The following is a 72,089-nucleotide window of genomic DNA, read 5'->3' as shown; positions in this document are numbered from 1 at the left end:
ACACCTACTTCGTTTTAAAGCTGGAAATAGTTTAGGGAACACTAAGCCTCAATAAAATGGAAACATGCAATAAAGGCACTTGGAGAGTTGTGCTGATCACATCATATCAAAAACATGCAAGAACAAGAATCTATGGAACCCTACTCATATATTTAGGAAACTTTACCTACCCTAACAGTAAAAAAAATACTGAGGAAACTCTGAAATAAACAAACTTTCCTACGAAGCAAACTAAAAATTGCGTAGTGGAAGTCAATAAACCCTAACAACAACATTCAACAACTACATAAAAAAAACAATAATAATAATAATAATAATAGTAATAATAAAGTTTGTGGCTAAAGTTTTAGTTAAAAGTACTTGTTCCTTAGTGATTAGAGAATTTTTTTAAATAAAAAACAAAACTCAAAGTTAAAAATTAATAATTATAAGATACAAAAGGCAATAAATAGAAAAGTTAATAAAAGAAGTTGAAAAAATTATCTTTGCAAGTCTAAACTGCAATAAAAAAATGTAGTCTGAATAGATGAAATTGTGATATTAGAGTAAAAAATAAGCCGAAACTTGTAAATAATAAGTTAAAACTTGAAAAAAAATCTCTTTGTAAGTGCAAAATGAAATAAACACTCCTGCCAGAATAGCTTAAATTGTGTTACTTGAGTAAAAAATGGAAATAAACTTTTAAAATAATAGGTTAAAAGTTGAAAAAATGTCTTTGTGAGTCCAAAATTTAATAAAAAATGTTTCCTGAATAGTATAAATAGTGTTATTAGAGTAAGAAATAAACCTAAACTTCAGCTAAAGTTGAAGAAACACAGTTTGTGTGTCTAAATTGCCATGCAAACTCTTGCTTGAATCGTTCAAATAGCGTTTTCTGAGTAGTGGGTGGGAAGTGGGACTTTGAGGATCGTTTACCTTCGCACGTGGTTGGAAATACTCGGCGTCAGGCACTAGAGGGTGGAACGACGAGGGTAGGTGAAGTAAACAAACGTCCAGACACGGTGAAAGTTTTCTTCGGCGTGTTGATTTCGAGAGAAAGAAGTGTTGTTATTATGTTAATATAGATAATTATAATAGCTTCAATGGGCGATAAGTAGGAGGGAACAGCCTGTTCCCTCTTTTCCATGGAGGGACCACCACTGATATGAACTGAAAGGGTTCAGATTAAGGTCCTTTAGGATACTCTGGCATGTTGTTCGCGACACTCCCGCCTGCTGTGACAGCCCCCTCGTGGACTTAGTGGGGCTCTGCAACATCCGAATATCTTCCTCCTTCACCTTGGTCCTTTTCAAACACGGGTATTCATGCTTCTTATCAACCACGGATCCTGTTGCCTCAAACTTCTTTATGAGTTTGTGTATGGATGACTTGGCGGGTGGTGTCCTGTTAAATTCGGCACAGAATTTTTCTTGCACCCCTTCCACTGATCTGCCCTGTGAGGATATTTATCCTTTACGATGAATATCCTGGCCTCCTTCGTCAGCTGCATTTTTTGTGTCTACACTGGTGATTAGTTTTACCTCGATTGTTGCCTTAGGTTTACCCCTCCCCGCACCTTTCCCTCTCTCCATTCACGATCAAGGTCAGGTCAATGTCAATGTACATCTTGCACAGCTCCCTACGTTGAAAACGAAATATTATTATCAGTGGCGTAGCATGAGCATTTCGGATAGGAACGCCAAGTCTGAAGGAAGGGTAGGTCTTTTTTTTGCTTAAGAGTTTACTTATGGAATTAGCCGACATATGTATTGTCTATTTAAAATCACAATCTCATTGTGTTTATTACATGAAGTCAGCCGGGTTCTGATAAAACATGATCCATGCTTGTTTTATCTAGAAAATATGATGCCTCAGTGTGAAACAAATGCTTGAAGCACTAGTGTTTTATACCATTTTTAATTTGATTGCTCAAGTCAGAAACACTGTACACCATTCGGAGTGTATATGAATATGAGTGATGATATTGATGAAGTCACACTCACAAAGAACAAACATGCGTAGGCCGGGATTCAAACCGGAAACCTCTGGCGTCTTAGCGCGCTGTGCAAAACACTCTGCACAATCATATACTCTACTGACGTAACAGTGCCTATTAGTAATTCAGAGTTTCAGACCACTGTTTATTGCATCTTGAGAATGCTGATAGACATTTTAAAATAATTTTGTCAAGAGATCATATGATGTTAAGAGTTTTGAAACGAATGCTAAACATTTCCACTGGCACAATATTAGGCAGTAAGATACTAATGGAAAAATATTTTTGAAAAATAAATAGTTTTGCGGGTTAGGTGGTAGAGCAGCCAAAGGCTGAACTTCTACCACGAGGACTTTATCAACTTGTTTGACAAAAACTGTTGTGTTCTTTTTTTTTTAATGCACTTCACTGTTCTTGCGATAAATTACACAATGCAGTGGTCATTAAAGATACGTCAGTGAATATTGCGTATTGTAGCATCACACAGCACGAGCAGAGGCACGAGGTTTGTCTATGGGCACGAGCGCAAAAAAACAGATAAGAATTCTACTTCTGTCATCTGCATCGGAAGTACAGCACCTTGAATCAGAAGGCAGGAAAGGTCACATGGCCCCTAGAACCAATCAGGTGCTCCGTATGCCGGCGTATGGCGAGAGCATTTTGCCCATGCTGTAGAGATCCAAGCGACAAGCTTTCCCTCCTCTCTGCCTCCAGGAAGGCATGGTCCTGTACGCCAAACCTAGCCGGCGTCCGGCAAGCAGAGACATTAGAAAAATGCTACAACGAGAGCTGTTAGTGGAGCGTTGTAGACGGATCGAGAAATTAGCTTTTATAATGCCATAATGCTCAAACATGTATATAATTAGTCACGTTTTACTTTATACTTACGCATTTTTAAAATTTTAAATCAGGGAACGCCGGGCGTATGGGTGTACTAGGATGCTACGCTACTGATTATTATTATTATTGCATGTTGCTACATCGAATATCTTCTCCCATGTCGAGTTTGGTTTATCTTGGCCCACCCAGTACTAAGCCTACCAAAATATTATTTTTTGTGTATCTATAGAATAGGGTATATGCATTTTGGAAACTAAGATTGGGGGGGGGGGAGATTAATGAGAGGTGTTTCTTTTAATCATAAAAAAAGCTTTGTCTGAATTCCACCATTAACAAACAACAATCATTAAATGTAATATTTAATGTATATTTTATTTCAGAAATGAGGGAAGCTGTTTGTTTCAATTCAGTGCAGGACCCCAATTTAAATTATAGGTCCAGTCCCGTTTTGCCCATCTGTGCACAAAGTGGACTTGAAATTCATTACATTAATTTCATAAGTGCTGACTTTCATTGGCATGTTCCATTTCGAACATCAGAAAATTCCAATTGATCAGAATATTTCAACTTCAATAAATGTATTAATTAAAATAGCTGTGCAAACAAAATTGACTGTGGTGCTCATCAGTTAACCACTAAATTTGGAGGTGGCAAGCAACATGCTCCCTATTAGATCACTCACGCCCTTGTCATGAAAAGTTTTCCTACAGTGGAGACACATAGTGGTTCAGATCCTAATCTAATTTGTAGGTTCTTTCCCATTTTACCCATTTGTGCATTTTAAATTTGGTTCAGGACATCTTCCTCCTAGGATATTTGATTTTATATGCATTTAGACCAATAATAACACCAATTCTAACTTCATATTTATAATAACAATTTTAACATATTTTTCTTGTTGAAAAAGAACTATATTTTCCTATAAACTTTAACAAACAGAACTATTTTGTTCAGCAATGATGGAAGTGATTAAAGCTTACATAAAGTTTTTGTCACTGCATGGATTTAGACCTACATTGGAATGAGAATCCATCATGATAATTACTGCCCATGCTCTCATTACGTACTAAGCCATGATTGTAAAAAAAGATAAAATCATTCAATGTGAATCATAAATCCAACAATCCTCCTCATATTTTGTAAAGAGCACACAGATACTTTTTGTAGCAAATTAAAGTGAGGTAGTATGAATCGTCACATATTTATTTCCTATGATGAAGTATATTTATGCAGGAAATGTCTGTTTCTGGAACTACACCAGCCTAAAATGTGTTGCCCACATTGTGCAAGGTCTATCCCCATTCATAGTTTGATTGTCCTTTCACGTTTTACTATAAAATATCTTGTTGATTGATTCAAGCTGAGAGAGATATTCTTGCAAATTTCCTGAAATATCCTGTTCATAAATTGCCTTTAATGATGTATATCTGTTCATCCAAGATATCACTGGAATACACATTGATTAGAAGTACCTTTCAACAAGAATACATGGGTAGTGATATACATTCATATCTTAAACAGACTTATTCTGTTGCTTACAAGAAATTTGGATCCAGATCCAATTGGGATCTCCTTTGTACTGCTTAACTCCACCAACAGGAATCTCTTCTGGGACAGAGAGTGATGAAGCTAATTTAGAGTGTACAAGATGAAGAGAACTGTGCTATTTGCAATGATGTCACTAATTTGTTTGATCACAAATATGTGTAAGAAACCTTCTGCATGTTCAACCAAGGGGTCCCGGGCTTGATACCCGGTGCAGGCACATAGTGGTTTGGATCCCACTTTATTCTGTAGGTCCAGTCCCAAATAGCCTGTATGTGCATAAAAGTGGACATAAGAAACCCAAATCAAATCACAAATCATTTGCACAGAAGAGAGGAGTTCTTGGAAGACATTCAAGAATTCATAATGCAGAGAAACATTTTGTGTGTTCAACAGGTCATTTAGAGAGTCTGCATATCTATCTTAAAGAACATTCAAACATTCAAAGTGTTGAAATACTTTTGGATGTTTATCGTGTAACAAATCATTTTCATGCAAGGAAGTTCTAAGAAGACATTCTATAATCCATCTGTGCTCAACATGACACAGATTATTTAGAGTTTGGAATATCTTAATGGACATTTAAAATATAATAGCATCGAGAAGCCTTTTTTGTGTGTGCAATGTGCAACAACTATTGCCAGAAAGTAAATCTTAGTTAATATTTTAGAATGAATTCCAAAATTTATCTAGAGATAAATGCTTCTCTGTGCCGAGCATGCAACAGTTCATTTGGAGAGTTGGTGTATCTTATAGAGCATTTATAAATTCATATTGGAAAAGCCTTTTGTGTGTTCAGCATCATTTGCACAGATGGAAGTCCTTGGATGACATTCAATTAAAAACATAATTAAAATAATAATTGCGAATGACTTATCTATATTGAATTTTCGTATATGTGCATTTCAATAATTCAAACAATAAATGTAAAACAATGTGGGAAATTATAAGAAATGCATCAACAAAATACCAATCTATATATAATAATATGGTGATATGCATTAAGAGCCATTTTTTTAAAATTTGTATAAAGTGAGATAGTTGTATTTTTTGATTGGCTTGTTTTTTTTATATGTTCAGTGCAATTTTGAGACTTTAAAAATTTTTTACCTCCCCTGTAGAAAATGTCAAAGTTCAAGATCAGACCACCATTTTTCATGAAAAGTGAAACATGGGTAAGTTCGGAGTGCTGTATCTTTGGAAATCAACAACATTCCAAACTTTTGTTTTGATATAGTGATAATATAAGACTGGTTGCTTATATACATTCAATTGTTTTGATGGGACATTGTTACTTTCCATTGTTATGCGGCAACAAAGAGAGTCCAAAATGCAGTTTTTTCCTGTTTTTGGCCCTTAATATCTTGTTAAGCAACAGTACCTCAAAGATTTGTTTACTGGGCTTTGAAGCTCACTATTACTTGGATATTGATGCTGTTAGCAGATATAATCCTTTGAATACTCAAGAAGTGCGAAATCCGCAACTTGAGAATTAGGCTTATCTCAAAACAGCATCAAGCAAAAAAATAAACTAAGTATGCCATCTTGTAGCTGAATATATGTACTAACACATGGAAATAAAAAAACTTTAGGACCTCGTCCCATTTTCGAGAAAAAAAAGTTTTAAAATGTTAAGAATGTCAATGTAAATTATCACACTTCCTCCCCTATCAGAAAGTTGAACAGCCCTTTCTCCTACTTTTCTATTTTCTAAATGAAACAGCCCATGTCTTGACAAGTTGTGGGACAGTTTTTGTTTTTCTTTCTTTGATGGATAGCATAGTGGTAATGTCGCATTGTTGTAATTAAGGGGTGCCAGGTTTGATGCAAGGTTGAGATACAAGTTGTGCAGATCCTACTTTAAACTACAATTCCCCAATTCCGATTAGCCTTCCTGTGAATAATGTGGGCTTAAAAACAAAGCTCTACTATATGGGCATATACATTTTTTAGTAGGTAGCCATCTTTTTGCCATATTTTCCTGCCTTCGGCATTCTTTTTACTGGACCAAAGGGGGTTATTATCCTCACCACTCTTCCCTTTAGGCACGCCATTGTCTATATTGCAATAAGAGTATCTTTGTAAAATATTTTGTATTATTGTACCAAATAAAACATAACTTTCTTGTAAAAGTCTTTGCTTGTAGCACTATCCTGTGTGTGCGAGATTCCTGAAATAAACAAACCAATTTCAATTCAGGTAGGCCTAAGAGCGCACCTTCGTGGTGGAGTGGTCACCACAGCACACCACGATGCCAGGGGTTTCACTCCATCAATTCCATAATATCATCACTCATTCTCTTTGCCATGATTAGTCAAAAGTGACAGAAAAGCGAAAACATCAGACACTAATTTATATTTTTGGGTGCTTCACCTTGCAAGCATAATGCGGTATTTCAGATTTGCTTGGTTGCCCTGATTGTTCATGTTCAGGATGGCTCCATGATTTACTTACGAGCAAACATTTTGCAGGTGGGTAGAAAATATTACATTACAACAATTTCATTTAACCTAAGTATGGATCTAATGGCTTCTCCTTTTGTGGAATACTTTTGTGTATGTTTCGTCATCTAGTTCTGTCAGATATGGAAGAACTGATCACTTTTTTGAAGGCTTGTCCACACCACAATTCAAAGAAAACCAAGCAAATCTGGAATAACCACCGACAATCTAGAAGTCCAGTTCAACCCCCATAACTGAAGTGATAAGTTTGCTTGAGTATATTACTCACTATTAGTATTAGAAGTCAAATGTGGGTGGCTCTTTCGTCAAATCTTGGCCTGGCTCAGTCAGGAGATGGCTTAGGGGCTGAAGGGGCATTTATCTCAAAGTTCAATAGAGAAGTCTTTACTATTCTTTACTCCAAAAAAAAAAGATTTCTAGCTTTGTCACCGTGTTTAAGTGAGGAAATCTTCCCAGATTCTTCTTCCAGATATTTATCAGATATTCAGACCATCCTCATTTAGTTTCAACAAGGTACTATACTGATATATAAGTTGATAACAAGATGGGAAGGCAGAGCATTTGGGGTAAAAGTTAATTTCTTGTACAACTGGGGGAGAGAGGGGGGACTAGCGAACTATTATACGTCCTACATATATATATATATATATATATATATATATATATATATATATATATATATATATATATATATATATGTAGGATAAAAGCAAGGAGGGCCAAAAGGGCTAAGTAAAAATCAAAGAAGGTAAAAGGAAACACTCACCGGACAAAATTTTCGCTAACTTCGTAGCATCATCGGTGTGAGGAGAAAGAGACGGAACCGGATGTTGGCCATCTTGGAGATGATGTGATCAGCACCACACTCCAGCTGCCTTTACTCCCCCCCCCCCCCCGTTCCGAAAATTTTGAATTTTTCTACTGTCCGGTGAGTGTTTCCTTTTACCTTCTTTGATTTATATATATATATATATATATATATATATATATATAGCCACTAGCAGGGCCCCAGAGAACTGCACTACACCACTGATTATCATGTACTGTTATTTGTACACACCAGTAGTCCTTGAATGCAAATAAACTAAACTAAACTAGTTTACATTTGAGTTTAAATGTGCACAACGTTCCCCCACCCCACACACACAAACTGCACTTGCAAAGCAAAAATGAAAATGAGAAGTTGAATTTGCACACTGCTGCATATTATTGACAGATTACAAATGGTCTGTGATTTTCTCTTTTGCAGGCACTCTTTCTAGTAAAGTTAAACTTTGGGAATACTATTACATAACAGTTCTATAGATACTGGAGACAGTGTGATTGTGTTTGTAGCCGACCTCAGTAGTGGACTGGCTAGCACAGTGCATTCCAATGCCAGAAGTCTGGGTTTGAATCCTGGCATGAGAATGTGTGTTCATTGTGAAAATTCCTGCATCAATTTCATCATATCATAATTTCCCTCATCATCGCTGTAACGACCCTGCTTGGTCGCCACTTAATTATTATTAGACCTTGCGTGGTCACTATATTCTTTTTAATCTGATGAAAGAGTTAAGCGGAATGTCCCTGCGAGGCGTACGCTTTTAGTTTAAATGTATTCAGTAAACGTTAACGGTTCCACCTCTACGTTTACTAGCTTCACTCATTATTAGACCCTGCGTGGTCGCTATATTCTTTTTAATGTTATCAATTATTGTCATTTGCATTGTTCAACGTGTTGTTTAGAATAGCAGAGTCCTGCGAGGCTCATTATTAATTGTATTGTCTAAATGCACACTGTTTTAGTTTATTTTGTCACGAGCATCAAGTGATTTTCCCACTAGTGATTTCTCAATGTCAAAACCTTGATATTCCTCAGTACGAAGTTTGCAATATGTAAGAAAATGAGTTAGCAACGCGTACTTGTAGTTAAAATTTTCACCACCCATGCGCCACCGCGAGTATAAAACCCAGCGCAGCGAGACCGGAGCTCAGTTGGCTCCCTGATGTCAACAGGCAAACATCCAGGGTTAACTGGCCTCCCAGCCTGAGAACTAGAAGCCATCCCAGAAGGAAGGACGGAGAAAGAAGAAAGAAGAAGAAGAGCCTAGCAGCAACCTACCTACCTGGTCCGCTCGCTTAGGCTGATAGGTGCCCAGGTTCTACCTGCCTGGCTTGTCTGGGAGCACCCGGACCTTCCTTTCTAACCTGCCGTCCCTTCATAGGAGACACCGGTTGGCTTGCCAATTCCCAGCTAACGCCGGGGGTGTCGCGGCATCCTTTAATCCTTTTACCCTGCGCCTGTTATTCGGGAGTACCGATTGGTTTCTGCCAATTCCCGGCTGTGGTTGGGGTACTACGCACAACCTACTCTCTTTTACAGGGGAACCCGTGACGTCAGCGGCGACCAAGGCCCTAAATAAAATTAGGTCCCCATACTCCCCCTGGCGCCTCACAGCGAGGAATAAATTGGATGTTCCCTGCCCCCTTATCTCTTCGAGACCAAAGGTGGTACAGGTAAAAGAACGTGCGTGGTACAGGTAAAAGCACGTGTGTGGTACAGGTAAAAGCACGTGTGTGGTACAAGTAAAAGCATGTGCATGGTAAGGGTTTCAGGTAAAGACACGTGTGTAAGTGTGCAAACGGACACCCTTGTGTTGAGACAATAATAACCATATATAAATATATATATTAAGCTGGTATAGTGTTTCCTTACACCCAGCAAGCCCTGAGATATTTCTGAGTCCATGTTCTACGGCTGACAAAAAGTTAGCGCATATGGGTAGACTTTTGCCGTCCTCCTAATTGAAGTGTTTAGAGTGTGGTAATTGTGTGTAGGTGGGACGTTGCAAAAGTTTTTGGCGCCATAACGTGGGGCCACGACAGAACTGTGCAATTAAGTGAAGCCAACCGAACCGTGCATTAAAAGGACTGTGCAGTGAAAGTGAAAGTGTGGACTGTATTAAACTCTGAAATAAACAAACTTTCCTACGAAGCAAACTAAAAATTGCGTAGTGGAAGTCAATAAACCCTAACAACAACATTCAACAACTACATAAAAAAAAACAATAATAATAATAATAATAATAGTAATAATAAAGTTTGTGGCTAAAGTTTTAGTTAAAAGTACTTGTTCCTTAGTGATTAGAGAATTTTTTTAAATAAAAAACAAAACTCAAAGTTAAAAATTAATAATTATAAGATACAAAAGGCAATAAATAGAAAAGTTAATAAAAGAAGTTGAAAAAATTATCTTTGCAAGTCTAAACTGCAATAAAAAAATGTAGTCTGAATAGATGAAATTGTGATATTAGAGTAAAAAATAAGCCGAAACTTGTAAATAATAAGTTAAAACTTGAAAAAAAATCTCTTTGTAAGTGCAAAATGAAATAAACACTCCTGCCAGAATAGCTTAAATTGTGTTACTTGAGTAAAAAATGGAAATAAACTTTTAAAATAATAGGTTAAAAGTTGAAAAAATGTCTTTGTGAGTCCAAAATTTAATAAAAAATGTTTCCTGAATAGTATAAATAGTGTTATTAGAGTAAAAAATAAACCTAAACTTCAGCTAAAGTTGAAGAAACACAGTTTGTGTGTCTAAATTGCCATGCAAACTCTTGCTTGAATCGTTCAAATAGCGTTTTCTGAGTAGTGGGTGGGAAGTGGGACTTTGAGGATCGTTTACCTTCGCACGTGGTTGGAAATACTCGGCGTCAGGCACTAGAGGGTGGAACGACGAGGGTAGGTGAAGTAAACAAACGTCCAGACACGGTGAAAGTTTTCTTCGGCGTGTTGATTTCGAGAGAAAGAAGTGTTGTTATTATGTTAATATAGATAATTATAATAGCTTCAATGGGCGATAAGTAGGAGGGAACAGCCTGTTCCCTCTTTTCCATGGAGGGACCACCACTGATATGAACTGAAAGGGTTCAGATTAAGGTCCTTTAGGATACTCTGGCATGTTGTTCGCGACACTCCCGCCTGCTGTGACAGCTCCCTCGTGGACTTAGTGGGGCTCTGCAACATCCGAATATCTTCCTCCTTCACCTTGGTCCTTTTCAAACACGGGTATTCATGCTTCTTATCAACCACGGATCCTGTTGCCTCAAACTTCTTTATGAGTTTGTGTATGGATGACTTGGCGGGTGGTGTCCTGTTAAATTCGGCACAGAATTTTTCTTGCACCCCTTCCACTGATCTGCCCTGTGAGGATATTTATCCTTTACGATGAATATCCTGGCCTCCTTCGTCAGCTGCATTTTTTGTGTCTACACTGGTGATTAGCTTTACCTCGATTGTTGCCTTAGGTTTACCCCTCCCCGCACCTTTCCCTCTCTCCATTCACGATCAAGGTCAGGTCAATGTCAATGTACATCTTGCACAGCTCCCTACGTTGAAAACGAAATATTATTATCAGTGGCGTAGCATGAGCATTTCGGATAGGAACGCCAAGTCTGAAGGAAGGGTAGGTCTTTTTTTTGCTTAAGAGTTTACTTATGGAATTAGCCGACATATGTATTGTCTATTTAAAATCACAATCTCATTGTGTTTATTACATGAAGTCAGCCGGGTTCTGATAAAACATGATCCATGCTTGTTTTATCTAGAAAATATGATGCCTCAGTGTGAAACAAATGCTTGAAGCACTAGTGTTTTATACCATTTTTAATTTGATTGCTCAAGTCAGAAACACTGTACACCATTCGGAGTGTATATGAATATGAGTGATGATATTGATGAAGTCACACTCACAAAGAACAAACATGCGTAGGCCGGGATTCAAACCGGAAACCTCTGGCGTCTTAGCGCGCTGTGCAAAACACTCTGCACAATCATATACTCTACTGACGTAACAGTGCCTATTAGTAATTCAGAGTTTCAGACCACTGTTTATTGCATCTTGAGAATGCTGATAGACATTTTAAAATAATTTTGTCAAGAGATCATATGATGTTAAGAGTTTTGAAACGAATGCTAAACATTTCCACTGGCACAATATTAGGCAGTAAGATACTAATGGAAAAATATTTTTTAAAAAATAAATAGTTTTGCGGGTTAGGTGGTAGAGCAGCCAAAGGCTGAACTTCTACCACGAGGACTTTATCAACTTGTTTGACAAAAACTGTTGTGTTCTTTTTTTTTTAATGCACTTCACTGTTCTTGCGATAAATTACACAATGCAGTGGTCATTAAAGATACGTCAGTGAATATTGCGTATTGTAGCATCACACAGCACGAGCAGAGGCACGAGGTTTGTCTATGGGCACGAGCGCAAAAAAACAGATAAGAATTCTACTTCTGTCATCTGCATCGGAAGTACAGCACCTTGAATCAGAAGGCAGGAAAGGTCACATGGCCCCTAGAACCAATCAGGTGCTCCGTATGCCGGCGTATGGCGAGAGCATTTTGCCCATGCTGTAGAGATCCAAGCGACAAGCTTTCCCTCCTCTCTGCCTCCAGGAAGGCATGGTCCTGTACGCCAAACCTAGCCGGCGTCCGGCAAGCAGAGACATTAGAAAAATGCTACAACGAGAGCTGTTAGTGGAGCGTTGTAGACGGATCGAGAAATTAGCTTTTATAATGCCATAATGCTCAAACATGTATATAATTAGTCACGTTTTACTTTATACTTACGCATTTTTAAAATTTTAAATCAGGGAACGCCGGGCGTATGGGTGTACTAGGATGCTACGCTACTGATTATTATTATTATTGCATGTTGCTACATCGAATATCTTCTCCCATGTCGAGTTTGGTTTATCTTGGCCCACCCAGTACTAAGCCTACCAAAATATTATTTTTTGTGTATCTATAGAATAGGGTATATGCATTTTGGAAACTAAGATTGGGGGGGGGGGGAGATTAATGAGAGGTGTTTCTTTTAATCATAAAAAAAGCTTTGTCTGAATTCCACCATTAACAAACAACAATCATTAAATGTAATATTTAATGTATATTTTATTTCAGAAATGAGGGAAGCTGTTTGTTTCAATTCAGTGCAGGACCCCAATTTAAATTATAGGTCCAGTCCCGTTTTGCCCATCTGTGCACAAAGTGGACTTGAAATTCATTACATTAATTTCATAAGTGCTGACTTTCATTGGCATGTTCCATTTCGAACATCAGAAAATTCCAATTGATCAGAATATTTCAACTTCAATAAATGTATTAATTAAAATAGCTGTGCAAACAAAATTGACTGTGGTGCTCATCAGTTAACCACTAAATTTGGAGGTGGCAAGCAACATGCTCCCTATTAGATCACTCACGCCCTTGTCATGAAAAGTTTTCCTACAGTGGAGACACATAGTGGTTCAGATCCTAATCTAATTTGTAGGTTCTTTCCCATTTTACCCATTTGTGCATTTTAAATTTGGTTCAGGACATCTTCCTCCTAGGATATTTGATTTTATATGCATTTAGACCAATAATAACACCAATTCTAACTTCATATTTATAATAACAATTTTAACATATTTTTCTTGTTGAAAAAGAACTATATTTTCCTATAAACTTTAACAAACAGAACTATTTTGTTCAGCAATGATGGAAGTGATTAAAGCTTACATAAAGTTTTTGTCACTGCATGGATTTAGACCTACATTGGAATGAGAATCCATCATGATAATTACTGCCCATGCTCTCATTACGTACTAAGCCATGATTGTAAAAAAAGATAAAATCATTCAATGTGAATCATAAATCCAACAATCCTCCTCATATTTTGTAAAGAGCACACAGATACTTTTTGTAGCAAATTAAAGTGAGGTAGTATGAATCGTCACATATTTATTTCCTATGATGAAGTATATTTATGCAGGAAATGTCTGTTTCTGGAACTACACCAGCCTAAAATGTGTTGCCCACATTGTGCAAGGTCTATCCCCATTCATAGTTTGATTGTCCTTTCACGTTTTACTATAAAATATCTTGTTGATTGATTCAAGCTGAGAGAGATATTCTTGCAAATTTCCTGAAATATCCTGTTCATAAATTGCCTTTAATGATGTATATCTGTTCATCCAAGATATCACTGGAATACACATTGATTAGAAGTACCTTTCAACAAGAATACATGGGTAGTGATATACATTCATATCTTAAACAGACTTATTCTGTTGCTTACAAGAAATTTGGATCCAGATCCAATTGGGATCTCCTTTGTACTGCTTAACTCCACCAACAGGAATCTCTTCTGGGACAGAGAGTGATGAAGCTAATTTAGAGTGTACAAGATGAAGAGAACTGTGCTATTTGCAATGATGTCACTAATTTGTTTGATCACAAATATGTGTAAGAAACCTTCTGCATGTTCAACCAAGGGGTCCCGGGCTTGATACCCGGTGCAGGCACATAGTGGTTTGGATCCCACTTTATTCTGTAGGTCCAGTCCCAAATAGCCTGTATGTGCATAAAAGTGGACATAAGAAACCCAAATCAAATCACAAATCATTTGCACAGAAGAGAGGAGTTCTTGGAAGACATTCAAGAATTCATAATGCAGAGAAACATTTTGTGTGTTCAACAGGTCATTTAGAGAGTCTGCATATCTATCTTAAAGAACATTCAAACATTCAAAGTGTTGAAATACTTTTGGATGTTTATCGTGTAACAAATCATTTTCATGCAAGGAAGTTCTAAGAAGACATTCTATAATCCATCTGTGCTCAACATGACACAGATTATTTAGAGTTTGGAATATCTTAATGGACATTTAAAATATAATAGCATCGAGAAGCCTTTTTTGTGTGTGCAATGTGCAACAACTATTGCCAGAAAGTAAATCTTAGTTAATATTTTAGAATGAATTCCAAAATTTATCTAGAGATAAATGCTTCTCTGTGCCGAGCATGCAACAGTTCATTTGGAGAGTTGGTGTATCTTATAGAGCATTTATAAATTCATATTGGAAAAGCCTTTTGTGTGTTCAGCATCATTTGCACAGATGGAAGTCCTTGGATGACATTCAATTAAAAACATAATTAAAATAATAATTGCGAATGACTTATCTATATTGAATTTTCGTATATGTGCATTTCAATAATTCAAACAATAAATGTAAAACAATGTGGGAAATTATAAGAAATGCATCAACAAAATACCAATCTATATATAATAATATGGTGATATGCATTAAGAGCCATTTTTTTAAAATTTGTATAAAGTGAGATAGTTGTATTTTTTGATTGGCTTGATTTTTTTATATGTTCAGTGCAATTTTGAGACTTTAAAAATTTTTTACCTCCCCTGTAGAAAATGTCAAAGTTCAAGATCAGACCACCATTTTTCATGAAAAGTGAAACATGGGTAAGTTCGGAGTGCTGTATCTTTGGAAATCAACAACATTCCAAACTTTTGTTTTGATATAGTGATAATATAAGACTGGTTGCTTATATACATTCAATTATTTTGATGGGACATTGTTACTTTCCATTGTTATGCGGCAACAAAGAGAGTCCAAAATGCAGTTTTTTCCTGTTTTTGGCCCTTAATATCTTGTTAAGCAACAGTACCTCAAAGATTTGTTTACTGGGCTTTGAAGCTCACTATTACTTGGATATTGATGCTGTTAGCAGATATAATCCTTTGAATACTCAAGAAGTGCGAAATCCGCAACTTGAGAATTAGGCTTATCTCAAAACAGCATCAAGCAAAAAAATAAACTAAGTATGCCATCTTGTAGCTGAATATATGTACTAACACATGGAAATAAAAAAACTTTAGGACCTCGTCCCATTTTCGAGAAAAAAAAGTTTTAAAATGTTAAGAATGTCAATGTAAATTATCACACTTCCTCCCCTATCAGAAAGTTGAACAGCCCTTTCTCCTACTTTTCTATTTTCTAAATGAAACAGCCCATGTCTTGACAAGTTGTGGGACAGTTTTTGTTTTTCTTTCTTTGATGCATAGCATAGTGGTAATGTCGCATTGTTGTAATTAAGGGGTGCCAGGTTTGATGCAAGGTTGAGATACAAGTTGTGCAGATCCTACTTTAAACTACAATTCCCCAATTCCGATTAGCCTTCCTGTGAATAATGTGGGCTTAAAAACAAAGCTCTACTATATGGGCATATACATTTTTTAGTAGGTAGCCATCTTTTTGCCATATTTTCCTGCCTTCGGCATTCTTTTTACTGGACCAAAGGGGGTTATTATCCTCACCACTCTTCCCTTTAGGCACGCCATTGTCTATATTGCAATAAGAGTATCTTTGTAAAATATTTTGTATTATTGTACCAAATAAAACATAACTTTCTTGTAAAAGTCTTTGCTTGTAGCACTATCCTGTGTGTGCGAGATTCCTGAAATAAACAAACCAATTTCAATTCAGGTAGGCCTAAGAGCGCACCTTCGTGGTGGAGTGGTCACCACAGCACACCACGATGCCAGGGGTTTCACTCCATCAATTCCATAATATCATCACTCATTCTCTTTGCCATGATTAGTCAAAAGTGACAGAAAAGCGAAAACATCAGACACTAATTTATATTTTTGGGTGCTTCACCTTGCAAGCATAATGCGGTATTTCAGATTTGCTTGGTTGCCCTGATTGTTCATGTTCAGGATGGCTCCATGATTTACTTACGAGCAAACATTTTGCAGGTGGGTAGAAAATATTACATTACAACAATTTCATTTAACCTAAGTATGGATCTAATGGCTTCTCCTTTTGTGGAATACTTTTGTGTATGTTTCGTCATCTAGTTCTGTCAGATATGGAAGAACTGATCACTTTTTTGAAGGCTTGTCCACACCACAATTCAAAGAAAACCAAGCAAATCTGGAATAACCACCGACAATCTAGAAGTCCAGTTCAACCCCCATAACTGAAGTGATAAGTTTGCTTGAGTATATTACTCACTATTAGTATTAGAAGTCAAATGTGGGTGGCTCTTTCGTCAAATCTTGGCCTGGCTCAGTCAGGAGATGGCTTAGGGGCTGAAGGGGCATTTATCTCAAAGTTCAATAGAGAAGTCTTTACTATTCTTTACTCCAAAAAAAAAAGATTTCTAGCTTTGTCACCGTGTTTAAGTGAGGAAATCTTCCCAGATTCTTCTTCCAGATATTTATCAGATATTCAGACCATCCTCATTTAGTTTCAACAAGGTACTATACTGATATATAAGTTGATAACAAGATGGGAAGGCAGAGCATTTGGGGTAAAAGTTAATTTCTTGTACAACTGGGGGAGAGAGGGGGGACTAGCGAACTATTATACGTCCTACATATATATATATATATATATATATATATATATATATATATATATATATATATATATATATATATATATATATATATATATATATATATATATATGTAGGATAAAAGCAAGGAGGGCCAAAAGGGCTAAGTAAAAATCAAAGAAGGTAAAAGGAAACACTCACCGGACAAAATTTTCGCTAACTTCGTAGCATCATCGGTGTGAGGAGAAAGAGACGGAACCGGATGTTGGCCATCTTGGAGATGATGTGATCAGCACCACACTCCAGCTGCCTTTACTCCCCCCCCCCCGTTCCGAAAATTTTGAATTTTTCTACTGTCCGGTGAGTGTTTCCTTTTACCTTCTTTGATTTATATATATATATATATATATATATATATATATATATATATATATATAGCCACTAGCAGGGCCCCAGAGAACTGCACTACACCACTGATTATCATGTACTGTTATTTGTACACACCAGTAGTCCTTGAATGCAAATAAACTAAACTAAACTAGTTTACATTTGAGTTTAAATGTGCACAACGTTCCCCCACCCCACACACACAAACTGCACTTGCAAAGCAAAAATGAAAATGAGAAGTTGAATTTGCACACTGCTGCATATTATTGACAGATTACAAATGGTCTGTGATTTTCTCTTTTGCAGGCACTCTTTCTAGTAAAGTTAAACTTTGGGAATACTATTACATAACAGTTCTATAGATACTGGAGACAGTGTGATTGTGTTTGTAGCCGACCTCAGTAGTGGACTGGCTAGCACAGTGCATTCCAATGCCAGAAGTCTGGGTTTGAATCCTGGCATGAGAATGTGTGTTCATTGTGAAAATTCCTGCATCAATTTCATCATATCATAATTTCCCTCATCATCGCTGTAACGACCCTGCTTGGTCGCCACTTAATTATTATTAGACCTTGCGTGGTCACTATATTCTTTTTAATCTGATGAAAGAGTTAAGCGGAATGTCCCTGCGAGGCGTACGCTTTTAGTTTAAATGTATTCAGTAAACGTTAACGGTTCCACCTCTACGTTTACTAGCTTCACTCATTATTAGACCCTGCGTGGTCGCTATATTCTTTTTAATGTTATCAATTATTGTCATTTACATTGTTCAACGTGTTGTTTAGAATAGCAGAGTCCTGCGAGGCTCATTATTAATTGTATTGTCTAAATGCACACTGTTTTAGTTTATATTGTCACGAGCATCAAGTGATTTTCCCACTAGTGATTTCTCAATGTCAAAACCTTGATATTCCTCAGTACGAAGTTTGCAATATGTAAGAAAATGAGTTAGCAACGCGTACTTGTAGTTAAAATTTTCACCACCCATGTGCCACCGCGAGTATAAAACCCAGCGCAGCGAGACCGGAGCTCAGTTGGCTCCCTGATGTCAACAGGCAAACATCCAGGGTTAACTGGCCTCCCAGCCTGAGAACTAGAAGCCATCCCAGAAGGAAGGACGGAGAAAGAAGAAAGAAGAAGAAGAGCCTAGCAGCAACCTACCTACCTGGTCCGCTCGCTTAGGCTGATAGGTGCCCAGGTTCTACCTGCCTGGCTTGTCTGGGAGCACCCGGACCTTCCTTTCTAACCTGCCGTCCCTTCATAGGAGACACCGGTTGGCTTGCCAATTCCCAGCTAACGCCGGGGGTGTCGCGGCATCCTTTAATCCTTTTACCCTGCGCCTGTTATTCGGGAGTACCGATTGGTTTCTGCCAATTCCCAGCTGTGGTTGGGGTACTACGCACAACCTACTCTCTTTTACAGGGGAACCCGTGACGTCAGCGGCGACCAAGGCCCTAAATAAAATTAGGTCCCCATACTCCCCCTGGCGCCTCACAGCGAGGAATAAATTGGATGTTCCCTGCCCCCTTATCTCTTCGAGACCAAAGGTGGTACAGGTAAAAGAACGTGCGTGGTACAGGTAAAAGCACGTGTGTGGTACAGGTAAAAGCACGTGTGTGGTACAAGTAAAAGCATGTGCATGGTAAGGGTTTCAGGTAAAGACACGTGTGTAAGTGTGCAAACGGACACCCTTGTGTTGAGACAATAATAACCATATATAAATATATATATTAAGCTGGTATAGTGTTTCCTTACACCCAGCAAGCCCTGAGATATTTCTGAGTCCATGTTCTACGGCTGACAAAAAGTTAGCGCATATGGGTAGACTTTTGCCGTCCTCCTAATTGAAGTGTTTAGAGTGTGGTAATTGTGTGTAGGTGGGACGTTGCAAAAGTTTTTGGCGCCATAACGTGGGGCCACGACAGAACTGTGCAATTAAGTGAAGCCAACCGAACCGTGCATTAAAAGGACTGTGCAGTGAAAGTGAAAGTGTGGACTGTATTAAACATGGATCAAGAATTTACTGGTAGGAACCTGAGAAGTAGAGGGAGGAAGACCATGGATTCAGAGTCTGGATTTGGTTGCTGTGAAGAACTGGGAGAAGAGGCAGCACATTTCCAGTGTTGCCAGTGCCAGCGCCAAATTCACTGGAGCTGTGATGGAAAGGATGTGGCTACCTTCCCTGCTGTAGGAGTTAAATGCCTGACGTGTGAATCTGCTCCGCTGACCCAGGTAGCGGAGACCGCAATACAAGAACCAAGTCCGCTGACCAATCCTCCATCAGACCAGGGGTTATTGGAATGGTTGATGAAAGATAGGGAAGATAGAAAGAAAGAGAGGCTTGAAGATGAAGAGCGCAGGAAGAAAGAGAAACAGGAAGAAGAGAAAGTGCGCAAAAGAGAGGCAGTTCAAGCTGAAAAGCTGAGAAAAAAGGAACTGATGGAACTTAGATCCCTAATAGAGTTTCATGAAAAGAAAAGGGAGCTAGAAAAACGAGAGATTGAAGAGAAAAGAGAGCTAGAAAAACGAGAGATTGAAGAGAAAAGAGAGCTAGAGAAACGAGATATTGAAGAGAAAAGAGAGCTAGAGAAATGAGAGATTGAAGAGAAAAGAGAGCTAGAGAAACGAGAGATTGAAGAGAAGAGAGAGCTAGAAAGAAGAGAAATTGAAGAGAAAAGGGAAAAGGACTTTGAAACTCTCCGAGCTTTAATTGAGAGCCTAGAGGAAATAAGAAGAAAGAAAAAAAGGAAGATGAAGCCAAAACACAAAAAGAAAAAGAGGAAGAAGAAGCCAAAAGATGGAGAGAGAAAGAAGAAGAAGAAGAGAAGCGTAGGAATGAACTGCAAGCCCTCTTTGCCCAGCAGAGGACTGACATAGAAGGTCTTAAGGCCGGAGTAGAAAGTATCCAACTTACTTCTCAGCAAGAGATAGCAAAGGTTGAGGAGAGAGTAAAAGAAGTACTTCAGGAAAGACTGGAACCATTATCTCAGTGGCGTGGACAAGTAGAGATTACAGTGGAGTCCATTGAGAAAGCTGTTCCAAAACTTGGGTGACAAGACTGAATCCATCGAGAAAGTCGTGCAGGAACAGAAGGAAGTGATGGAGTCAATGACCTCAACTCTGCGGAAGGGCGTAGAGCAGGCAGCTGAAGAGAAGGTGAATTCTCTTAGGGTAGAGACAAGGAAGCTTGAAGTATCTCTGCGAAGAGAAATGAAAGATCAGACAGGAACATTTGTCCAGAGGGTAAGTGAACTTCAGATTCAGTTCCAAACAATATTTTGGAGCCCTTGGAAAAGAAATTAAAGAAAGTTATTGAAGTGTTAGTAACACAGCAAGAAAGCAGAGCAGTTAAGAACAGTGAGCAAGTAGTAGACCTCATAAAAGGACTTAAGTTAAATGAGATGAAGACGACAATGTTTAGCTTAGATGTAAAATGTATGTTCCCAAGCATCAAGAGGGGACACGTTTTGGACATCATTAAAAAGAGAATGGGAAAGGAAATTATAGGAGAATGGGATAGTGAAAGGGTAGTGAAGGCGCTGGAAACCATTTGGAATAACGGTTACAGTATAATGGGAGATAAAATAATGTTAATGAGTGAAGGACTGAATATAGGTTCTAGCCTAAGCCCAGCATTGGCTGAATTGGTTATGAATGAATGGGAAAAGAAAGTGATAGAAAAAGGAGGTGACAAAATAATGCTGTTTTGCAGATATGTGGACGAATGTTTTGGCATATGGAAGGGAACAAAGAGGCAGCTCGACATTTTTGCCAAAGAAATACAAGCTGAAGAAAGAGGGATTTTATTGGAACTTCAAATAGAAGAAGAAGGCAAGTTAAGCTACCTTGATATATTGATGAAAAGGAAGAGGGGAGAAGAAATTGAAACCGCTTGGCATCAGAAGAAGTGTGCAGCAGGGGTTTTCTGCCACAAAAGAAGTGATGTAAGTGAGGTGACAAAAAGAAATTTCATAAAGAATATGGAGGACAGAATAACGAAAATATGCACGAAGGAATGTGAAAAAGAAGGCAAAATAAATAGCCTATGGAAACAGCTGGAAAAGAATGGCTATGAGAAGCAGGATAGACTAGACATAAACAGAAGAAGGAAGAAAAGAGGAAGGGGAGAATTGGAAGAGAAAGAAAAAGCTGAAGAAAAAGAGAGAAGGTTTGGAATAAGGAGTATGGGGAAGACCACGGAAAAGATATGCAAAGTGCTTAGGAAAGCGGGCATTAAAACTTACAGGAAGGGAGGAAGAAGCATCTTAGGAATAGCGAAGAATGCAAACAAGAAAAAGGAAAACAGAGAAGAGGAAGGGATCATCTACGAAGTAAAATGTAAAGAATGTCAAAGTGTGTACATAGGAGAAACAAAAAAGAGACTGAAAGATAGGTTGAAACAACATAGGGATGATGTACGACGTAAGAGAGAGAAATGCGATATTTAAACACACGAGAGAAACAGGACATGACATAGAGTGGGATGAGGCTAAGCAGATAGGAAGGGAGAAGAGTATGCTAGTGAGAAAATGGAAGGAAGCCAAGGAAATAGAGAAGAAAGGTGAAGAAGACACAATGAACTGGAATGGGGGACTGAAGTTAAACAAAGAATGGAAGAAAGTGTTAGAAAGAGTGGAAAGGACAAGAGAGAAAGAGGAGAGGAGAAGGGAGAAAAATGAAGGAAAAAGAGCGTGAGATATTCTATATGAATATCTCTTCACATTCTATATGAAAGTATTTATGTTTAGCCTTTTAGGTGAAAGTACAGTTGGAAAGTGAAAGCCACCTGCTAGAAAGTTCCTAACAACTTTCTAATAGTCTGGAGGGAGTAAAGTTTGTGTATATATAATGCCCTTTTTGTGTATCTTGTTACTTTTTGTACTTGATACAGAGTCTGATGAAGACCTTGCTAGAAGGTTGAAACGTTACGTTTAGTTTATGTTTTTAATAAAATAAATTACTGCCTTGGTCAGCATATTTATATTTTTTGAGAAACAAAGATGAACCGAAGGGAAAAGAACAGAATCCCTCAAGAAACTATAAAGTCCGGAACATAGAAACGAGGTCAGAAGGTAATTATCAGCGCCCTCAACGTTTCACTAATGAAAGAGGAGGCAGGCGTGATTTTAGAAGAAACTCTTTCCGACCTTACCAAAACCAAAGACATAGATCTCCTGACCCAAGAAGGATCCGTGAGGGTAGAAGTAGCCCTAGTCCTCCGAGATGACGATTTACGGGTGAGCAGAATGAGATTCGCGGACCTCCATCTCCTAGACAAAACATTACATCGGAGCAGGAGGAAGCCGTAGAAACAGCGTGGGAGTTTCATCAAAATCAAAGGTCCCAGTCTAGCCAGACAAACTAGGACCTTGTCTCAATGCTTCGTTCCTGTTTAGGCAAGGGACTTCAAAGGAGGGGCCCAAATTAATAGAAAAAGATGTCCAAGAGTTACTAGTAAATTTCCAGCTAACAGAAACTGAAGAGACCATTTTACAAAAGGAATTGAAGTCTGCAAGGGAATCCAAAATTAAATACAGATCTCCAGTGGTGCAAGCTAAATTAATGGACTTTACAGTAACCTGTGTGATTGATACTGGAAGTGAATGCTCGATCCTTAATTATTCAATCTGGACTAACTTAGTTGATAAGATACCTGGCATACAGATCCAGAAAGTTCCAGAGGTGCGATTGGTAGATTTCTCTGGAAGTCATAAGAAGCGTATCATCGGAAGTAGACGTGTGGGATTGGAGATCGGAATTGTGAAATGTATTGTTACAGATCTTCTTTTAGTCATGAAAATCAATGAGCAGCACGATGTAGAGATGCGATTCAGAAGAAGCTCAGTGAAGTTATTTTTCGGGAGAACTCCTGATCATGAGGAAGGGAATCCTCTGAATATTGAAGCAGTGCAGTACATCCACATGGCCCAGGAAGAGGATGTTGAGATGTATAAATCCACGGACCTACGACGGAAAGTAGAGTCAGTAGATATTTTGACTGGTTCCCAAACACAGGAGTCGAGAAGTGTGCTGGACTGTACTCTGAAGAGAATCCCTGAGAAGCTCATGCCAGTGAAGGAAGATAAGTGTGAGATGTTGCAGTGTACCGAAACTGTTCTTTACCCGCCGTATTCTGTGCCACTTTTCCTGGTGGAAGTTCTGGAGAATGAACTATATCTGTGGAAGACTTGGAACATTATCCGACCATCACGGTATCTATTTGTGAGTGTATTGGTTATCAGCTGGCTAGTTACTTTGTTCTACATTCTGTGTCAGATATTACAATGTATTATTCTTGGGTCATTAATCTGTGTATTCATACCTAACGAAGTCCTTGATCATTTCAACTGGCCTATCAACGAAGTAGACCCGCAAATCTCCAACTGGAATCAAAAGTTGTTTCTAGCCAAGTCCAAAGAGCGCTCTAGTAATATCAAACGAAGATTTAAGACTAAAGGCCATGCGCTCGAGCTGCACGAAGACGACTTGGTTCTTGATCGAAATCATAAGCTTAGTTCGAGGAAGAATAAAACAATAGCTAAGCTCTTCGAAGTGTATATTGGACCTTATTTAGCCACTGATCTTCGGAACAACACAGCAATGTTAGTTCAGCCCAGGACCAGGCAACCCGTCGACCGAGTGAACTTCGACAACCTTCGCCTCTACAGGTGTTCATCGGAGCGAAGAAGAGAAGTGGTAGGGGAAGAAGATGACTTAGTGACTAATGTGTAGGAGAAACAGACTCTTATTACTGTCATTTTTTCTATTGAATTTGAAATCAATGTTTCATGAAAAATTTTCATAAATTGTAAGATTTAAATTTCTTCAAAATTTTCGCCCGAGGAAGGGGCATATGTAACGACCCTGCTTGGTCGCCATTTAATTATTATTAGACCTTGCGTGGTCACTATATTCTTTTTAATCTGATGAAAGAGTTAAGCGGAATGTCCCTGCGAGGCATACGCTTTTAGTTTAAATGTATTCAGTAAACGTTAACGGTTCCACCTCTACGTTTACTAGCTTCACTCATTATTAGACCCTGCGTGGTCGCTATATTCTTTTTAATGTTATCAATTATTGTCATTTACATTGTTCAATGTGTTGTTTAGAATAGCAGAGTCCTGCGAGGCTCATTATTAATTGTATTGTCTAAATGCACACTGTTTTAGTTTATATTGTCACGAGCATCTAGTGATTTTCCCACTAGTGATTTCTCAATGTCAAAACCTTGATATTCCTCAGTACGAAGTTTGCAATATGTAAGAAAATGAGTTAGCAACACGTACTTGTAGTTAAAATTTTCACCACCCATGCGCCACCGCGAGTATAAAACCCAGCGCAGCGAGACCGGAGCTCAGTTGGCTCCCTGATGTCAACAGGAAAACATCCAGGGTTAACTGGCCTCCCAGCCTGAGAACTAGAAGCCATCCCAGAAGGAAGGACGGAGAAAGAAGAAAGAAGAAGAAGAGCCTAGCAGCAACCTACCTACCTGGTCCGCTCGCTTAGGCTGATAGGTGCCCAGGTTCTACCTGCCTGGCTTGTCTGGGAGCACCCGGACCTTCCTTTCTAACCTGCCGTCCCTTCATAGGAGACACCGGTTGGCTTGCCAATTCCCAGCTAACGCCGGGGGTGTCGCGGCATCCTTTAATCCTTTTACCCTGCGCCTGTTATTCGGGAGTACCGATTGGTTTCTGCCAATTCCCAGCTGTGGTTGGGGTACTACGCACAACCTACTCTCTTTTACAGGGGAACCCGTGACGTCAGCGGCGACCAAGGCCCTAAATAAAATTAGGTCCCCATACTCCCCCTGGCACCTCACAGCGAGGAATAAATTGGATGTTCCCTGCCCCCTTATCTCTTCGAGACCAAAGGTGGTACAGGTAAAAGAACGTGCGTGGTACAGGTAAAAGCACGTGTGTGGTACAAGTAAAAGCACGCGCATGGTAAGGGTTTCAGGTAAAGACACGTGTGTAAGTGTGCAAACGGACACCCTTGTGTTGAGACAATAATAAACATATATAAATATATATATTAAGCTGGTATAGTCTTTCCTTACACCCAGCAAGCCCTGAGATATTTCTGAGTCCATGTTCTACGGCTGACAAAAAGTTAGCGCATATGGGTAGACTTTTGCCGTCCTCCTAATTGAAGTGTTTAGAGTGTGGTAATTGTGTGTAGGTGGGACGTTGCAAAAGTTTTTGGCGCCATAACGTGGGGCCACGACAGAACTGTGCAATTAAGTGAAGCCAACCGAACCGTGCATTAAAAGGACTGTGCAGTGAAAGTGAAAGTGTGGACTGTATTAAACATGGATCAAGAATTTACTGGTAGGAACCTGAGAAGTAGAGGGAGGAAGACCATGGATTCAGAGTCTGGATTTGGTTGCTGTGAAGAACTGGGAGAAGAGGCAGTACATCGTATACAAGAATTTTGCATCACCTGAATTTTCCTTTTATCTCTGACTGAAACCCCAGGGCCATAAACTACATCACAGTAATCAAGGAGCGACCACAATAAGAGTTCGGCGAGCTTCAGTTTAACTTTTTCTGTTAGATAATTTTGAGACCTATATAAATTTCTGAGAATGTAGAATGCTTTTCTACACAGTCCATTGATGTGTTCTGTCCAAGTAAGAGAACTATCAATCACCAAACCCAGGTTTTTAGATGTTGTTTTATGCGGTATGCATGTGCCACGCATGTCGTTCGTGATTGTTTGTCTGTTCCCCAGTAACATGTATGTGGATTTGTTGGGATTTAATATCAATCCATTGGAATCACACCAAGTGGAAATTCTTTCCAGTTCATCGTTGAGGACCATAACATCACGTTTAACTTTAATTGGCGTGGTAGATAGGTATATCTGTGGATCATCGGCATAGAAATGATATGTACATGTTTGTATTGCTCTCGATAAGTCTGCTGTGTATAAAGTAAACAATAATGACCCCAATATTGATCCCTGAGGAACCCCAGTTTTTATTGGCACAGATTTTGAAAATGATAGTGGAGTGCCAGGCATTTGTACTTTCTGGTGTCTGTCTGTAAGATACGAGTTGAACCACTTGATTGCTAATGGGCTGAAGTTATAATATCTGAGTTTAGCTAAAAGTACGAGGGTGGTTTGAAAAGTTCTCGGAATGGAATAGAAAGAAACGACTTACAAGTGATTTTTTTTATTTTTCAATGTAGTCTCCCTGTACACTAATGCACTTGGTCCAGCGATGTTCCAATGCCTTGACCCCATCTCAAAAATTAGATTCCTCCAGACCTGTGAAATACGTGTCAACTTCAGCTATTAGTTCTTCCTTTGAAGAGAATCTCCGTCCACCGAGGAAACTTTTGAGTTTGGGGAAAAGATGGAAGTCTGAGGGAGCCAAATCAGGCGAATAAGGCGGATGTGGCAACAATTCGTAACAAAGTTCATGAATTTTTGCCATGGCAACGACACTTGTGTGAGGGCGCGCATTGTCCTGATGCAGGATGATTTTCTTTCTTGCCAAACCTGGCCTCTTTTCCTGTATCTTATGCTTTAGTTGGTCGAGGAGATTAGTGTAGTATTGTCCCGTAATTGTTTGACCAGTGGGAAGATAATCGATCAACAGAATCCCTTTCGCATCCCAAAACACTGACGCCATTACCTTTCCGGCCGACCGTATTGCCTTTGCTTTCTTTGGTGGTGGTGAATCAACATGTTTCCACTGCTTTGACTGTTGTTTTGTCTCTGGGGTATAGTACTGGACACACGTTTCATCTGTCGTCACAAACCGGCGCAAAAAATCTGTTTGGTTTCTCTTAAAACGAGTCAAACATTGTTCGGAAATGTCCACTCTGATGCGTTTATGGTCCTGTGTTAAAAGTCGTGGCACCCATCTTGCAGATAATTTTCTCATATCCAATTCAACAGTTAAAATGTGATACGCCCATTCGGATGACATTCCTATAGCTTCAGCAATTTCACGCACTTTCAGTCGGCGATCCTCCATGACCAATTTATGCACTTTTTCAATAATTTCTGGGGTAGTAGCACATTTTGGGTGACCACTACGTGGATCATCTTCTAAGCTGTCCCGACCAAATTTAAACTCATTTGTCCACTTTGCAACAGTTGAATATGAAGGAGCAGAGTCCCCCAGTGTGTTCAGAAAATCGGCATGAATTTCCTTTGGTTTCATACCTTTCTTTACGAAGTACTTAATCACCGCTCGAATCTCGATTTTTCCATCTTCACAAAGCACTGCACGGGAACAACTACAAAGTGACGTCCGCACCACAGATCTCTACCCAGAACACTGATGCGCCACGTGTTTATTAATAAAGGATGGCCACTATGCGGGAACTTCGTTGTCCTAGCACTGACATCTGGTGGTGATTCCGAGAACTTCTCAAACCACCCTCGTAGATCATGTCATTCACTATCGAAGGCTTTGCTGAGGTCTAGTAGGACTAGTATGACTGCACTCCATTCATCCATGAAATGAAGGAAGTCATCTACTACTTTTGTGAGTGTAGTGGCTGTACTATGTTTACTGCGAACACCTGACTGTAATTCTGGTAATATATATATATACTGTTTGCATCAACAAATTTGGTGAGTTGACGACGCACTACTTTTCAATAATTTTGGAGACAACAGGCAGCATGCTTATTGGTCTAAGGTCATCAAGACTTGGAATATTCTCCTTCTTCACTAGTGGGATTATATGAGCTTCCTTCCATATGGAGGGAAATTTTCCAGTGCAGATGGAAAAATTGATGATTTGTGTTGGAGCAGGCAGTACAAAGGGAAGTGATAACTTTAACATTTTAACTGTGATTTTATCAGCTTCAGCTGCATTTGAGTGTATACTTATATATACCTTATATATGTCAAGTACTGTTATTGTTTTAATTGTGAAACATATATCTGTGGTATTCTCGTTCTTGTTTGTCATGAAGTAATTATACTGTTTTTGACTGTTTTTGGATAAGTGTTTCAGAAAAATTGAGATTCTGTGTTACGCTAACAAAATGGTTGTAGATTAGGCACACACAGGAGTTTTACTATGCAGAAATTTTCAGCGAAAAATGCAGGCTCGACCAGGACTCGAACCCGGGTCTCTGGCATACTGTGCCATTGCTCTAACCACTGAGCTACCGAGCCGGCCTGGCCTCACGATTCCACACAGGTAAAACAGCGATAGTGAAAGATCAGGTGATCGTGAGGCCAGGCTGGCTTGGTAGCTCAGTGGTTAGAGCAATGGCACGGTATGCCAGAGACCCAGGTTCGAGTCCTGGTCGAGCCTGCATTTTCACTGAAAATTTCTACATAACAAAATGGTTCTTTATAACATCTGCATCCCTAAGATTAGATGGAAGGGCATCAATACTATTTGTAGTTTTATCAACAATACCTAAATCTTTTAATTTTTGCCAGGTACCACGTGTGTTCATATTTCTGCTGTTTACATGGGATGTGAAATATACTTTCTTTTCCTGCCTTGTAATTGATGATGTGAAGGTACGGAGATCCTTGTAATATAGCCAGTCATGTGGGTTATTTATTCGTTTAAATTTATGTAAGACATTATCCCTGAGTTTCATTACTAGTTTTACATTATCTGTGATCCATGTAGTATATTTTTTACCTACCCTTGCTGTTTTAGTAGGTGTATGAATTTCAAAGATGCTTATGATTTTTGAATTATAATAGTTTATTTTGTCTTCTATATTATGGTTAGGTTTCAGCAATTTCCAATCTATGGCTTTCATGTCATTTTCGAATTTATCACTATCAAAATTAGAAAAGTCACGATATGTAACATATTTCATCTGCTTTATGGGCTTCTCACAAACCAATGATACATGTGAGACACTGTTCAGGTTTTCAACATTCGACCTGTGAACAACTTCAGTATTATCTATTGCTATGAAGTCTAAGAGTGTCCTACTATTTGCTGTGATTGAGTGGGTTTGTCAATTATTTGAGTCAGGCCAAATGTGTTAAAAATTGCTTTTAAATACATGGTGTCTGATTCGTGTTTTTAGAAGTCACAGTTTGCATCACCCAGTAGCAAGAGGGTTTCTACGCAAGGGTATAGCTCAGAGAGTAGATTTTCTACAATGGAGAGTTTTGTGTGTGCTATGTTTGGTGCTCTATATATAACACACACCTATCCTTTTACTATTATTATTTACAATAATACTTATATATTCAACATCACTGTCATTGTCCAGGTCATGTTTTCATGTAAATGGCAAGGCCCCCTCTGGTTTTATGCACTCGATCATTTTTCACGATCTGATACCCTGGTAGGTTGATATAGTGGAGCCCAAGTTAAGAGTTCAGTATGGGCCCTTATGGGCTTTTACTTTTGAGATCACCACCCCTAAACAAGTGTGTTTCTGTCAGAAACAAAAGTCGTTATCATTCGAAGAGAAATTAATAAATAAGCAAAAACCAGAGGAAATGAAAGGCTTTGATGGTTTACACCTTCTTTTGCAATTCGGACCATCAAAAAAAGACGTTTTCCTTTCTTGTGTTTACCGCGATTTGGGGAGTTAATACTAACAGCCGTCCGACGGTTGCCACTTGCTGCAAACACGTGTTGGGAAGAGGGAAGGGGGCGGGGAATGGCCAGGCAAAAGTTCGTGAATAGGCTTCTGTCGGGGTCAAGTGGTTTGTTGTTTGCGTGCGCGCTTTCTCATTTTGGGTATTTCTTGAAGGAATTTATTATTATAATTATTCTAATTATCCAAACTGTCAAGTGCCTTTATATGGCAAACTTTGATGCTGTACTAAGATACGGGATTATGGTTTGGGGTAACAAGGGCCACTCCAATGTCCTTTTTATGCTTCAAAAAAGAGCTATAAGAATCATAACTGGAGTAAAGAAAACTTATTCATGTAGAACTCTTTTCCGTAAACTTAATGTGTTAACTCTTCCCTGCATATACATTTATGAATGCTTAATTTATGTTAAGCAAAATATTTCCAACTTTGCCACAAATGAGGAAATACATGGCCTAAACACAAGAAATAAAGACAAACTTCACATAAAACACTGCCGCCTTAACTTATGTAAGAAAGGTCCCTTAAACTCTTCAATAGACCTCTACAATAAACTACCACAAGATGTGAGGAAAGAACAAAAATTGATGATATTCAAGCACAAGATAAAATCAATGCTTCTGAAGCATGTTTTTTATTCTATAGCTGAATACATGGAAGCAACTTTTACATAAGACAAATGTACATAATGCAGTATAATCACATATTTTTCTTGTAAAATTAAATGTCAAATGAAAGTGGATAATTAGTATCACCTAGAAGTAGGCTGCAATGTTCTATATCTTCTCATGTTATATTTTTTTTTTTTTTTTTTTTTTTTTTGTTGTGATTTTGACATAATACGAGAGTAAGACCTAATTTTTTACAATTTTTGGCTGTATATTTTGTATTTGTAAAATCTATTAATGTAGTATTGTATTGTAATGTAAGTATTGACATGTCCTATATTACCATGTACTGTAATTTGTACACACCGGTAGTCCTTGGACGCAAATAAACTAAACTAAACTAAACTAAACAAAATGGCAAGGGGTGGTATTATCAAGCATAAAAGTGTCCAGAGTCTTACAAGTAAAGAGAGACAAATTGTAATAAATATAAATATACTTCAAGCAGAAAAATCCCGGTAAAAGTGTTAGTTGGACTGCAAGCGAAAATGCTGAAACGACTGGAATTTCGTTCAAACCTGTTTACAAAATTAATAGCGAAGCGATTAAAGGTCCTCTTGCAACACCAAACGAGCAGAAAAAATGTCAAGAGGTACGCAAAATCGAACGACTTCGAATATAACTTTAATACGAGGCGATGTGCGGCGAAACTTCCCAGGCACATTGTATATAATACATTGCCGGATTTTTCGGGAGGAGGTTCACTTGCACCTCCCAAAATGATGATGAAAAGTATTGAGAGCGTTATATTAATAGATAAAAAAAATGATCGAGCTATTTTTCGTAGGTAGTTAAAAGAATGTCATTCTCCTTTCTGTAATTATCCTTCATATGAGTAAAAATACAATAGAACTCCTTTTATTTCACACCTCTACTAATAATTGATTGATTGAGTTTTAAGTCCAATTTTATGCGCAGATAGGTTAGTTGGGACTGGACCTAGAGTTTTATGTGAGATACGAAGTACTATGTGCCTCCAGCAGGTATCGAACCCTGGATCACTTGATTATAATGCGACGACGGAAATTCTGCTAATGCTATCCGCTTATAATCGAAGGACCCTGGTTTCAGTTTCCTGGTGGAGGTACATTCTAGGATGAATTATACATTGAAGGCTCAGTTCCGATTAATTCATCTGACCACAAATTACACCTAGAACGAACCCTTGCAATTATATTGATGTGAATGACGTGACGTGTCCAATGGGCGTATATGCTGGTCATAACTCCTCCTTGGATAAGTATTCCTAAAAGAAGAGGGTCAACAGCAGGAGAAGATGGCATATGAGGACCAGCTACTAAAAAGTATACGTACTACCCCCCTCCCCCTTCGAAAACACTGGGCACAACACTGATATAAGGGCACTTTTTGATGTGTCGAATAAGTTGCAAATCTGCACATTATATTTCCAATATTATGTAATGCTTACAGCATATTCTGTGCACGTCCCAGAAAAAAATAATCTAGACCCGCCTATGACTGTCGAGCTGCTGCTGTGCAAAACGAATAGAGGGACAAAACAATACAGACACAACAAGACTTTCTGTGCGGCCTTACGAGTTGTTTGCGAGCACTTACAGGTCGGGGGGGAGAGATTTGCTTTGGTGCATGCCGGTAATGAACACGGTTTTGTCTCAAATATAAATGTGCAACAGGTCTCCCCGATGGCACATTGGTAACGTCCTGGTTTGATACCCTTTGGAGGCATATAGTGGTTCGGATCCCAGTTTAAACTGTAGGTCCAATCCCGATTAGCCTTTCTGTGCAAAAAGTGGACTTAAAGGGAAAAAACACGACCAACGTACACGATGAAATGGACAGCAAGACGTATGACAAGTATATTCGGGAACAGTTATTTGCAAATCTCCCTCCATGGACCGTCATTACTCTGTACCACAGCCGCATGAAAGAACAGCTTCCCATCAAATCATTGCGAAAGGATTTGTATTCTTGTATTGAACAGTACCCGTTCCGTTAATCACTAACTTTTGTTGCGGCGTGTACTACAGCAGAAGTTCGATGCAAGCCGGAGCCTTCTTCACTGCGCACCATGCGGCAACACTGTCCCCATAAGCCCCATACTGAACTCTTAAGTTGGGCTCACCAATAGATGTTATTGGCGTGTAGGCATCTGTCCAGGTTTCAAAGATTGCAAGAATATCAAAATCATGCATTAAAGTAACACTGTAGTTCATCAGTTCTTGGAATAAGAGACCGCACATTACAATGAGCTATGCTAAAATTACCACTTGGATGCTTTACACTCTAGATTTGTCGTTTTACCTTTTGGATTGAGGAAGTATTTGCTACAAAAGAAACAAATGCTTCCTCAATCTAAAAGGTAAAATGACAAATCTAGTGTGTTTAAAGCAGCCAAGTGGTAATTTTTGCATCGCTCATTGTATACATCACATCACTCTCTTGCTATTTAAAAATTTTGAGTTGTGTATATATACAGGGTGATTCACCTATACATTCACATAGTTGATACATTCCTATTACACACTTCTAGAGGTTGTAGGGGAACTTAGTAGATCAGATTTTGATAAGGAACCAATGTCTGGAAACGTACCATTTTGGTACTACACAGATGACAAGATCACATAATTTCATATCTCCTACTTTACGGTAGGCAATCCACATTGACAGAGGGCAACGTCTTCAGTCACCTAATGTCATGTGTGCTGCTTCCAACGTCCTCTGTTTACAATCCGGTGTTCTTCGACCTTCATGTCGGTTGCTATTCAGTTGTAGCGGAAGACAGTGTGGTTGAATACATGTGTGCTGAGAACACCAACATGTTGTTAAGTTACAGTGAAGCTTGACGTAATGGTAGAACTGTGCAACATCTGTATGCAGATCGTTTTCCGAATCGTGTCACTCTATCACATACCATTTTTGCCCGATTAGATGATGATGGAGATGTGAAATTATGTGATCTTGTCATCTGTGTAGTACCAAAACTATACATTTCCGGACATGAGTTCCTTATCAAAACTTGATCTACTAAGACCGCTCTACAACCCCTAGAAGTGTGTAATAGGAATTCTGAATCACCCTGTATATAATGCACGTGTGTGTGTAAAGGTAGGTAGGTAGACGAGGCCTTTGTTAATATTTTTGTGGGGGTGCTAAGATTTGTAGATTCGGCACTGGATCTCAGGACACCTTTATTACAAGGTGATAGCGTTACTACTATGCCAGCATAGTGGTGGCTCATGATTAACGTAAGCATACAAGTGCATGTAAATAATATTAATTAATCTTTTAGGGCAACTATCTAGATAACTGGTTCAAAAACAAATTGTCATGCTTTGACAAAGGATTTATAATAATGATAATAATAATATATCTTTATTGGGATGGCAAGGTTCAACGTATGCTGTTATCCCACCTTTCCTGGAGGCAAGGAATATATAGGCTATATATATATATTTTTTTTTTCTCATAAGTAAGAACTTTACTTTTTGAATGAGGCTCATGTAATGGCAGATTCAGTGTGTGTGTGTGTGACTGCGTACAACACATGTTGTTCCTTGCAGAAAAATATCTTAATCTGCCTATATACACACACACTTAATAGACAGGACTGCAACCTTCAGGCTTTACACTCTTGCACCTTACTCTTTATGTCAGCTTATGTTGTAGGAATAGGACCCACTTAATTCGATATTAACGATCATATGATACCTTAGCTGTTAGCCATTCCTTCCGGTGAGTCTGTTAGTAGAAAGTCCCTTCTTAGCCAGTGTCCCAGCCAATTTCTTTTTTCTTTTCTTGATCACTGGCATCATTGCTCTTCTTTCACCAACTCTGTCCAATTGAACACTGAAATAAAATGAAATGTTGCTCTATTGTAATGGATCTCAGTGTAGCATGAAATGTTCCAGGTTTTAGATATGATTGTTCCAAATATGTGCTTATTTAGTATATTTTACATTTAAAATGTTTCAGAATGTAGTTTTTAACTTAAGGTAAGCAACCTAACCACACGAATCGAGCGTTCCAAGTTTTAGATAGGACAACATTCTGACTTGGGCACCTCGGAAAAATCTTGAAAAGCTAAGGGCGCCATGAAACGAAAAATTTTGGGAACCCCTGCTCTATTGTAATATACGTATTCAAGGAAACAATGAGACTAAACTCAACATGACGTTTACAATTTGCCCAAGCACTGCTTACTTTCACTGTGGTAGAGCAGCCACAGGCTGAACTTCGCCCATGAATAAAGAAATTCTAAATTCATGTTTTCACGCTATAATTGCAAAATTTGAATTCTATAAATTATTTTCAGATGTCGCGGGGGGAGGTGCCTTATTGGCCCCTCTGCGGGCATCCTTGTACGCGCCATGCATATTCTAAATCTCTTGCCCCGCATTCACCATTTTGAAGAATCTAGAATCATGTAGAATTGATCATTAACGTTGTGTGAAGTATTCGAATTAAGTAACTCATTTTCATTAAACAGGTTTAAAATAAATTTGTATTTTTTCTTTATTCCAAAAATAGTAAATTGAACGAAATTTAGTTTATCCCGTAAGGTAAAAGTTTTTTTAGAGGTTTTCATCTGTGGCGGGGCCATTTACTCGCAGGGGGTGCTATTCCGGCTTCCCGCGCTACGGCGGCACGTGAAGGTCTTCTGCTAGAGTGACGTCAAAAAGGGGATCCCTCAGCTGCGGGCCGCTTAATAACATGTAAAATCATACAAGTTTATCGCCTCATAGAGGCGATTATAACTATTTGGAATCAATGTTTATAACATGTAGCTCTTCTTCACTGCTTTCCCGTACCTTCTCAAGTTAACTGAGGATGGCAAACGAACAAATTCATGCTGAATTCAGCAAAAAGGGAATCAATGTCTTTGGTTCTTTAACACTATTTGTCTACAGTTCTACACGCAGCAATAAAGTTGGTTGGTTGGTTGATTGGTTGATTTGGTGTTTTAAGTCCACTTTATGCACAGTAAGGCTAAGCGGGACTGGACCTACATGTTAAAGTGGAATCCGAACCACCATGTGCCTTCACCGGGTATCGACCCCGGGACCCCTTGATTACGAGACACAGCAATGAAGTTAAATGATTATTAGATGAGAGTCTCATGTTGAGACGAGCACAATAGAGAACACCAGAAAAATCGTAAAGTGAAACAATTTTAAATGCCTGTGTGTGCTGGAGGGGGGTGGGAGTAGAGTCTCGTGCGTATATTTTCATGCAAATAGTTTACTAACTTAATTAATTATAGCGTGGACATAACTGCAATGGGATCGAGAGAGTAAGATTGAACGGAAAGGATTAAGTAAGTCCCTCTACATGTATATAACGGGTCTCCATGACAGCATAACGCTTTAGGAAGCCAGAGGCCCCAGTTTGAACCATAGTAAGGCATATAGCAATGTTTGTCTCATTCTCCACTCATTAGTTCATCATTCATCCTCATAGTAGCGATCAACCCAGTATAAATTCGTCTTTAAATGAACGACACATACATACATATTGATTTATTATTATTTCGTTTTTCTGCTACTTCTGGCTAATCGCGAAGATGAGGATGAATCGTGATAAGATGAGGCGGATGAAGGGACAATCATAAACATGTAAGGACAACACAATACGAGCCCCACCAAGGATTATAATGACCACGAGTTCAGACGCCAGAGCCTCGCTAGTCACTAGAGTATGTAAAATGCAGTGGTATGAGTCCTGTCGAGTTGCATCCACGAGAAGCTCCAAAATTTCGGTGTTGTGTGCGTGTGAATAAAACTATTATTATTATGAAGTTACAGTTACGCAATAATAAACGTCTAAGCCGTATGAATGCAAATATTGCCATCAGTTTCAATAATACAAATGTCTATAACAGTATCCTTCTTATTTAAGTTTTATTTAACACGTAGTGTTTTTTTTTTATACGGAAGAAACATGCATCAAATTATGTCAATATATTGTACATATATTCAGGTAGTGTTGTATTTTAAAAATTTCCAGCAGTAGAATTTCAGCAACTTCTTTGCAGGGGCGACTTATTGTTGACAAGAATTAATTGAAGTTACTGCTGCATAACATAATAAGTACGAGTATATTGCAAAATCATAGACAAAATGCAGTGGGTGGAGGATGTCTATGCAATTTATCCTAGTGGGGGAATTTTCTTTAAGAGGATATTCTTAACTAGAGAGATAACATTCCAAAACCTTTTCCTCTTTGAGCACTGCTGCCTCTCCTGTGAAATCATCTTGCGGGCGTCCTTGTCAAATTGCGTCATTACGAGGCAAATATTTTTTTCTTATTTTTGGGTTGCTTTCCTGTAACTTTTACCTAATTGGAAGGCGAGGATGAGTAATGAATAGATGAAATAGATGGACACCCGCAAAGGGACACAATGTCCAGGCGGGACTCGAGCCTTAAACCTTCGCTGGGTAGCGAGATCGTTACTGAACCAATTAACGTTCTCATCTATTTCTATTTTGAGGGCCTCCCGGATGGCGTAGTGGTGGCGTCATCGCCTTATAATCGAGGGATCCCGGGTTCGGTACCCGGTGGAGGCACGTAGTGGTTCGGATCCCACTTTAAACTGTAGGTACAATTAGCCTCAATGTACATAACCTGGACTTAAAACGCCAATTCAATCAATCTGTTTTATTTCACGTCGATTTTTGACATATAGAGTTGACTAGGGCAATGTAATGAAAATGAAAAACGAAATAGATAAGACACACAATGATACACACCCATGCCTCAACCAAGGTTCGCTTCTGAGTTCATAGAGCGTTACGCTAGCGATTCCTCCAGGTAAGGGATACACGATAGACGATTTGACGTACACCGAGGGGGTTCATACCTGCAGTTGGGAACATTCAAATGGAAAGTAATTGCTTCCCGTTTCCGAAAGTGACATGGCTTTCATTGTTCGGTATAAGCCAACTTCGAGGCACAGATTTCTCCCAGATGTCAGAAAAATCTGCAGGTCCAGTAGTAGCGATCAGGTATTCGTTTACAGAAGTGCTTGTGCTGTTTGTCTTGAATATTAAAGTGAGTAATTTTAGGTCGTATTACGTGTATTCGGTGTCTGTACCATGAATAAGCGTGCCAAAGGTAAACATTCTTGTGCTGTTGCAGAGTGTACCAATTGGGGCTGTAAGGAATCTGGCACCACATCTATTTCTATTTTGAGGGCCTCCCCGATGGCGTAGTGGTGGCGTCATCGCCTTATAATCGAGGGATTCCGGTTCGGTACCCGGTGGAGGCACGTAGTGGTTCGGATATGGAAAAAGTTATTCAATTTGAGATTGTGTTTGCATCCTTCCATGGGTCAACTGTTTCCAAGCAACATAAAGTTATGGACACTCAAAAGACAGTACTTCAGTCAAAATTTCCTGAAGTTAACGAAAAGATTATTTCCCTGTATGTCAGAACAAGAACTTTTATTAGAATTCGACATTTGAATAAACTAATGAAACTCAAGTCCATGGAAGCAAGTGCAGCGAGAAAAAGACGACAGTGGGTAGCATCGTCTTCAAAATCATAAGTTTCCAGGAAGGGTAAGTTGTAATGAATTTTTATTCTTACTGATATTTATTTCCGCCTCGGCCTCCACCGTATAGTGATTAACAAATCACATTGCTAAACCAAGACAGAGGCCAGGCCTATTGTTCATGTATTTGTTATTTGACGTCGCTTTTTTACCACTTTTGGTTAATCGCGGCGATGAGTGTTGATCACATAAAATTGATGAAAGGGCAGGCACAAAGAACATCAATGCCCACGACGTGACTCCAAGTCGGGAACTTCAGTGATGGGATTCAAAGTCGAACACGCGGTTGACCAGATTCGCCATCGAGCTGGCACGAGTTTCCTTGAATTTATTAAGGGATTACGCTTTCCCACGACATTGCATTTTATCCATTTATTATTTATTTATTAATTTCTAAAAAACATATTTTGATGTTACTGTTTTTTAAACACAAATCAGTTTAGGTAGAATATTTCTGCAATTTTACCATAGTGTAAACTTTAATGTAAGCGAAAGCATGTTTGCATCACTAGTTAAAGATTTTAACATCTACAAAAAAAAATATCCAAAACCCATTTCCACCTCACTCAAGGATTATGTTAATTCAATTCAAATTATACGCGGGTTCAGTGCCATGAATCTAACCTTTACTGAACAGAATGAGATTGGTTTATAGAATGTATCGCCGAAAATCAATTTCGCTGATATCCCGTTGTCGCTGTTCTATTTTCATTAGATACGAGCTCCAATTACCATTTTAATACTTCGTTTTAAAAGTTATTCAAACACAAAAATAGTTATTGGGGGTCATTTTAAAGTTGTTTTTTTTTTACTTCATTACTGTCTTCATTTGATTTTTTTTTATTTTCTAAGAATTTCGGCGGGCTGCAGCCCCTTAAGCCCCCCCTGCGTACACCAGTGCTTGCCACACTCATCTAGCCCATAAAATTTATCATTTCATCATTCATTTTTATTGTTGCGGTTACCCTAAATACGTAGAAAAGCGACGTCATATAACAACAGCGACATCCTATGTATACTAGATATATAAATTATAATGAATATATTATTAATAACAAACATCTGTGAAAATTTGAAAGTATGAAGGATAATAAGTATGTGGTAGCAAAATATTTAATACGTAAAATTGTATTTATTTACCCATACGCAACTTCAGATTTCAATGTAGGGGCGATATAAGAGGATAGTCGTGATTACTTTTTGTTTGATTTGTATAACGCCATTTATTGTAAGTGCGTGTTGTAAACTTCTTCATATTATTGCCTAGGTCTTATTCCTTGCGTTTTGCTTATTATTCTGCTGCAAATGGTTAATAGAACCAAGATATGGACAATTAAAAATGAAAATATTTCCCGTAAGCTTCCATTGCTAAGCGAGCCACGCCCCTTGACAGATCCCCTTGGTCACGTCAGAGCTCGTTGCGGCTTCTGGCCAATGGGAGAGCTCCGTGCCTCGGAATGCTCTTCCTAAAATACTTCTATATTCCTTGTATATTCCGTACCAATACTCCGTAGTATCACAACAATTAAATGGGGTAGCCACCCCAAAATCTTACTGCTATTTTATAGGAATTGTTTTCGATCAAACTTTGAGTATGCAGCCTTTAGTTATGGGGGTGCAAAATTAAGTCTTTTAGACAAAATAGACATACTACAGAGAAAAGCTTTGAGGACCTGCTTAGGTCTCATGCAGTCCTGTCCTAATGTCAGTGTATATATGGAAAGCAGAGAAACTAGTTTGACACATAGACGGATCCAATTAACAATAAAATTTCTGCTCAAAACCTGGGAAAATCATACGCACCCATTCAATAAATTATTTGAAATACAAAAACAATGGACAGAAAATAAAGCCATAGATCCTAAACACACATTCTTTTATTTTGTATATTGCCAATACATAGACCTGGAATCACGTGCAAAGTCTTTTACCTTCCAACATCCTTTAATTTATGAATTAGACATACCCTTATATACCCAATGCAATATCCATTTCAGGGATTTAGGAAGACATATCATGTATAAAGAGAAATGGCCAACACACCTAATCATTTATACTGATGGATCCAAAGACCGCCTAGGTGTGGGTTGTGCTTATTTCATTCCAGATCAAAATATAAACAAACAATTCCGTTTAACACCTGACACTTCTATTTTCACTGCAGAAAGTTATGCAATATATAAAGCTCTCACTTACGCTATCCATAATAATTACACAAAAATTCTCATCATAACAGATGCTTTAAGCGTATTAATGGCGCTGAGTTCCTCATATCCTCAGATTTGTAAACATCCTTTATTCATCATACTTATAATCCAACAAACTCAGTATGCTAATGGAAGAAATATCAACGTCCAGTTTAGTTACGTAAAGGCTCACCAAGTAAACACGGGAAATGAACGTGTGGACACATATGCCAAAGCCGCTCGATCATCTTGCTACCTCACTTGCGAGACTTCCATACACGGACCTTCTTCCAAGAGTTAAATATAAACTTCAAGAAAAATGGAAACAGTGGTGCATAGAACAATTTCATTCCACGGGCAACACATATAAATGGTTTGCAGAACATTCACAAAACAAACCTTGGTACTACCCATATAATTTTCCAAGATCAGTTATTACTTTTATAATACGTCTACGTACAGGTCATGTTCGCACTAATGATCATTTATCACGAATACATATTACAACAAAACAAGCCTGCGCATGTGGAGAAGATAATCAAGATGCTACACATCTCTTTTTACAATGTCCCAATTTTGACAGAGAACGAGATAAATTATATAGTGGTTTACGTCGAAATAGAATTCCATTCCCTACATCTCTTATTGCCCTGCTCACGGACCCTACTCCTCCTACCATATGGCTTCTTTATGGATATGCAAGAAGATGTAATTTGACGATCTAACAAACAGTATAAATAACTATCAATAGATGTTTTTTTTTCATTCTTGTGAAATATAAGTGAATAGCGAACTAAATACATAAAAAAAAAAAAACTCAGGAAGATGACTAAAATCGACTGCCAGTTGATAGGGTCAGAAAAAGAAGAAGAAGAAGAAGAATATTCCGTACCGAGAACAACAAAATAAAAAAAAATACCCATATGTGCCATACACATTGTACGTACGTTCCAAAGGGGCAAGAATCTTCGTTTTGTCATTTCTGATTCGTAGAAAAACTTTCAATTGTATGTTCATCCTAATCTACATGTGAAAATAAGAATGCAATTATCAAAGCAACGTCAATAAACAGGAAAGTTACGGAAACTTACGAAGACCCTAAAGAAGTCTACCAGGCAAAAGTTAACACCAAGGTAGAGTTAACACCTATCGAGAGGCAAGACTATAGACAGACGTCCCAAGGGTCCCAAGCAGTCAACAATTGTAGGTAAAATATAAGCATGGTAATTGTCTGTTATATCGGAGACACATTTCTATCGGATATTTTCAGTTTTAAATGGTTCGTACTTACCAATTGTGTATTGCGGAACATAGTTGAAGGTGCCATTATGCTTTTTACACGAAAATAACTTCGATATTTCACATTACGAGTAATTATTTTGGGTCCTTTCTTCTGTTGCGGAACATACAATATGACGCACACAGCTGTGGATCATCGTGCGTCGTGTTTGTGTTTTGTCGATTTGGAGTGGGTATGCAGTGTTTCAACCTTCGTAATCGAAAAATACCTACTTTCGTGTTCATTATGTCATCACAAACCATTGACGGATAACCCCAAAAACTATCCCGATAGCCCCAAAAACCATTCACGATAGACCCACGAACCATTTCCGGCAAGGTAAGGTAAGGTTAGGTTAGGTTAGGCAAGCATAGTTAAAAAAATAAAAATAATAAAATTCTGGTAAAAAAAAGGCACGTTTGGAAACACTGGCGAGACCGCGTGACTTTCAACGCTCGCGCCATCTGCAGGTACATAATGGAAACAACAGTATAATGTTGTCGCTTTGCACAAAATGCAAATTTATTATATCAAAAGTGCTTATTTCTTGATGTGCAGCATTCTACGGTGAGAAAATACCTCCACGAACTTTCAAAATACTACAGAAACTCATTTCCGTAAGTAGTTTCTTCTGTAAAAATGAAGAAATGTGTCTCCGATATAACAGACATTTACCTAAGCATGTGTACCAGAATACAGTAACAATATCAAGGGTGAGAAAAGGAAAACCGTGACCATATTTCCGTATGTTGAACGATATTTTTTAAATGGGGCCCATTGTCCAACTGTACTCCCTCGAGGAGATTTATGTTAATTTTTTTTTTAATTGACAGATGTCGATGTTGTATGTAATTTAAGATTTGTTTCGGAGTACGAAAACAGATTATAAGGTAAATTTCTTATATCGTCAAGACGGCTGAAATTTGCTACTTCATTTAATTTGAATATTCGTACTTACGTATTCTGCATTGAGAAAAATTGTTGAAAGGGGCATTTCGCTTATTTCACAGAAATAAGCTCTATTTGCAACATATCGATTAAGTTTTCTTCGTTTCTTTTTGCCTTCGGTGACATGCAAAATGTCTGTCACAGTTTCACTACCGTACTCGGCATGCAGTGTTTCCACCCCACTGCACCAAAAAATACCTACGTAGCCCCACAAACCATTGACGCATAGCCCCACGAACCATTGATACATAGCCCCATGAACCATTTCCGGTAAGGTTGGGGTCACGTTTAGGGTAGAATAGTTAAAAATTGATTTAGAAAAAAAAATGCATAGCTTCACACACCATTCTCGCATAGCCCCACGAAACATTGACACACAGCCCCACAAAACATTTGCAGAAATGTACCTTCTTCAGTTACAAAAACACATGTTTGGAAACACTGACCGGCATTAACCATGATTACGTCATCACACACAGGCAACATCCGGCTGGAAGGAAATGGATGCAACAGCTTTCGTGCATCGATCACACTTAATATCGTAAAATAGATGATTTACCGGCAAAATTCAATGAACGATGCGAGGAAACACTTCTCCGAACTTCCACAACTATAAAGAAACTGCATTCGGTAAGTAATTTCTCCTGTAAATTTGAAGAAATCAGTCTTGCGGATATAAGAAATTTACCGACATAACAAAGCTCTCATTTCTGACCTTCAGATTGTGTAATGTTAAAGGTATTGTACTGTATTCAAAAATATTCTTAAAGAGAAGATCAAATGTAAGAACATAGTTTAAAATCCAATAAACAAAAATAAACACTATTTATGTTTGTGGCATAAATACTAAAATTTATGCTGTGCAGTATGATCTCACACTTGATCAGTCACTATATTATGTAGATTTTCACTTTCCTTTTCTCTGAGGTAGAAATTTGTTGGCAAGTCGGTGTCTGAATCCATTGACATTCTTGCCTCTGACAGCTCCGGTTCAAATCCTGGCATGCACATGGGTGTTCCTTTGTAAGTTTCCACTCATCAATTTTTTCTAATCTCCATTTATTCTCATTTTCCCGGCTAGTCTAAACAGGCAGGAAAGCAGCGTAAAATGAGTGCATATTTACTTGATGTTGCTTGTAACCCTTGTTTTCGTACCGGGAAGTTACACGCACCTCGAAAAGGGTGTTGAAGCCCCCTCCCCGGTCAATTGAATTTGTATTTTTACTAGTTAGCGTCGCTTTTCTGACACTTTTGGATAATCAATAGGATGAGGATGAATGATGATTGTGAAGTTGGTGAATGGACACTCACAAGGAACACCCACGTCCAGCTATGGACTCAAGAGCTGTGCATGGCTCATTTCCTCCCTTCGAACTATGAAATGTTTTAATGTGAAGCTATAAAAAGCTACGAAAGATTTTGCGAAAAAATTGATTTTGAAGTTGCGTAAATGAATGGGTTGTTCGCGAAGAGATGCAGGCTCCAGGACTCTGCAGTCTGTAATATTTGGTAATTTTAGTTTTATCACTATTGATGCAAGTTTACCAAAGGTCCCGATTTAGTTGGGACAGTGTACTCTTTTTAATGCCTGGTTAACTCACATTCAGACATATTCACTATAAGAATAATTGCTAATAGATATAATTTATTTAAAAAATATATTATTTTCTTACATACAGTTAACATTGTTGGTTAGTGATATTGGTAAACATTGGTGGTGATTGGCTGCCAAAATGGTGGGGGAGGAGGAGGAGCATAAAGACAGTTTACTTTTTCTTAGTGTTGAAGGATTAGCATTAAGTTGATGTTGAAGGATTAGCATTAAGAAAGCATATCGTATTTAATCGCATGATCATAACACCCTGTTTCTTTGGTCCAAAAATTGGTATATAACCTTACATCTCACATTGGTGCATCAGATAACGAAACCAATTATGGCAGCGCATGATCTTTGGAACAGAGGATTAAATATTTTTGAGTCCGTATTTCGCATAAGTAAATTTTTTCAGGTGAAAACATTGTTAATTTACAGATCATTAATTTTAGAATATTTCTAAAAATTGATGGTAAACAGTAAGCACAAAGTGTGTATGGCGTGTGCAAGCGACTGTTTTGCGTATGCTTTGGGTGTATGTCGGTGAGTTGAATTTCTTCCAATATTTTGAATCATAATATTATACCTCTAGCTGCAATAACACCATAACGTTGGCGGCCACATCTGATACTTAAACAGCATTCTGCATCTTCTCTTTGTTCTGCATTTTCCGATTTTCCTCCACCCCCACCGCACGCACATGCTTAAAATTTCGGTAACACTTTACTATACCGGATACGGATTTTTTCAAATTTACAGGAGAAAGTACTCACGCAAATCATTTTCTGTAGCGTTGTTGATGTTCAGGAATGTAGTTTTGATTCATTTTAATGCGAATGCATGTGGTTTTCTACGAAAATCTATTTCCGATGCGCTATTGCTGCTGCCGCCATTTGTTTTCTGCATGAGAGCACAATACACGCTATTGCTGCTGCTACAACATGATGTGTCGAGGTTGCATCGTGAAGTTGTTGCCGGTGTTGTCCGTATATGCTAAATTGAACGAAAGGAGTGCTAATGGAACGTAACCTAACAGGCCTAACCTAACCTAGTAGGCATACCTCATCCCTGTGATGGTTTGTGGGCTATCGTATGTAAGAAATAGACATTATTTTCGTTAGAAATCCATTATTTCACCTAGAGAAATGTTCTGCAACGCAGAATAGTACGTTATCAATGTAAAAAAATGTGAAATAAATCATTGATAGGTGTCTCCGGTATAGTAAAGCAGTACCAAAAATTCTGTGTACAGGCATGCCATATCTATTCTGGTATTTGAAGCTGGAACCTTTGGTGGTCCACAACTAAACATGTCGGCCCTTCGAGACGTCTTTCATGCGTTAACTATCATATATTCTAGAGTAGTTTGTATCTTAGAACTTTAGATTCAGTCCCATTTAACCTGCCTCAGCATAATTTCTAAATAATAAAAAAGTAAATATTTCGACTTACATTAGTCTCAAAAAAAGTAAATTAGAAGTTCGACTAATATTAGTTGAACGACTAATTCGACTAATATTAGTGAAATGACTAATTTGACTAATTAGTTGATATTTTGTTTCGACTAACGAGTAATTAGTCGATGAGAAATTAGGTGCAATTTTATTCTCGCCTGCTACTTGGTCCAGCTCCAACTACAAGGTGGTTATAATTAAAGTGACGGTGTTCAGAGTGGTACAGCACGGGCTGTAATGAGAGTAGCAGTCTGAAACTTCGTAGATATGCTAATGAAGCAATGCGCTCGCGAATTATGAAAAAAAAAAAAAGTTCCAATTCTCGCCACCAGGGTAAAAATGGCGCTGTAAGCAGTCAAAACGTGGAATTTTCCGTAACTCTGACGTCAAAGCCGGTGATATTGCCTAACCATTGTGTGAACTCCGTGGTTGTTGTTGGTGACTCTTGTTGCTTTTTCCTTTAGTAATGTTCATGTAATTCGAATAGTGAAATTGTAGCGATATTTTATTACAAAGAGTATTGTTTTCTGCGATTTATAGCGTTTTTCCTGTAACTATACCAAGTTGTGACTGCTTACAGCGCCATTTTTTACCCTGGTGGCGAGAATTGGAACTTTTTTTTTTTTTTGCATAATTCGCGAGCGCATTGCTTCATTATCATATCTACGAAGTTTCAGACTGCTACTCTCATTACAGCCCGTGCTGTACCACTCTGAACACCGTCACTTTAATTATAACCACCTGGTACTTTAAATCTGGCTAACCTATACATAGTGCCCAACACTATGAAAATTAGAAGGTGCAATTTTGAAAAATAAAGAAAAAATGAAGTTAGCATGTGTGCTTTAGCTGTTACATCAAATACCAAAGAACTTTTAGTAGGCTTCTGTGAAATTATGCCAGTGAAACTGAAAATTGCTAGTGACTTGATTAATTTTTCTCTCTTGCTTTGACTACAACAACATGTACAGAGAAGTTAATGTGGCTTCCCTTTCAGGTTAGTATCAATAGCTTACCTCCAGTATGCAATAATCAGGTATTTCTTCAGTATGCTCAGTATCACTATATGATTTTCATAAGTCTTATCGTCCCTCTAATAAAATCAAGCCTTTTCACTCCATAGTAAAATTTTATAATAACACTATGAAGATTATAAGTGCTTTGAGGTGATTTAACAAAACACATTTGGTTAAACTTTTTGGTAAGTAAATGTGCACAGTTACTAAAGAGCATTTAGTATTGATGAATAATCATTTGTTTATCGCCTGTTTGAAGAAATGTTTACGAAAGACTACTTTATTTACGTAATATCTCCAAAACAAGTACTAATATTTCAGTCCTCTTTTCATTTCTTTCGGTTACATACACTTTAGTGTGTGACATATTAGAATTGTAAGTTCAGGACCAACTTCAGGAAAGCAAGACTTTAAGTACCTAGAACATATTTATGTTTGTAAATAAGAAATTGGAAAATAAAATCCTATCTAAAATGAACAGACTTCAGAATGTTTTTCAAACATGCAGACATGCACACTTCTCCAAAAGTTGCCTGAGCACCCTTAGTTATGGACCATTTCAAATAAATTCATACAGAAAAATTCTATGTGAAACATTCTGAAACATTTTTCTTTGTAGTGTTATATTTTCATGTAAGTTATGAGGTATTATTTAGGAACATATTCACTATAACAATGTTATAGGCGAACCTTAAAATACTGCTTCAGTTTTTGAGAAAAAAAATACGGTACTTTAGTATTATATGAACTACCTCGTTTCGGATACTCTGTTCTCTGGGAAAGCAAAATGAACACTTATGGACATAATAGGAACACTGTATTTGAGAGTTTACAATATGTAAATCATTGTGATTTCCAAAAGTCAGCTATATCACCGAGTGGCACATTGGAAACGTTGACACCGGACGCAGCCATCGCACTTCTGTCTGGCACTTTTGCTAAGAAACAGGACACAATCTGTGTTAGGTTAGCCTAGCTAGGTATAGTTCTCTTAGCCTAAATAATAATTTTTCATTATATTTATGCTAATGGAACCTAACCTAACCTTGTAAGCATTCCTCGTCATGTAGACAAATGAGATAGTAAGTATAATACTAAATTACCAAAAATACTTCCAATTTAAGGCACACGGATGTATTGTACCGATAATACCTTTGCTACCCGTTCACGAAACAACTCCCTGCTCACCATCCCCTCCCACAAGACAGCGTTTTACGGAAATTCCTTCACTGTCACTGCCACCAGAGCATGTAACGACCTCCCCAATGACATAAGAAACTCTTCATCTCTCGGCAATTTCAAATCAAAATTAAGAAAGCATCTTCTGGAGGCAACTTACCAGTACTGAAAACAAGGAAAGAAAATAAAATGAAACCTTTCTTGATCTAAATTTGCAGGACAAACACTGACCGACTTTTCTGTATTTTAAGTATTTTTGTTATGTGGGTGTTCATGATGTATGTGCATTTTTTACGTTTCTTACAGCATATATGTGTATTTTTGTGTTTTGTCTTCTTTCTTTTTTGTGTTTATTTTATTTGGTATTTTGATGTTTTATATTTCACAAACTGTTAGATATTTCAACTAAATTTGTAAAATGTGAAGTAGAGATGGTTAAGTGTAAGAAAAGGCTTGTGCCTTAACTTCGCCATCCAAAAGAAGAAGGAAATAAATAAATAAATACCTATACTTTGTTAGAACTATAACATGTAGTATACATGTATATTGTCACATTTACCGCCAGTAAGAATACTACAAGGAAATTTTGTTGAAGGTGATTTTTATCAGGAAAACTTGATTATCGAAAATGGCAAATATTCCATTCTATATTGCACAAATGCCATGGTATATTTATGCGTATATACTTGAATTCAAGGTACTGAATCAAATCCAAGCTGCACGTAAATGAAATAAACAGTAGCTCTGATGACCTTGTTGTTTTATGTTTCATCACCAGCTGACATCTCTTTCAAAACCAAGTATGTGTTCATATATTTTCTAATTTGTCTTTAATTTCAGCACAATCTGATTGATGTTCATGTGTAAAATGTTTTTGCAGATTCCAAGGGCTTGTCCCTCATCAAGGCAGATGGAGATTGATGATAACCCTTCGTCCCCGCAAGTGAAGGTAGAGTCTGACTTCATCAGGTGCTCAGTCAAGAGTGAACCCGAAGATGTTCCTTACCATGATGAATCAATCAAAAACACTTGGGAGCCAACATCATCACCACCACCAGTTTTTAAATCTGAACCAAGGGAGGAACGATTGAAAGTGGAAGAGCCCGGGGATGTTGGTGGCATCTCCTTCCATGTATACGTGCCCTCTGTTACTGGGAAGAGTGAATTTTTACAGGAGGATGGTAAACATGTGGATACAAGTGATAATATCGCACAGTTTTCCACTTCTGAATTAAAACATGATGAGAGCGACAATGTTGAAGCAGAACCCGAAGTTGTGACGAAGAGCGAACTCACAATTGAAGATGATGGTCTAGCTACTGAGGCAGATAGGTGAGTGCATGAAGTATTTTCAAATGATAGAAAGTTAGTTACACAATACTGGAACCCAGTGCTCGAAGTGAGGGGAATGTGAGATGGTATCCCCCCAGCTAGCAAAATTTTCTCAAGACATCCCCCCCTATTGCCTCATTGCCACCAAGTTAAACCAAGTTTCCCCCCAGGTAGCCCCAATGCCCAGCTAACATTTTCCACTTCAGGTGCTGCTGTGACCATATTTTATTAAAATTTTCTCAGCTTGAATATTTGTATTAAACATTGCTTCTTACACATGGTGACATGGTTAGAGGTTTGAGTTGTCTGCAAATTGCAATTATGCAATGAAAGTCTAACATGATGCTGTTGACCATCTGCAAGAAAGTGGGAAATATTGCAATGTTAGCCATAATATTAAGAATGTTAAGTGGAGAATTGATAAATTATTAGAACTGAGCCGATACTGATGTATCGTTATCGGCCGATATTGGGGGTATCAGTGGATATTTTTGCACCGATACTAGCCGTTATCATTATTTTTGAGTCGCTAAAGGCGCGGCCAAAATCAATTGTCTTTTTCCATTTCAAAGTTTTGTTCACCTTTTCCAACCTACCCTTGGTTCTAAAAGAAAATTAAAAATAGTTGTGCATTTGTTAGTTGAACCAGTACTCAAGTTTCTGGGAACAGCAAGTGCGTGACACAAAGATCTATACGCAGATAAGACTCACGGTGGAGTATCTTGCAAATCAAGCATGACGTGAAATTATTATTATTACTATAATCATTATTTATTATCTCAATAGGGTTACAATTAAGCCATACAACATTTCATTTAGAACAATATTAATACAAATATTTACTTGATGCTCTATGTGGTGAAAAAGAAATGTATACAAATGCTGCATCTAAGGAAAATGAGATGAATTTACATGAGCATGTCTTGGGTAGAGTGTTACATAGTAGCAATGAAATAACGAAAGTTTGAGTGTTATTTAAAAGAAAAAAGGTGTATGGGTGTGTGGGTTTGGATATGAGTGTGTATGAAATTACTATTTGAAAAGGATAGGGATGAAAATTTAAATCGTGGGGGGGGTAAGCAACCGACCACTACCTTTCTTCCTCAACAAAGACCCTGTTTCCAGCAATTGTTTATGCCATTTAACAATGTAATGACGTTCTGGTGCTTCCTGTCCATATTGTTGCCGGAATCTTCTTTGTACCATTACAGGAGACTTCAATTCTGCAAACCAAAAGCAGCACTCAACTTTCTGACAAACAGTAAATGGCGCCATTGTACAGACTACTCACGAACAAAGCCGCGCATGCGCTTAATTATGTTATGATTTTTTCCCTTCTGGTGGTAAAAAAAATTCCTTTCTTCCCTCTTCTAAATAAACCTTATTTGACATTTCTATCGTTAACGATTTTTGAGTTATTTAAATTCTTTATTTGTATATTTTTTTTCGGACACACTGTATAATGTCAATGTAGCATAGTTATAATCCACTTTGTATTTCCTGTTTTTCAAATGGGAGATAATTATTTTTAATAAAGCATCAGATAAACCAAAAGAAGAAAATTTATTTAATAATAATAATGTATTATCAATCTTATCAAACACCTTAATAAAATCAGTGTATATAACATAACATATTGTAGATTTATGCGTGTTACTCACTATTGAAGGAAATAAATGACCTCCGAAACATTGTCCTAATAAGACTCCATACTCACTCACGTAAGTAGTTAAATTAATTAATACTATTTAACATATTTATTTCCTTTAGTGTATATGACATCTACCTGAATGTTTTCATTAAAAGAATCAGAAATATATTGAGTAAAAGACATTAAATTAGTTAAGGTGGATATTTTTGGATAAAAGCCATGTTGAGCAACAGAGATATAAGGCTGAACATGAAATAGAATACGACTATACAGGATCTGTTCAAATATCTTCGCTGGGGTTGAGATTAACGCAATAGGTCTATAATTTTCAATGTTATTAATATTTCCTTTTTAAAAAACAGGCATAATTTTACTAATTTTCCATTGATCAGGAAAGGTTTGTGCCGATAAAATTAGATTATAGATATAACATAGTGGGAGTCGAAGAGAGTCGGCACAACCTTTATAAATATATGAGGGTATTTCATCTGGACCACTTGATTTCTTAGATTTCAGTTTTTTCAATGCTTTCATATAATCCCTTGAAGTTATAGTATTTATCTTTAAACAGTGAGAAACTCCCAAAGTTTTGCCTGTAAGAATATCATATGTTGGAGTTACCTTAGCATAAACACTGCTAAAGAACCTTGCAAATCCATCTGCAATATCCTGATTAGACGTTAGTGTAGCCTTTTGATATGTCATAGTAGACTGTTTTAATTGAGGTTGCTTCTTATTTTTGATATATTGCCAAAATTGTTTTGAATCATTTCGAATTTCATTTTGCACATTGTTTACATAGTTTTTGTAGGTTAAGTTTATTAATTTCTTAGATTCTCTTCGTAACTGAATAAACCATTCCTTATGATAATTAGAAATATGTCTTTACGCCTATGTACTTCCTTGTGTTTCAATATTCTTATTATTTCACCATTAAACCAACAAGGATGCGAGTTTGTTTTATGAATTCTTTTTTCTTTGGCACATGTTTATTAAGTATATCGTAAAAGGTCTGATAAAACGTATCAACTGCATTATTTGGGTGTTTACATTGAAGCAATTCTTCACAACTACCACCAGCAAGATCCTGATACAACTTAAAAAAATTAGCTTGCTTAAAGTTAAAACCCATAGCTGAATACAATTTAGTTCGAAATTAAAATTAAAAGGTAAAAATAAACAGAAGAGGAGGGTGGTGTCCGTCAACTGGTAGGAGCGGAAACTTACTTTTTACAACCTTAATACGGTCTTTAACATTGGTTAACACTAGATCCAAAGTTTTATTGTTATTATTTTTTATGTCATTGATACTACTTAGATCCAATAAATTCATAAAATCATTAAGTGCATTTGCGATATTCCCACACCGCGTAAGATCGGTATGTGAATCCAATATTGTTGGGATATTAAAATCTCCAATGATAAATATATTGCCATTATAAGAGATATACACCACTTCTAACAAAGAATATAGGTTTAAATAGTTATTCAATTTAGTATCAGGAGGAATATACAATGATATAAATAAATAACTTTTGACGTCACAACTTATACGCAAGAATACAATTTCTATACAATCAACTGACATCTCAATACATTTTACACAAATAGTTTCCCTGACGGCGACCAACACACCTCCCCCTCTACTTTTTGTTCGATCTTGTCTAAACATCTTATACCTATTGTCTAATAATTCTGAATTTTGAACATCACTTGTCAGCCAAGATTCCGTAAGAACAATGATATCATAATCAGTTGCTAACACACCCAAGTGCAACTCAGTTAATTTGGTATTCATGCCCCTTACATTTTGATAATAGCATAATAAGTTATTGTTCTCCATTGGCAGCATTGCAAATTAGAGCATGCATATCATCCACACTATTTTAAAATGTGCACTTGGGGGTCATTAAGAGTCTTTCTAAACTTAATAGTCCCCCTCATGTTAATCCAAACATAAGCAAAGTTCTTAAATCTCTTTACTTTCGTGGCTTCATTAAATATTTGTTTACGACGTTTTGTTAAATTTTGGTAAATATAAATCAAACTACCAGTACTATAACCCAAATCACAATTCCATAATGTCTTTTTAGTTTTATTTTTTCAGAACAAATTATCCCTATCTACGCGTTTAACAAATTTTACAATGATTCCTGATGGCTGTTGAGATGAGAAAGACTTCAGTCTGTGACAGCAGCTGATCATGTTCGTCTCTCTCTCTGATAACCCAATGCTCGACAAACATCCTTCACTATTTGCATTATATTCTCGTTAGCATGACAAGGAATATCATGAAGTTAGAATAGAGTATTTATTTTTATCCAAAACTATCAGCAGTAAGTGAGCCAGCCATTCTTGCACACGTGAATAGTACACATATTAGGTAATATGGAGGTAATGTCTTCAAACCTCATGTCTGGGTGTTGCCTACGTAGGGGCCCCGATGGAATTTTAAAAAACTAAGATTTTTAAAACTACTACTTCTTCTTATATTTGCTAATGAAAATACGTTTTTTTTAATCGACATAGGCTAAGCTTAGATTTACCGAATATAATAAATTATAATTTGTAACTGTAGCATTTTAGTTACATGAACATAAATTTGTATTGAAGCTCTTGAAAGTTTTGAATTTCCAGCCAAAAAAAAGGATATCTTTTACATTAGAGAATATATATTTTTTGAAAGTACAATAAGCAAGTGTGCAATTTTTGCCAGGAGAATGGAACACATATCAGCAAAAAAGATTGTTAGACAAGAAATATCACAAAATGATAAAGATGAAGGTGAAGATAAAATGGAGGTAGGAAACGGTGAAAAGAACACGTATTTTGTCGGGATTCCATATTTTAAGGGTGTTTCCGAGAAAATTGAAAAATCCGTAAGGGGATACGGGATAAAATGTGGGGTGAGAGCACCTCGGAGCATTGAAAAACACTTCACGTCTTATAAGAAAGGGAGGGGAGATAGGCGCGATAACCCTGAAGAGCAAAAGGGAGTGTACAGGATAGTATGTGAATGCGGAAAGGAATACGTGGGACAGACCGCGAGGAGTATGCAAATTAGGTGGGGGAGCACGATAAACATGTAAAGGAGGGTATACCCAAGACAGGATTATCTGAACACGTATTAGTTAACCAGCATAAGATCGCCAAAAGAGAAGTCATTAGGAAGATTAACAATAAATTGGACAGGAATGTGTATGAGGCAGCCTATATATGCACGGATAATAGGAATAAACTCAATAGGGATGATGGGAATTTGGAAGACGGCTGGATAAACTTTTTTAAAAAATGGGATAAAGCCGCCGGGAGCAGAGACGAGATGGGCTTCCATGTTACCCCTGAGGTTAGGAAAGCCGCCGAGGTGGAAATTGAATTCTCCTTGGATTGGTGACTCGCGAGCCCCGGTTGAGGATAGACCGGGGGGGGGGGGGGGGGGGGTGAGGAGGAGTAGTTTTCCTTCTCCAGGTATGAGCTGACACCGTGCATTCGCCTACCCCGAGCACTGATCGGCAGTTTGCCGTCATCAGCTTTGAACGTTCTCGTGTTGTTTTTTTTAGAGTATTGCGTGGTTTTAGTATGTGTATTTTACATTCTTTTTTTAGAAAGTGTCTTTCCTATACCATTTTAACCTAAATCCTCAACTATCACTTTCTCGACGAGGCACCATGTCGGGTGTCTGAAAACATCGTTTCAACCTGAAGAAGGAGGTAGTATAACCTTCGAAATGTAGTTTGATAAATCTCATGCTCACACACGTAAGTTACTGATTTTTAATTTTTTAATCTTTTAACCTTTAGTTTGTATTTAATTGTGAGCAATCAACACATTACCAGTATGATATCAGGCGTTTTGCAGATTTTGAACCCTCACATCCTTGCATTGTCTATGTGGGGCAATGGGAATCCGTTCCCTAGAAATTAGCCATATATTCTAAATATCACACCATGATACTAAATTACTACTGTCCTTGCTAGAACATAATTTTTAGTTTTGTTCTAAGTTCACTTTGCACACAGGTATGCTAATGGGGAATGAACCTAAAGTTTAAAGTGAGATTTGAACTACTATATCCCTCCATGAGGTATCAAATCCCTTGATTACAAGGTGACACCATTACCACTGCGTTACTGGAACCTATGACCATAATGTAACCAATTTGACTCGAAATAATGTTGTGTTCTTCTGAAACATAATATTTTGGTATAACATGGCATGTTATTACAAGATATGCCATATACCTTCAAGTTACTGTATGTTTGAGAGAATATTTTTGCTTAAGTATTTTTACTGAGAATTAATCTTTCTTTCTTCATTATTGTAGCATATGCATATTTTGAACAATTGTGTTACAGTTACTTGTTTCTTAATTTGTATTGAGAAAATTGCAAAAACTAATTTAAAGCTGAGTGTGATATTAGTACATCTTCCCTGAAATTTTCTGTTTCAAAATGCCTTTAATGATATAAATCTCCTTCCAGAACATCACTGGAATGCACATTGTTTGGAAATGCATTTCATCAAGAATACGTGGATAGTGATGTGCATTCATATCCTGGAGGGACGTACTCTGTTTCAAATAGGAACTTTGGATCCAAATCACTTCAAATAGGATATTCATGTAGTCCAACACTGCGAACAACATTCTGCTCTGGGACAAAGAATGAGGAAGCTAATTTAGAATCTACAAAGGAAGGAGAAACTACAAAGTCTTCAAACTCTGTGAGTTGTGCTACTTGCAATGATGACATTAATTTGTGTGATCGCCAATGTGATGTTGCGGTTCATATGCAAACTCATGCTAGAGAAAAGACTTTTATTTGTTCAACATGTAAGAAATCATTTAAACAGATGAAATATCTTGAGAGACATATAAAAATTCACACCGGTCAGAAATCTTTTGTGTGCTCAACGTGTAACAAATCATTTTTTCTAAAGGCAAACCTTAAAATGCATTCAAGAATTCACAATGGAGAAAAACCTTTTAATTGTTCAACGTGCAATAAATCATTTAGACGGTTGACACATCTTAAAAAACATTCATATATTCATAGTGCCAAAAAGCCTTTTGTATGCTCAACCTGTAACAAGTCATTTGCACAGAAGTCGAGTCTTATAAAACATTCAAGAGTTCATACTGGAGAGAGACCCTATGTGTGTTCAACATGTAACAAATCATTTGCACAGAAGTCGGTTCTTATAACACATTCAAGAGTTCATACTGGAGAAAGACCCTATGTGTGTTCAACATGTAACAAATCTTTCGGACAGAGGTCCAATTATGTAACTCATTCAAGAATTCATACTGGAGATAGACCGTATATGTGTTCAACATGTAACAAATCATTTGCACAGAAGTCAGTTCTCATAAAACATTCAGTAGTTCACACTGAAGAGAGACGGTATATGTGTTTAACTTGTAACAAATCTTATAAACAAATGACCAGTCTTACAAAACATTCAAGAAGTCATACTGGAGAGAGACCCCATGAGTGTTCAACGTGTAACAAATCATTTAGGGAGTTGGTACACCTTAAGGAACATTCAGTGATTCATAGTGCTGGAAGGCCGTTTGTGTGTTCAACCTGTAACAAATCATTTTCACGGAAGGGAGATCTTACTATGCATTTAAGGGTTCATACTGGAGAGAGACTCTACATGTGTTCAACATGTAGCAAATCTTTTATATCGATGTCCAGTCTTAGAAGCCATTCAAGAATTCATACTGAAGAGAAGCCCCATGTGTGTTCAACATGTAACAAATTATTTGCATGGAAGGCAAATCTTAGAAGGCATTCTACAGTACATAGTGAAGATAAACCCTTTCTATGTTCTACATGCAACAAGTCATTTAAAGAAAAGAGATATCTTAAGAACCATTCAAGAACTCATAGTGGTGAAAAGCCTTTTCTATGTTCCAAATGTAACAAATCATTTGCACAGAAGTCACTTCTTATAACACATTCAAGAGTTCATACTGGAGAGAGACCCTATATGTGTTCAACATGTAACAAATCATTTACTCAGAGGATAGATCTTAGAAGACATTTGATAATACATAGATGAGAGAAACCATTTCTGTGTTCAACTTGCAACAGGTCATTTAACGAGGTGGCATACCTTATACAACATTCAACAAACAGTTCATAGTGCTGTAAAGTATTTTGTGTGTTCACTTTGCAACAAATCATTTTCACAGAAAGAAGTTATTAAAAAATACATTCAAGCTTTCATTGTGTAGTGAATATGTTTCTGTTCAACATGCATCAAATAATTTGCAAATATGAGATATCGTTTATCATTTCTCTAAAACAATTTGGAAACTTTAATTCTTGTTCACTCTTGATTTATATACACTGCTGTTTGTGAAAATTGCAACACCCAGTAAGAATCGCCTGATTACATTCAAACTCTGAGGATGTGTAGAACAGTGTACCAGCAGTAAGTTATTAGGATTGCAGAGAGAACCAGTGGATAGAAGAGGGCCGTACACAGTGATGGCCAGGTACTGCCCCACTCAATGTGACCACAACACGGGATGACTGCCATCTTGTCCGCATGGCTGTAACAGACCATACAGCTTCGTCCACAGTGTTAGCTTGATGCTGGAGCACTGCAACGGACGTGGACCTGTGTGTCGACGGTTCAATGCTGTCTGCTGCAGGCTGGACTGACAGCATGCTTGCCATTGCATCGGCTTTATTGTTCAGAAACCACAAGCACCTCAGACTGCAATAGGTATATGAACGCCGTCGCTTGCATGCTGAGTGGCAAAATGTAGTGTTTTCGGATGAGTTCCGCTTCAACTTGTCCTACAGTGATGGCTGCATACATGTTAGATGCTACTGTGTTGAACACAATCTGGCAGCGTGCATTGTTGAGTGGCATAGCTGACAAACGCCAAGTGTGTTGGTTCGTGACACCATTGGATACAACATGTAATCTCGCCTCCTACATATTGAAGGCAATCTGAACAGCAACCGCTACATCAGGGAGGTTTTAGAGCCATAGGTACTGCCCCTCCTTCAAGCAACTCCACATGCCATGTTTCAGCAGGACAATGCCCGGCCACATATGGCGAGTAATGTGCAAGGTGTCTTTGAAGAAAGACAGGTACCACTGCTTCCCTGGCCTGCATGTTCTACTGACATGTCATCCATATCTCAGATGGGATATGGTTGATCGGCAACTTGTTCTTCACAATCCTTCAGCAACCATTGTTGATGCTTTGTGGACTTGCATACAAACCGCGTTTAGGGAGATTCCCCAGGAACATATCCGGCCCTCTTTGATTCCATGCCACGATGTGTAGAGGCTCTGTTTGCAGCACGTGGAGGCTTCACACCATACTGAATTCTGAAGGCCAGAGATCATGTACAGTTCTCTAATCCTAATCATTTGTGTATTGTCATGTACCTAATATGTGGTAAAAAGTTAATTTCAATCACATGTATCCTTCACAGATGTTGCAATTTTCACAAACAGCAGTGTGTCTATATATACAGGTGGGATGTATTTGATTTTCAATGTGATACGAGTATTGTATATTTTTGAAAGAAAGTTCACGTTAGCCAAGTTTTTTTTCCACTGGAAAGTAATATGTAAATTTTTTTATGTAAAATTTGAAAGATTTTCAACTTTACTGTTACCCTTTTTGTGATGATATTTTTTTTACTTATGGAATGCGAATTGTTAAATATGTAGATAGATTCCTATTCACATTGTATTTTCTGTATTTGAATAATACAGTTGCTTACATGATGAGTTTGCTTATGTTATGTGTAGTTTCCTTGTGTCATTATCATATCATGCAATACTTGCCAATATTTTTTCTTGTGTAGCCCCACATGTGCACCTTGGATCATTTCTTCATATATTAAATTCCAAATACATTCTTTTAGGTTTCAGTGAAGAACTTCATGAAATATGTTCCAAGAAAAGAGTTTCTGCAATTTTGGTTTACTGTCGGTAGTTTTTGTTGTTTGTTGAAAGCAACTTTGGATATTTCTTTGCTGAACCATACATTTGAGGCAATTTCAGATTCATGCTAAACACTTCGATTGTTATAAAGAACCCTTTTAATATTTTCCTCAGATTACAATTTTATTAGAAATGGCAGTTTTTAGGTATGGTGTAGTATCTATCTCTTCACCTCATTGATGTCTACTATGGAAGTTGAGAAAAGTGGAAAATTTTTGTTCGATACAGTGATGTACAAGGTAACCAAAAAAGGTCATGCCGTTTTTGACGTCTCATTAATCATGGGCTCACAGAGAGGAAACGAAATGATGCACATGCCTGCCAAGCGATTGGGAGTTAGTCTGACCATCTACTGTCAGTAATACAGGCACATTGCGCACACACAGCAGTCGTAGCTCGTCCTGTGTCGAAGAGAAATGGAGGTATCGAAGCAGCTTGTTCACTTGTGTTTGTTGTATGACTTTAAAGTAGACCTGCCAGCTGCCGCATTTGCCAGGCATTTGGGGAGAATGCCATGAACGAACGCACTGCCAGGCATTGGTTCCAGAAATTCTGTTTGGGAGATGTGAGCCTTTCGGATGAACCTCGCAGTGGACAACCACGTGTGTTGAATGACGAGGCCCTGAAAGCAGCCATCAAGGAGGACAGTGGTCTAACGTGTGATGAACCTGCAGAAAGGTTCCATGTTTCCGCTGAAACAGTCAGACTGCACCTGCATGGGATAGGTAAGTCATACAAGTTAAGCAAGTGGGTACCCCACACATTGTTGGCAGCCAACAAGGCACCTGAGCACACCCATATGTGATCGCTTGCTCATTGGTGACGAAAAGTTGGTCCTCTATAACACTCCCAAGCATATCAGACATTGGTTGTCGCCACGTGACCCTGTTTCTCACACCTCAAGACCACCTCTGCACCCATGAAAGGTTATGCTCTCTGTATGGTGGAATTGTCGGCAAGTGGTGCATTATGAGCTTCTTCCACCTGGTCAGATCATCACTGCTGACCTCTACTCTCAGCAGTTGCAATGGGTGCACCATGCATTGCGGCAGAAGGAGCTGGCATTGGTGAATCACAAGGGTGTGCTGTTCCTGCATGGCAATGCCAAGCCACATGTGGCAAAGAGGACCCGGGAGACCCTTCAGCAACTTGGCTGGGAGACACTGTGTCATCCACCATATTCACCGGACCTTGCACCAACAGATTACCACCTGTTTTATTTCCTCGACTTGTTTTAAATGTTTAAAACATATGGTTTGTTTTTTACAAATGTTTAAAATGGTTAACATGCAGTGTTTTAAACATGTTTTTTTTTATAGTTGTTTAAATCACATTTTGATACTTGATGTTTGATAGTCTGTAGATATTTGGGGTTTTGTAACTTTGTCTTTTCAGTCTAACACCCATGTACAACTCATGCTTTCTTCCCCTAACTTCCAAAAAATTCCGTGTAACACCTTGTCTCCACAAATTGCCACTTCATTCTTTGTATATTCACGTATTTTCTATTGGGTAATTATTACAGTTTGTACAAATTTAGCATACTAAAGTTAAATGATTGTGTTTTCACCTTTTTCAACTAACTTTTATCATACAATGTTACCTTCAACAAAACATGAAACCCCATGTTAAATATAACATCCTTTCCTGGTGTTATTCGCAAAACTTCAGTACCCCACTAAAGCACAATAATGTATTACAAACGTACTCATACCTCAGATATGAATACACCGCAAATCCTCATGGCATTACAGTAAGCAATTGCATTTCAAAACTCCAATGCAGTAATTGATTTTTAAAATCATTTTGAAAACCATTTTTTTTTAAATTGTAAGTATCATATAATTTCAATGGCACTAGTATCCACCTTTTTAGAAAATCTACCCCTTCTTCCTTCCCTTCGAATCTCAATTTTTCACTCAGTCTATATTCTCGAAGTGTACTGTTGGGTTGCTTGAAACAATTACTTGTCGAAAATTCACCAGCATACATCAGACTGCTGAAGTACGAGGGTCACTATTTATATTTTGAGCCTAACAATGAAAAAACAGGAATTTGGCATTGAAAAATGCTTTATTGTTTTTCGAAGTATTCTCCTTTATGGTCAATACACTTTTGCATTCGTTCGAACCATTTGTCAAAGCAGTTTTTCCAATCTTCTTGAGACACCTCCATAATATGGTTTTTGAACGCATCAATGGCGTCTTCCGCCGACGAAAATCGTTTTCCACGCAATTTATTCTTGACATTCGGGAACAAGAAGTAGTCATTGGGTGCCAAATCAGGACTGTATGGCGGATGACCCATCAATTCGATTTTTTGACTGTTCATAAAGTCGGTTGTTAGACGAGATGTGTGACAGCTGGCATTGTCTTGATGAAGAATGATCCGACGGCATTTGTTTGTTTTCCGTATTTGACCGAAGACCTCTGGCAAACAAATTGTTGTGTACCATTCAGAGTTGACCGTTCTACATTCCTCTAAAGGCACAGTTGCCACATGACCAGTTTTCCCGAAAAAACAGGCGACCATTTGTTTCGATGTGCTTCGAGCACGAACATCTTTTGTTGGATTGGGTTCATCTTGAAACAACCATACAGTTGACTGCTGTTTACGTTCCGGCTCATATGCATATATCCATGATTCGTCACCTGTTACAATATTATATACGTCTTTTGAATCACCACGATTGTATTTATTGAGCATTTGTTTGCACCAATTGACGCGAGCATCTTTTGGAGTTTTTGTCAAATTGTGTGGGATCCAACGAGAACATATCTTTCTCACAGCTAAATGATCATGTAATATTTTATATATGCTGGTGGAACTAATGCCTATGGTTGCCTCAATCTCACAGTATGTCACATGACAATCTTGTTGTATTAGGTTTTGCACAGCATCAATGTTTTCTTGAACAACAACTGATTTTGGACGACCTTCGCGAATCTCGTCGGTGAGCGAATGGCTGCCACGATTAAATTCGTTATACCAGCGTTTCACAGTGGCAAAGGATGGGGCTTCATCGCCAAATGTGGAAGTAAGTTGATCGATGCACTCTTGTCTTGATAATCCACGTCGAAAATCGTAAAAAATCATCGCACGAAAATGTTCACGAGTTAATTCCATTTTATTGTTGTCGCGCAATCTCCAAGGCAACATAAACAACACAAATGAAGCTATTGACAAAACATTTGAAGTATGTTATGGTCAATAATGCCAGACGATTCCGTGCAAACGTCAAATCGCACCTAACTTCAATCAGTGTTGCCAAGGCTCAAAATATAAATAGTGGCCCTCGTAAATTGACATCAGTAGACAGTGAAATGTGGAACACCTCTTGCTGAAATAAATGAAAAATAGATTTCAAAGAAGTTTTTGTGTCCATGTTTATTTTTTTTAGGCATTTTGAAGGAGATGTCTCTCAATGAATCAGGATATTAAAAATTAATTGGTTCATATCTTTATTTGGAAGTGCATGTTAATTGTGACAAAATTTTACGATCAATTGCATGATTAACACATGTTGTCATTTTTACCTGCTCATTAGAAATCAAGTTGGCTCTCTGCAAAAGACAAGAAATATGACATGTAGACTTCCCTGCATGTTGCAGCAAAACATGCAGACACATGCTTTGAATCATTGTGCATTTCATGTTTTATTGAAGTGAAGGTGTATTACTCTTTAAGATAATGACAGCATATGTCTGCATCTCCGATCACGGAGACCTACTATAACGGCTGCGGATACGTCGGGCTGACCTCCCGACTATTCCACTACTGGTTGAAGATCTCCACGCTTAGAGGTGACGAAGGAAAGCGTGGGAGGGAGACCGGCAGTCGATAGGTATGCCTAGGCCCTTCATGGGCTGTTGCGCGATGGATTAGGATTATGTCTGCATCTAGTTTATTTGTCCTCCCTATATCCTCTACTATTCAACTAATCCAGTTGATGAATAAAGAACTGAATCAGGAAATGAAGTACACATGGCGAATTCTTATTTTGTGATTTCTCTTACAAATTTACTGTTTGTAACCAAATTTAACAGGTACAGTACTATTCACACCTTCAAAGTAAGAATCAGGATCCAGATCATATCTACTGTAAAAGCCCTCACACAGTGAGATTCACCAGGTGATAGAGGTAGGATGTGCCACTCATGTCAAGTACCCTGCGAGAGGACATGCCATAAAAAAATTCAACTTTCAAAGATAGAAACCATTCATCCTTGAACTTGAAAGATAACTGCGAACCGTTATGGCAATCTAAATTTTCTCAAAAATATTTTATTTCAATTTACCCCTCATGGAATAATAGTGTAAACATATATTTTGTATAATTCAGATTTGTGAAAACCCAAGGACAGTTTTACAATTCCTAAATAATGGAAGTTTTCAGTTGGAAGAATCTTCCGCACCAGTGCAATGTAGTTAGCCATATATTTTGAATTTTGCTCTGTAATAATAATTTACTCAATGTTCTCGCTGGAACATAATTTTAGTTTTGTTGTAAGTTCATTTTATGCACAGATAGCCAAATAAGGACTGAACCTACAGTTTAAAGTGGAATTCAAGCTACTAAGTGCCTCCAGCAGGTATCAAACCCCACACTCTTTGATTACAATGTGACGATCTTACAACTGTAATACTGGATCCTAAGACCATAATGTACACAACATGACACAGTGATGTTGCCTTCTGAAACATAATCTTTTGGGATAACATTTCATGTTATTACAAGATATGCCACATACATTCAAGTTACTTTCGTGTTTGACATATAATACAGGGAGCATTGTAATTTTGAAAAAAGCTAAACATAGTTAATTTTTCAAAAACAATTTTATTGAATGAATGTAACATGGTTGTGGGGATATGCCATTTACCTTATGTACCACCAAAAAAAAAAAAAAAAAAGAAAAAAAAAATCACACATGTTGAGGTCAGGGGATCGAGGAGGCCAGGGCATATCTCTGAACCTGGATATCACGCAACCAGAAAACAAGTTCGACCGACTACTCTTCCATTGCTACTAAACACCAAGGTTAGACTGAAATGGCGATCCCTGCGAAGGTGAATGACCGCACACCCACCCCTCCACCACTCCCCTTCAGGGAGTACCATCCAATCAGAAATGACAGTGCTCCTCATGGTCACCCTGTATTTCCACTTAAGTATTTTTACTTAAAAGTAATCTTTCTTTCTTTCTTCATTATTGTAGCATATGCAAATCTTGAACAATTATCTTACAGTTACTTGTTCATAATTTATGTTTAAGAAAATTGCAAAAACTGTTTTAAAGCTAAGTGAGGTATTAGTACAGTTTCTGTGAAATTTTCTGTTGCAAAATTGCCTTTAATGATGTAAATCTCCTTCCAGAACATCACTGGAATGCACATTGATTGGAAATGCATTTCAACAAGAATATATAAACAGTGATGTGCATTCATATCGTAGAGGGACATTCTCTGTTTCAGATATGAACTTTGGAGCCAAATCACTTCAAATAGGATATTCATGTAGTCCAACTCTGGGAACAGCATTCCGCTCTGGGACAAATAATAATGGTACTAATTTAGGATCTACAAGGGAAGGAGAAAATACTGTGAGTTGTGCTACTTCAATGATGGCATTAATTTGTTTGATCAACAGTGTGAAGTTGTGATTCATATGCAAACTCATGCTAGAGAAAATACTTATATTTGTTCAACATGTAAGAAGTCATTTAAACAGATGAAATATCCTAAGAAACAAAAAACTTCACGCTGAAGAGATGCCCTATGTGTGTTCACACTTTGTCAAGTGGACAAAGAAATGTAATAATACCATAGAAGGAATAATGTAACTCTAATTTAAAAAAGTCATACATGTAATATATATATATATATATATATTATACAAGTATATATGATTCTCATTGTTTTTAATATTGTGTATGTAATGTACAATTTATTTTTTAATTTTTTATCACATATGTGCAGCATGTAAAAATATTTTGTTGTTATATTGTAATTGCTTGTATACCATACCTTATATTTTCATGTATCTGGACGAAAACCATACCCATGAAAAAATGTGTCAACCGATCAATAAAGATTATGATTATGATTGTATTGTGATGTGTGCAAAATTTGCTCAATTTGTTGACTTCCGTGGTTGATTTGACATGGAATGACCCTAAAGCGTATCAGCAGAAAGAGTGGATAAAATATACTATTTTCCCTAACATTGTTTCCAATTAGTAATTGATAATATCAGTTTCACCAATTTAATATATGTATTCATATGTGATTGATTCATTAATTTTTACATATACCCTGTCCCAGCTAACTGTAGAGCAGGGCCACGCATATTGGCAGAGGAGGAAGAGGAAAATCAAGTGGTGAAAGTGCAGTGTTGCCAACCGCATGGTCCTGACCATACATGTACGGATGTATGGCCCAGACCTTAGTCCGTACGCTAAATGTATGGCTTGTGAAAATTTGCTCTTGCAGTTTTATTTCTAATATTTTCCTAAAAATTCTTAAACCAATCGTACGGACCTGGAAACAAAAATACGGTCCGTTTGCCATGTGCGTTCGGTATTACACTTTTCAAAAGTTTGCAACACTGGAGGAAATGGGGAGGAATTCGGGAAAACTCCCGTCGCCCATTACACAATCCTGTTTTTCTCAATGTTCATTTGTGGAGCCGTCTCGCGTCACAACTTGCGCAGAGACTTGTTCTCGTTTGTCTGGTCTACAGTTAGCTGGTATGGATAATAGTGTCACTTTTTTATCACTTTTCGCTAATTGCAATGATTACTTTGAAACAAAACACCACCTCTTGTTTTGCATAAATATAGATTACCGCCAGGTACCACAGTACTTGACCTCCCTTTTAGTGTTTTACACATGGTATTTTTATGTGGAATTAATCTATTATCTATGTACTTAATGACAAGACACAATTACGAAATGAAGAAATTCATGGACATAATACAAGACAGACAAAAATTCCAATATACAGGCTAACATATTAATTCTGACAGACAGATCACCACATTCTGCAGGCATAAAATTCCACAACAACCTTCCCACCTGTCTAAAAAATATCACTCCGTTTAAGAAAAACTGCTCCTAATCAAGAAATACCTTACAGGCAGAGTTCTGTATGACATTAATGAACTATAAATTAGATTGGGTACAAATATCAAGTGGAGAAAGAAATGTAATAATACCATAGAAGGAATAATGTAACTCTACTTTAAAAAAGTCATACATTTAATATATATATATATATATATATATATATATATATATATATATATATATATATATATATATATATATATATAACACAGGAATAGGGTTAGAAATGGTGCCAGAAGGGCGGATAAATACAAATAATGAAGGAGACAGTAAACACTTACCACACGAATAGAAATAATTCAGCCCAGCACCAAGCCCTCCGGTCCCTCCGCAACAACCCAGACATCAAAATCCTCCCCGCTGATAAAGGGTCCACCACAGTAGTCATGAACTCCTCTGACTATGTGGCGGAAGCCTCCCGTCAACTCTCTGATTCATCGACCTACAAGCCCACCACGGTTGATTCATCTACCACACACCTAGACAAAATTCGGGATTTTGTCCTCTCCCGAGGACCCCCTGAAGGCCTATCCAATTCCACCATCTCCTCACTCATACCTGACAACCCCCGCACCCCCACTTTCTACCTCCTCCCGAAAATTCACAAACCTAACAACCCCGGGAGACCCTTTGTGTCCAGCTACAATTCACCCACTGAACGCATTTCAGCCTTTCTAGACTCTCACCTCCAACCCCTCGTCCAAGCCCTGCCCTCCTACCTCCGTGACACCAACCACTTCCTCAACATCATCCAAAACTTACCATCCCTACCACCTAACACCATCCTCACAACAGTTGATGTCACATCCCTCTACACCAATATTTCCCATACCCATGGCCTCCGTGCCACGGAATCATTCCTTAACAGCCGACCCAAACCCCACAATCCCAGCACTCACTTCCTGATACAACTAGCCAACCTTGTACTTACCTGCAACAACTTCTGCTTCGGTGACCAACATTACCTGCAGATACGTGGCACAGCTATGGGTACCCGCATGGCCCCCTCTTATGCCAACCTGTTCATGGGCAGGCTGGAACAGGAATTCCTTGACTCCCAGCAACTGAAACCACTCCTCTGGCTAAGATTCATTGATGACATTTTTCTCCTCTGGACACATGGCGAACCCTCCCTCACAACATTCCTAAACCGACTAAATGAGTTCACCACCCTCAAATTCACCTGGTTCCACTCCAAAGACCAAGTGACCTTCCTCGATGTGGACATCCACATTGCAGGAGACCACCTGGAAACATCCATACATATCAAACCAACCAACCACCTCCAGTATCTCCACTACTCCAGCTCACACCCCTACCACACCAAAAAAGCCATCCCATTTTCCCTTGCCCTCAGAGGCCAGCGCCTCAACTCATCCCCCTCATCCCGCCAAAACTACAACCTACGCCTGCACCAAGCCCTAACCAACCGTGGCTACCCCTCCACCCTCATCAACAAACAAATCACTAGAGCTAACTCCCACAACCGCACCAAACAACCCAAAACCAACCCTCCAACTCTGATCACCCAATACCACCCTCATATTACGAAAATCAGACATACCCTCCACTCCCTCCTCCCCATCCTGCACAGTGATCCCGAGACCAGAGACATCTTTCGGGAAAAACCTAGGGTCGTCTTCCGTCGCCCCCCCAACCTCCAAAACATCTTGGTCCGAAACACCCCCACCCCTTCCGCACCCCTTCCCCCAGCCCACAGGTGCAACAAACCCAGATGCAAGACCTGCCCCATACTCATCACCTCCCCCACCCTCCTGATCCCCACAGCGGCAGGTGAGTTCACCCTTCACCCTAAGGGCACCTGCCACTCATCCAACCTAATTTACACCCTCATCTGTCAAATCTGCGTCAACTTCTACCTAGGCGAAACCTCCACCCCCTTGAATCTAAGGATAAATAATCACCCTTCCTCCACCCAAAACTCCTATTTCACAGTTGCCATCCACACCAACAGCCATAACACAACCTTCAATAACTGCTTCCGTGTTGCCATCATCCACCTTTTACCCCCCCCCCCCCCGCTCTGACACATCTTTCCGCAGGCGATGGGAAAGGGCCTATATAGCAGGCATGCACGCCACTATACCCCCCCGGACTCAACCTAGCCAACCAGTAACTCTTTCCTCTCCTCCCCGAAACTACTCACCCACCTTACAGTAAACACTGGCTAAAGTATTTCGTGTTTCCTTTCAACTGTTTCTGGCAACACTGACCGTAGAGACGCTACGGTCAGTATTCTGTGCCTCTACTCAAAGTGTCGTCGATCTTTTATCTACCTTCTTGAAAATGCAACTCAGATCGCGAAATATTGAATTATTTCTATTCGTGTGGTAAGTGTTTATGCTTCTCATTGTTTTTAATATTGTGTATGTAATGTACAATTTATTTTTTAATTTTTTATCACATATGTGCAGCATGTAAAAATCTTTTGTTCTTATACTGTAATTGCATGTATACCATACCTTATATTTTCATGTATCTGGATGAAAAACATACCCATGAAAAAATGTGTCAACCGATCAATAAAGATTATTGTTATGATTGTATTGTGATGTGTGCAAAATTTGCTCAATTTGTTGACTTCCGTGGTTGACTTGAAATAAATATAGATTACCGCCAGGTATACCACAGTACTTGACCTCCCTTTTAGTGTTTTACACATGGTATTTTTATGTGGAATTAATCACTGATTCTTCATTACTTTGTCATAGTTGATATTTATCATTCACATTGAGAAAATCAAATAATGTAATTTAGAGCTGAGGGAGGTATTAGTTTAGTTTTCTCAAATAGCCTGTCAATAAATTGCTTTTAATTGTGTATATCTCCTTGTAGGTTATCACTGGAATACACATTGATTGGAAGAGACTTTCAACAAGAACATTTGGATATTGTTTCAAATATTAATTTTGGATCAATGTCACTACAAAATGAATCTCCTTCCTGCAGCTTATCGCTTCCAACAGTTATGTGTTCTCAGGCAACACATAACGAAGCTAATTTATTATCTACAAGGTCTTCAAACTCTGAGCATAGTGATATTTGCAATAATGACACTAATTTGTTCGATCACACATTTGAACTTGTAGTTCACAGGGGAATAGATACTGTAGAGAAGTGTTTTCTTTGTTCAACGTGTAACAAATCATTTAAGAAAATGAAGTGTCTTAAGGAACACACAAAAAATCATATTGGTGAGAAATCTTTTGTGTGTTCAACGTGTAACAAATCATTTGCACGGAAGAATGTTCTCAAAAGACATTCAAGAATTCATAATGTTGAAAAACATTTTGTGTGTTCAACGTGTAACAAATCATTTGCACGGAAAGAAGATCTTTGTAAACATATAAGAATTCATACTGGAGAGAAACCCTATGTGTGTTCAACATGCAACAATTCATTTTCACGTAAAGAAGTTCTTTCAAGACATTCAAAGATTCATACTGGTGTGAAACCTTTTCCGTGTTCAACTTGCAACAAATCATTTAGAGAGTTGGCAGATCTTAATAAACATTCTAAAAATCATAGTTCTGAAAATTCTTTTGTATGTTCAACATGTAACAAATCATTTGCACTAGAAAGAGAGCTAAAAAGGCATTCAAGAATTCAAAATGTTGAAAAACTTTTTGCATGTTCAACGTGTAACAAATCATTTGCACGGAAGGAATATCTTTGTAAACATTTAAGAATTCATACTGGAGAGAAGCCCTATGTGTGTTCAACGTGTAACAAAACATTTGTACGGAAGGGCGATCTTTGTAAACATTCAAGAATTCATACTGGAGAGAGGCCTTACGTATGTTCAACCTGTAACAAATCGTTCACACGCAACAATGATCTTAAAATACATTTAAGAATTCATTCTGGAGTGAAACCGTTTGTGTGCTCAACATGTAGCAAGTCATTTAGACATGAAACAAGTTTTAATAAACATTTAAGAATTCATACTTAAGAGAAGCCGTATGTGTGTTCAACGTGTAACAAATCATTTGCAAGCAAGTGCGTTCTTGCAAGACATTTCAGAATTCGCTAGTAATTAACTCTTTCCGAAATGAAATTTAAAAATTCATGGTGTTGGAAAACCTCCTGTGTGTTCAATTTGTTTTGAATCATTTTCACGGAAGGAATTTCTTAGAATATATTTGGGAATTGAAAATGAAAAGTAGAAGTCCCTTGTGATCAACAGCGAATGGATTTACAGTATATGTAGTAAAAATGTGCTAAATATGTAAATATATATTTATTTTCACCATAACATGGAGTTAAATATGGATTAAACATTTTTAAAAATTACCATTTTAATAATATAAGACACTACATGACCTACATAAAATACAATATGCTTACAATGACATTAATTATGAAACAACAGAAAATGTGTTTTTATTTTCTGTTTCGAAGACAATGAATAACAAAATTTTGTTGTAAGTGTTTGAACGTGAATTTTCTTCTGTAGTCTCTTAAGATGGATTTACGAGGGTGGTTTGAAAAGTTCTCTGAATGGAATAGAAAGAAACGACTTACAACAGTGATTTTTTTTATTTTTCAATGTAGTCTCCCTGTACACTAATGCACTTGGTCCAGCGATGTTCCAATGCCTTGATCCCATCTCGAAAATTAGATTCCTCCAGGCCTGTGAAATACGTGTCAACTTCGGCTATTAGTTGTTCCTTTGAAGAGAATCTCCGTCCACCGAGGAAACTTTTGAGTTTGGGGAAAAGATGGAAGTCTGAGGGAGCAAAATCAGGTGAATAAGGCGGATGTAGCAACCAAGTTCATGAATTTTTGCCATGGCAACGACACTTGTGTGAGGGCACGCATTGTCCTGATGCAAGATGATTTTCTTTCTTGCCAAACCTGGGCTCTTTTCCCGTATCTTATGCTTTAGTTGGTCGAGGAGATTAGCGTAGTATTGTTCCGTAATTGTTTGACCAGTGGGAAGATAACACTGGGGAACAGTGAAATTGCGGCACAGTGTTTGAGAGCTAATTTAGGGCAATTTCATGCTGCTGAATAATGATATAATAATATATTTCCTGAATTGGCTCTAATTTATGAAATAAATGCAACTAAACCAAAATGGCGGAAACATAAGACATACATATAAATGAACTTCCAACAACAATTTAATATTTCTTTTTGTGATTACAATCATTATTATAAAAATAAATTTATATAGGCCTATGATCATAATAATTAAGAAAATATGTACACAATGAAGTAACAAACTATATGAAACGTTTTCTATACGATTTCCTGCTGTATTGCTTTTTAGGACAATCCCTCTGTAAGCTCCACCAGTGGCCGGCCATCATGTAGCGATCCCACCGTCCCTGGTACCTTTCTTCCATTATCTTTTTATCCTGATGGAACCTTTCTCCCCGTTCTTCACTAAAACCACCAAGGTTCTCAGGAAATCTGTCAATGTGGCTATGTAGAAAATATATCTTCACACTCATATTAGCTCCCAATTTCTCAAAATTTTTCAACATATTTCCAACTATATCGGGGTACTTTTCTGCTCTGTGATTCCCAAAAAAGTTTTTGACGACGAACACAAAGCTCAGCCAGGCCTCAGATTCAATGTAAGACATGTAAGTTGTAAAATTGGCATCATTTATAAGTGTACGAATTTGTGGTGGTCCGTCAAAGATTCCTGCATTCAATTTTACAATACTTAGTCCTGGAAAAGTGTGGCATATATATTTGAAACAATCACCACTTGTATGTAAGGCCTTGACAAACTGTTTTATCAACCCAAGTTTAATATGCAGTGGCGGAAGGATTATTTTGTCCCTATCTATCAGCGGTTCATGAATGATATTAGCTTTTCCCACTAATATTTTCCCTTGGGGGCCAAACTTTTATCGTCCAATGCTTTTCTCTAGCACGACTATCCCACAAACATAGGAAACAGGGATACTTTGTGTACCCACTTTGCTGTCCTAGTAAAAAAATCACCATCTTCAAATCCACACACACGAGCCACTTATGTTCAGCATATTCAATTTTTTTTCTAAAACCATTTTTATGTTTTGGTATTCTTCCTTAAGCTTTGTTGAGTGTCGGATATATTGCCTAGCAATGCTTCATAAGTTGCCTAGCAACAATGTACAAATAAATAAATAAGTTTCTTAATGGGAATTTCAGCTCATTATCAAATTTTGATATTACAGAGAAAAGCGTAGAGTAATTT

The 72,089-nt window shown here is 37.9% G+C and overlaps 1 protein-coding gene and 2 non-coding genes across 7 annotated transcripts; 2 read left to right on the top strand and 1 right to left on the bottom strand.

Moving 5' to 3' along the window:
• Nucleotides 1-28,448: 28,448 nt before the first annotated feature.
• Nucleotides 28,449-28,520, bottom strand: TRNAT-AGU (transfer RNA threonine (anticodon AGU)). Its single transcript has one exon. It is a non-coding gene; the product is annotated as a tRNA-Thr (tRNA).
• A 70-nt stretch (nucleotides 28,521-28,590) lies between these two features.
• Nucleotides 28,591-28,662, top strand: TRNAT-GGU (transfer RNA threonine (anticodon GGU)). Its single transcript has one exon. It is a non-coding gene; the product is annotated as a tRNA-Thr (tRNA).
• A 13,396-nt stretch (nucleotides 28,663-42,058) lies between these two features.
• On the top strand, nucleotides 42,059-57,441 carry LOC145991144 (uncharacterized). Of its 5 annotated transcripts, none has more exons than XM_083126936.1 (3): nucleotides 42,059-42,158; nucleotides 48,663-49,114; nucleotides 55,247-57,441. In XM_083126936.1, exons 2-3 carry the CDS (start codon nucleotides 48,693-48,695, stop codon nucleotides 56,829-56,831), a joined length of 2,007 nt encoding a protein of 668 aa, XP_082983062.1. In that variant the 5' UTR covers nucleotides 42,059-42,158; nucleotides 48,663-48,692; the 3' UTR covers nucleotides 56,832-57,441. The 5 variants fall into 5 exon arrangements, with proteins under 5 accessions (XP_082983062.1, XP_082983059.1, XP_082983060.1 ...); XM_083126933.1 differs by lacking the exon at nucleotides 42,059-42,158 and adding an exon at nucleotides 43,033-43,169; XM_083126934.1 differs by lacking the exon at nucleotides 42,059-42,158 and adding an exon at nucleotides 43,485-43,562.
• The last annotated feature ends 14,648 nt before the right edge of the window (nucleotides 57,442-72,089 follow it).

Source organism: Lepisma saccharinum, chromosome 8 (assembly GCF_977018435.1).
Source record: "Lepisma saccharinum chromosome 8, izLepSacc3.1, whole genome shotgun sequence".
In the NCBI taxonomy this organism is placed as follows: domain Eukaryota; kingdom Metazoa; phylum Arthropoda; class Insecta; order Zygentoma; family Lepismatidae; genus Lepisma; species Lepisma saccharinum.
This window is presented reverse-complemented; position numbering and strand designations above follow the sequence as displayed.

Coding starts and splice junctions, on each gene's coding strand:
- LOC145991144 (XM_083126932.1), top strand. Junction 49,115..55,246: donor CTAGCTACTGAGGCAGATAG/GTGAGTGCATGA, acceptor ATCTCCTTCCAG/AACATCACTGGAATGCACAT.